The sequence below is a fragment of the Aotus nancymaae genome, unplaced genomic scaffold (assembly GCF_030222135.1).
Source record: "Aotus nancymaae isolate 86718 unplaced genomic scaffold, 86718_ANA_hifiasm-v0.15.2.pri h1tg000030l, whole genome shotgun sequence".
Taxonomy (NCBI): domain Eukaryota; kingdom Metazoa; phylum Chordata; class Mammalia; order Primates; family Aotidae; genus Aotus; species Aotus nancymaae.
In genome coordinates this window covers 13941834-14013922 of record NW_026988443.1, presented here as the reverse complement: position 1 = coordinate 14013922, position 72089 = coordinate 13941834, and the positions used below count along the sequence as shown (strand labels likewise).

Here is a 72089-nt window from a genome sequence, read left to right as displayed (position 1 = left end):
GAAAAATATCACAGTAGGCTGAACTTACAAAAGTGTGGGTTTTTTCGCTTTGTCAAAATGTCAAACAATAAAGCATTAAGGTATTTTTTATACCCTGTGACCTGCCTGAGTGTGGTATCATGTGCAGCTCTATGGGAAACTCATTGGAGGCTCCTAACTTTCACAGATGATGTTTGAGAAATGGGTTATAAAATGCTGCCCTTGATATGACACTGATCATCAAACCTGGCAAGGATCTATCATAAATTCCATTTATAAATAATGGGAAACATTTAAAATGGGATTTCATGTTTTTTTCTTACGCAGTAAAAAGCACTGAGATTTTCTATTTCTGTTATTCATTAACTGCAACAAAATGTCATCCATTAAATAATATTGACACAAGAGCATTTGATTGCAGTAAATGAAGACCTAATACTACATTTACTAAGTTACTAATCCTAAGTGTGTGCATTCAAGAGAGAGTGCGATGGAACCAGTGTGTTAGAGTCAGAGACTGTGTGTGCCAGAGCTGCTCAGTCACCCACCAAACAAGTGAGGGGCCATACGTCTCTCTGGGCCTGTTTCCTTGTGGGAGGATGGAAAAAGTACTGCTTTAAGACTCTCTCACATCCAAAAATCAGATGATGAAAACAACTTTGGGAATTTCACTTTCACTTCATGTTTACATAAGACTGCTATTACACTACTCAAATGAGAACTTCTGAGAATACTCTGCATTCATTTCAAAAGTTAATTGATTTCATTCTTTAAATTATTTGATGCACATTATGGCACATTCCTGCCTCACTCGTGCTGCTCTCTGTCTGGAATATTGATTCCTTTCCCCCTTGTCCCAGCAAGCTTGACCTCATCCACCTTCTGGGATCCTTTTGCCTTCAGCCACACCACAAAATATTTCTGGTTTTGTGTACTCATCAGTCTAATTCACCATGTGTTACATGATACAATTGCCTGCAGAGCATCCCCCTCATGAGAAAGTGAGCCTCTCCAGGGGAGGGAGGACCCCTTCTCTCCTACCTGCAGCTGCTGAGCACAGAATGTGGGAGAAATTAAGGAGTTCAATAAGAGTCTGGCAAATATTTAAATCAGTTACAATTTGGAAAGTAAATCTTCCTACAGATACAAATCAGGAAAATTCATCCACAGTGCTATCAGAGATATGACAGTGAACCTTTTGAGCCCTGTAGAAAATAAACTATCTCTAAAACACTTTCAAAGTATCTATTCATTTCTTGAGAGTGCAATAGTAAATATGGAAACTGCCTCAACTATGTTAAGTAAATGTTCCTCCTGGCCAGGTGAGGTGGTTTACTCCTGTAATCCCAGCACTTTGGGAGGCCGAGGTGAGTGGATCACATTGTCAGGAGTTCAAGACCAGCCTGGACAAGATGGTGAAACCCCATCTCTACTAAAAATACAAAACTTAGCCAGGCGTGGTGTTGGGTGGCTGTAATCCCAGCTATTCAGGAGGTTAAGGCAGAGAATTGCTTGAATCCCAGAGGTGGAGGTTGCAGTGAGCTGAGACTGTGCCACTGCACTCCAGCCTGGGTGACAGAGCAGGAATCCATCTCAAATCAAAAAAATAAAGAAAGTGAGAAAGAGCGAAAGAAAGAAAGTGCTCTTCCTTAAAAATAATCCCAGTAGCCAAATGCCAGTCACCAAATCGTTGAAAAGATCAACAGCATTATTTAAAACCACAAAATACTCATTATTTTAACTGGAAAAAAAACTAACTCAGATGAGCCTTCCTTCCTCCTCGTAATATGCTTGTTTGCATTGTGTTATCACACTCTTCCATCAGGGTCCCTCACAAACACATTAAAGACAGAACAGGTTTGGATCTACTACTAATGAGCTAGTATGAAAAAAAAGGCAGGGTAGGGAGAAGATCTAGTGGTTGTTTATAAAACTACACTGCATTTAAACATTGCCAGTAGCCAATAATCAGAAATATCCATAGCGTCCAACAGCATTTTGCTGCTTCAGATGCTTTTTACTGCAAATTCACTCATTTCTTAACCAAAATCCAAGATACCCTTTAAGATAGAAACGTTTTAACTCTAGCTAAACTCTTCTGTTTCTTAAGCTATTCTGTTACAGTGTACATTAACAGTGTATGTGTGTCAATGTACATACTTTTATTGTCTCAAAAACAAACATGGCATAAAAAATAAAAATGGACTCATTCAGATACTTTCATTCAAAGGGAAAGAAGGTATCCCTTAAGGTCACTACTATTAGGGGTAATGCAGTGTAATACTTTAACATAACAAAAGTCAATTCTGAGGAAAATTCCATATATGAGAATAAAAATAACAGGAAAAAGCACCAAAACGCAGACTACTTGGTACAGCTTTAGGTGATATCTGTCCCCATTTTTTTTTTTTATTTAAAATTTCCTATCACTCACTGTGGTCTCCACCTCCAAGTTCAAGCAATTCTCCTGGCTCAGCCTCCCATGTAGCTGGGACTACAGGCGTGTGCCACCATGCCTGGCTAGTTTTTGTATTTTTAGTAGAGATGAGGTTTCACCATGTTGGCCAAGCTGGTCTCGAACTCCTGGCCTCAAGAGATCCACCTGCCTCAGCCTCCCAAAGAGCTGGGATTACAGGCATGAGCCACCACACCCAGCCCTCAAGATCACTTTTTTCTCCCCACTTTTTTACAAGACATGTTTTAGATGTTTTTAAAATAAGTAATGACTTTTAGGTAACTTGAAAATTTCCAATACTTTGTGCACTAACAAATCAGCTCCATCTATGTTGCACAGCAATGGGACCACATGGCAGTTATGGAGTTTGAATAGAATTATTACACAAAGCCTGAGTGGAAAAGTGTAATATGCTTATTATAGGTATAACTAGAAAATTGTCTGAATTGTCATAATTATGTTCAATTTAAACTTAAGATTTACATTACATATAGGTTCTAAATTTGGGTTAAATATGACGGATTGACCATAAATTTATTTTCTCTTCCTTCTGAAATCTCATAGAATTAGTCATAAAATAAACATTATACACAGGACCAGGAGACAGGATTGACAGCAGATGATTCTGAGTCAATGATGCAAGGTGACAAGCAGATAGAGCAGTGGTAACTGACATGAAAGCACAACCCTGGTGCCCACAAGGAGTGACTTGAACAGAAACAAGCAATCCTGTGTATTTTGAAGAACCCAACACAGTCTGCAAAATCAGAGCACATGGTACCTGGGAAGGTAGGGTGAAACATACAACAGAGCCGGCAAGGTCAATAGTCAACCTGTGGTTAGAACCCCAGGTCCACCTGTCCTCCCATCTTATAAGGAATGTCGATGTGTATTCTCTGGATATATTATACCTGAAGGTTTCTGAGCTCAGACATACTAGGGCTGAAACCTGGGAAATGGGAGTAAATGGCACACACAAAGTGAAACTCCACCTTGCTTCCCAACCCTGCTTCTGGAAAGCCAGCAGCCATGCTTGCACTGCCCAGGCAGAAAACTGGGAGGCCCTTCTTGGAAGAAAACTGAACCATGGCAAAGAAAATACCCTCATTCCCTCATATAATACACTGATGTCCCTCAAAGGAAATGCTGCCTCAACATCCAAATCCCTACAGTGAGACCCCTCAGGGAAAAAAAGGTCCTGCTTTCAATGGGAGAAAGCCAAAGACCACCACACATTTGAGCAAAGCCTCCAATGGGAGATCAAAACAACAGGAAAAAGGAATTCCTGGGACCAGTAAAAATTCAGGAGCAAAACTTTTTTAAAAATCTTAAAACACCCTTAAGGAGATTTTTAAAAATTCAATAGAACAGTTAGCATGGACAGTCAAAGAATCTCTAAGAAACAGAACAAAAGACAAACTGGAGAATCGGAGGTGAGGAAATTACAGATCAATGCAGAAATACTGGTCTAAGAGGTCCAACATCTGAATCATTAGACTAAAATAATAATAATAAAACAGAGCACACAGAAAAATTCTCTAAATTTTATTGTAGACTTAATGGCCACAATAAAATAAAAGGTCCCTACCAAGCTCTGTGATACAATTTCAGAATCTCAGGGATAGAGAAGGTCCCAAAAACTTGACAGATGGAAACATTGATTACATATGACGTATCACACAATGGCAATACTTTCAAAAACAGTATAATAAAAATGCAATAGAAAAATGTCTTCAAGCCATGACATTTAGTTTTCACTCTAGAATTTTATACTCTATATCAAAGGAGGGGTTTTAAGAAAGTCCAGATCTCTAAACATGTGTATACGTGAGCCTTACATCAGAAACTGCGCTCCAGAACCACTGGGGAGTAACACAAGGCAGAGGGCAATGCATAGTCTAGGACTCAGGGACCCAACATTAGTGGTCCCAGAAGATTTCAGAGAGAGCTCCCAGGCCAATAGGTGCAGGGTAGCCTAGAAAAACAGTCTATCCTGAGGAGGATAACAAAAGGCCAAGGAAACTTGCTTCAAGAAAAAAACATGGAATGTATTTTTTAGTAGATAAAACATATTTTTGATAGGCATGTGACAAATGTTACAACTCTTGGGGAAGAATAGTTGTTAGAGAGCCAAAGGAATATAGTCAGAAAATCAATTCCACACGCACACACAAATGAAGGATGTGAAAACAAAGAGACCAGCTGGAGGCTAATGGTCACATTTGGCTTCATGAGCCATCACCGGCTAGGAAAAGGGAGGTTATCTGGGAGAAGTGCAGAAGTGTTCAGGTTTCAGAACTATTTAAGAGAAAGAATGAAGGATATACAAGGAGGAGGCACACTCAGTACATTTTATGACTCAGTGAATAATATGTGCATAGTCATAATCATGTAAATATCAATTCATGATTTAATTAAAAATGTGTTACAGGTGGAAGAAACAGGGAGGGAAATAAGGTCGCAGTGGAGTGAGGATGCTACGCTTTCACAGCTGCTATGACAGGGAGTCAGCAGAAAGTGTTGAAGAAAATGGACTTAGCTATTTTCAATTTTATTTGATGTTAAAAGATTAAATATTTAAGGCAGATCTTTATATCACAACCAAATTATTTAAATTTAACTTAAATGTCAGACAGCATTAAAAATGGGCACAGTAAGTTAAAGACTTTCCTGCAGAAATCTGACACTTAGGAAAATAGAAAAGAGTTAGAAAATTCACCAAGAAAGGATCATGCTAACAGCACTGGGTCCCTGTTACATTTCTAAGGAATCATGACAGATAGACTTTTAATTTAAACAATTAATTTCTTAACTTTTCAAAAGCTTACTTACAGAATATAGGTGAGTGTGTTTCCTCTTTCCTTGCACTAAAAATAAAAATATAACCAATCAATTCTGGTATAATAAAATACCATAGAATAAAAGTAGTTGCTAATCATCTCATCATCACTATATAAAACAAGATAAATCTGATTATCACTATATAAAAATAAATCAACTTAAAAAAAATTTTAAATTTAAACAAAATTTAACATTTAAATAATCTGGCATGATGAATCTCATAATGTAAAATTTAAAAACACAGTTTTACTTTTTGACCTAACACATATTCTATTATGTTCAAATTAAAGAATCCCCATGTACATAAGGAAAGGCAAAACAAATTAGGGAATGTGTGTGCCCTCCAAATCTCACGTTGAAATGTAATCCCCAGTGTTGGAGGTGGGGAAGTCTTTGGATTATGGGGGCATATCCCTCATGAATGCCTTAGCACCATCCCCTTGGTGATGAGTGAGTTCCTGTTCTGAGTTCATGCATGATCTTCTTGGGGTGTTGCTGTTGTTACTGTTGTTGTTGTAAGACAGGGTCTCACTGATTCTCAGGCTGGAGTACAGCGGCGTGATTATGGTTCTCCGCAGCCTTAACCTCCTGGGCTCAAGTGATCCTCCCACCTTCCCCTCTAGAGTAGCTGGGGCTGCAGGCATGCACTACCACATCTGGCTAATTTTTAAATTTTTCATAGAGACAGGGTCTCACTATGTCGGCCCAAGGTCTCAAACTCCAGGCTCAAGTGATCTGCCCATCTTAGCACCCCAAAGTGCTGGGATTGCAAGTGTAAACCACTGCACCTGGCCTGATCTGCTTATTTAAAAGCCTGCAGCACCTCTCACTCTCTCTTGCTCCTTCTCTCACCATGTGGAAGATGACTTCTTCACCTTCCACCACAATCATTAGCTTCTTGAGGCCCTTGCCAGAAGCACATGCTAGCACCACACCTCCTGTACAGCCTGTAGAACCGTGAGCCAATAAAGCCTCTTTTCTTTATAAATTATCCTGTCTCGAGTATTCCTTCATAAAAATGCCAAAATGTGGGACAGAAGAGAAATTTAGCTAATAAAAACGTTTACCTATTGTATTTCTGAACCCCTGTGCAGCAGTGTTTTGTTTTCTGATTCTACATTTGCACATAGCTTACTTTCATTACCAGGATCTAATAGCTGACAGGTCTAAGAACCAGTTTCTGGCCAGGAGTCAATCTGGAGATGCACTAGAATATCTGGAAGCATCCCAAATGACTTCTTGGTCATCTATTCATACATTACTGAAAAAATAAATGGGTCTTTACTCAACTGAAAGGCAGCCTATCTTAAACTTCAACGTCAAAATGAGTGTGCCAACCTAACTGAACAGGGTACCCTCAGCACACACAATCATTTTGTTTTAACAAAGTTCCAAAGAATAAAAGCTCCAAAGAGGGACTTGGGCCACACTTCATTCCCTACAATGCCTCCTCCTTTGGAGTCGAACTGGTCTCACTGACACACATTTCTCACCACTGAAATGACAGGGGCAGGGGATCAGTTTTCTTCTACTTCCATATACTCTATGTGTGAGAAGGCCATGGCTCTTGGAAGAAACTGAGAAATATAACAATCCTAACCAGAAATTACTAGCTCAAGTCAGACAAAGTCCACACAAACTATGAAAATGCAGGTGAACAACCCCTTTTTTATTGTGCTGCATTACTTCAGATGTTATTCTAGAACCCCTAGTTCTTGTATACTTGTTGTTAAAATTAACTGAAAAACATAGTGTATGGCTTTTTTGAAAATAAAGTAAGAAAACAGAACATTATGAAACATAAGCAACAGTACAGAAAAATCCAACAGTTCTAATTCTCATCCTAAAACAAGCAGGATATGGAAACTTTACACTAGTTTCACACACTAAGGCTAATACAGAAAACAGCACAGGGTATGTTACATTTCTATTACATTCCAATGAAAAATTTCTAGCATCGACTTGGATGTGACAGTGGTTAGAGCACTGTGAAAAAGGAGACCAAAATCACAGATCCAATCTAGAACAATGGATTCTTCTGATTTGCTCAAGTGAAATCCAAGCTGTGGCCTAAATTCTATCACTCATTATTAAAATGTACTCTTTAGAGCAAGGGACAAATGGCAAAGACATATGAAGAAAAAGGCATAAATCCGTGACTACTACACTAAATCATGTGGCCAATTAATTGTGTTGGTAAAAATGTCACCAAATGTGTAAACACAAAGTCTGTATGTTTCTATAAACAGTGACAACTAAAGGAAATTATATCACATATGAAAAGAAGACAAGTACATCTATGAAAAGTTGAACATTTTTAACTCACATCTGAGTTTCTCTAAATACTTTCTGTAAAACACAACACAGAAAATGTTTAGGTTTTCCCTGAAGGCAGAAACAATATTGACTCACCACTCAGTTGATACTTTCTCAGGAAGAGCGTGCTTGCCCTTGGATGGTCAGAAGCAGTCTCTGCAGAGGAAGAAGAGGAAACAATGTTACAAGTGAGGTGAGTAAAAAAGATTCTTTTTAAAGCTACATAACCATTTTAATCACTTTTAACAGTCTTGAGAAGAGCTTTTAGTAATAAATGTCAAGAAAATAAGGGTACCAATGTCCCAATTCTACTGGAGAATGCAAAAATCACAGAATCTCTCCATGCATGTGGAATAAAACCAGGCTGGGGCTGGGACTTCTTTTTCAAACTTGCACCTAAATAAACGGATGCAACTTTTAGATGAATCACATATAGGCCCTCCTCCCTCCACTCATCAAATATAACCACCTTCCTCTAGGCTGCTATTACCAGCACATTTCAGGGAAAATCTCAAGCAGTAAGAGATGCTGTGGTCAATTACTGTGGTCAGACACCGGCTCAATATTTCAAATGTCTTCAAACAAAGAGCTGTTTTGGGCAAAAACAGTTTTTTAAACAGACAAAGTCTCACTCTTGCCCAGGCTGGAGTGGTGCAATGGTGAGATGGAGCCAGCATAACTCACTGAAGGCTCAAACTCCTGGGCTCAAGAGATTCTCTTGCGGCTGGGACTGTGGGTGCAAGCCACCATACCTGGCTAATTTTTAACCATTTTTTTGTAGAGACAAGGTCAAATGAGACATACCTGTAAATGTCTTATAAATCCCCAAAAATGATATGAACAGTCTATTTTGGGACGTTGTCCAACACTACCCATCTGCTACCTGGTGTGTGAAAGCACTCAGAGGCTTACTTTACACCAACAAACCAAAGATTTCACAAGTACTTGCATGCTTTGTGTAGAAAGGCACAATTCATTCACATACTCTTTGTTCATTCTTTCACCATTTTTTAATATTCTGAGAGAACAATACCTTTCGGCTACAAAGTCACATTCATCATGAAGCTTAATTATTCTAACGTTTAAATAAATTAAGAGGCCAACCAAAGTAAACAGAAGAGCTGTAAGACACTTCCTCTACAGCAATGAAATCTGTAGCATACATTTTCTATTTGGAAAACTTAGCTATCGGCCAGCCTGGGGTTGAGAAAGGGACCAGAACTGGGCATTGGGGTAGGGAGGAGGAAAGAAACCACCAGATGCAGCAGGGAAAAAGAATGAAGGGTGGGGGCAGGCATGAGGTAAGGCCAGTCCTCCTGCCTGGTGCATGGGCCTGGGAAAGCTGGCTAGGGGCAGGAGGGAGGAGCCCGAGGCTGTGGATGCCTCTGGGGTGAGAGAAGGGGTGAGAACTGGTATCAGTGTCAGCCAGAGGCGTGCCTGAGGGCAAACAGTATCATTCATTGCCTTACCTTTGGGCATCTCCTGGTCGCTGATGTGCTGCAGGCCATGGTGGTCGCGGGCTCCCAAATCCCACAGGGCAGGCTTCACAGCAGTAGGGTCTGGTGCTTTGACCACCTCCCCCTCAATCAGTTCTGCCCAGTGCACCCTGCGCTGGCTCTGCTTGGGTCTGGCATTGGGGAGCACCATGATCCCTCTGCCCGGCCTCTGCTCCTCTCTGCCTTGGTCTGCACTTAGGCTTGACACTGCCTCATAAATGTCACTGCTGCCAGACACCTGCCCACACAACCACCTCGGGCCAAAAATGGGTCTGGAACTGGTGTTGGACATGTTCTTTCTGTCTTGGCCTGCAACTTTTCTTGCCACCGCCTCATTGATGTCAGAGCTGAAGGACAGACCCTCAGACCGCCTACGCCGATCTCGCCTGCGCCTGACTTTGGGGCGCAAGCAACAACTCAGCGTGTTCCCCATGGGGCACCTTGGCTCCTCTCCAGCAACTTGGACCTTCCCTTGCCTCCCAGTCTGCCGAGTTCAGCACTTCACTTCTTTCAAACACAGGCACGCTGGCAGGGCCAGCCCCTGGCTATGGGGCTGCATCCCACTAACAGCTCACTCCCCGCCTCAACTGCCTCCCCTGAGATGACTGGTCTGAGGGGAATCTGCTTGATTTAAAATGGGTCTAGACACAACAAGCCTGAGAGCTGAGACTGCAGAGAAGACAGCAGAGCAGGAGTTACTCCTTCCACTGTTTTCGACCAACTGAAGGAGGTTGCCCTACCAACCACCAGAGTTCCAACCTGGTGGCCAGGAACCAATCAGAGTCTCCTCCAACCTGGTGGCCAGGAACCAATCAGAGTCTCCTCCAACCTGGTGCCCAGGAACCAATCAGAGTCTCCTCCAACCTGGTGCCCAGGAACCAATCAGAGTCTCCTCTAACCTAGTGGCCAGGAACCAATCAGAGGTGTCCCCACCCCCATTGTGATGTGGAAGCCCAGGCAAGTGGCTCACCAGGCCCCAACCTGTTGGCAGCCCCGCCCCCACCTTTCATTCATTGCTGGCTGCTGGGAGCTTTCAGGTTTCTCCACCATGATGATGTTCCTAGAGATCATCACCTTACAATGAATTATACTAAAATTACTGTAATCACATCTGCTTCATGCCTTATCTGGTATCCAAAGAACTCCCTTTCCCCTGTGGCCTCTCAGTTCTTACAAACTAGAAAGAAGAGATAGTAGATTTCTGCAGTTGCTCTCAGAGAAAGCATTGCCATGAACTAAGTGTACTCTGTGATGTCAACTTACATTTTCAATACATATATAGATTCAATACATATTTATTCAGTTTACATTTTTTTAATTACACACATATTCAATCAAACTAACAAGAGTAGTAAGGGAAATTTCCTAACATTTATACGCTAAGCACTTCACATTTTTCTAATTATCACTTGGATAGAGCAACTTAGAATCTATGGTTTCAACAAATGAAAAGGCTTATGTAAAAGAAAACTGGGCCGGCCGGGGTGGCTCAATCATGTAACTCCAGCACTTTGAGAGGCTGAGGTGAGTGGATGATGAGGTCAGAAGATCAAGATCATCCTGGCTTACAAGATAAAACTCTGTCTCCACAAAAATACAAAAAATTCACTGGGCATGTGGCACACACCTGCTGTCCCAGCTACTCGGGAAGGCTGAGGCAAAAGAATTGCTTGAAACCGGGAGGCGGAGGTTGCAGTGAGCCGAGATCACACCACTGTACTTCAGCATGGGTGACAGAGACAGATTCCATCTCAAAAAAGAAAAAAGAAAACCACCACATAAAACAAGATTTTAAATGTGAAAATCATTGGCATATTTTGTTTTGTTTTGGAGATGGAGTCTCACTCTTATTGCCCATGCTGGAGTGCAATGGCATGATCTCGGCTCACCACAACCTCAGCCTCCTGGGTTCAAGTCATTCTCTTGCCTCAGCCTCCCGAGCAGCTGGGATTACAGGTATGCACCACCACACCTGGCTAATTTTGTACTTTTAGGAGAGCCGGGCTTTCTCCATGTAGGTCAGGCTGGTCTCTAACTCCTGGCCTCAAGTGGTCCACCACCTTGGCCTCCCAAAGTGCTGGGATTACAGGCATGAGCCACTGGTCCCAGTCATTGCTACTTTTATCTAGCAATTACCAAGTAAATGTACTGGGAACTTCTTTGTGACTATGGGGATTTATGGAATCTTTCTCATGCTTGGTTCATCTAAGAAATATGAATGATAACTCAAATTTTATAAACTTGCTCTAAAAATTAAATGAGGGAAAATACTTCTCCCTCCATATATTGAACACTTACAAAATTACAGGCATTGTGTCTACATTTTTACACATGTACCACATGTAAGCCTCATAAAAACCCCATGTTTCATAGATGAGAAAACTGAGATTCAGAGGACTTGAAAACAAATTCACTAGCATGTAGTAATGAGAGATGTAACTGGGATTCAATCCAGTTCTATCTGACCCCAAAGGTGATGCATCTTAATGAAAACCAAGTTATACCCTGCACTTGTAGGTACTCAAAAGGATTCCCTCTTTCTACCCCGTTATGTGTGAATTTCAGTGGCTTTCACAACCTCAGAACAACCCCACACACCCTCCCAAGTTGCCTTCCAGTGGTTCCCTTTTGCTTGGGATGGTTAGGAATCTGCATATTTAGACGACTTCTTCAAGCATTTCCTTATAAATATGTGTGGATAAATAAATAAAACTTTCTAGGCCATAGGTTACTAACTGCGAATTGTCTAGCTTATTAATTGCAAATTTATTTGTAATGTATCTTATTACATGTAAAATAAAATCACAGGATCCACTGAATTTGTGCAGAAAGATTCCAAACTACACTGCAGGAACATCTTACTGACTACAGAGGAAGACCACCCCAAACACACAAAGCAAGAGTCCCTCCAAAGACCAGGTGTGTGGTGGTTCTTGCCTATAATCTCAGCAATTTGGAAGGCCAAAGCAGATGGATCGCTTAAGGCCAGGAGTTTGAGTCCAGGCTGGCCAACACAGTGAGACCCAGTCTGCATAAAAAATTAATTTTTATTATAATAAAAAAGAGTAACTCTGGCATTGCTTTAGGATAGAGAGTTTTGGTCTACAATTCAAGATATGGAATTATGAGTCCCAATGTGGCTACTTAACTACCGTTGTGACTTTGGGCAAGTTATGTAATAACTATGATTCTCAGTCCTTTCTTTGTAAATTATCAGCATTGGAATAGATAACCTTAAAAAGTCCTGACCAGTTCTAGCATTCAATGATTCTGTATCAGTGGATGCTTGTCAAAACTACAATTTACTTGTCTGGTGATGCCCTGAGATGTTCCTATGGTCACAGGAAATATGGAAATAATATAGTCATAGAAAATATGACCATATGGTCAAAGGAAATACATTTAGCTTTGTTTTTAAAATGGGTGACTTAACCACATAAAATCTACAACTATTTTGAGAAATAAGATGAAACAGTAAGTGTGATGCAGCCTGATGTGGTCCCTAAGTATTTTTTTAGGATAAAAGACTCACAAAAGCATTCACTTCCCCATAAATATACCAGTGAATCCTCTAGCCACAAAAACTCACAGTCCATATATATGTTGTAATGTCAAAAAAATATGTATGTTGTAATATCAAACACTTGTGTGATTTACTGCATTTACAATGCATTCCTTGAAACGGTATAGCCTGCTTCCCAAAGTCCTTGGTACTGGAAGCCCAACTTCCATTCAGTGACTGCAAATCCCTCTCCCACCTTCTCCCACTTCCTTCCATGACTGCTGGATTATGAAGGAACTGAAAACCACAATAAGTGAGGACTGGTTAAAGGCACTAGCAATGTTTATCCTGAGAATGACAACATTTTAGTGAAAAAATAAGAGTAGTCTTTGAATAACTGAAGGTCTACTGTGGAAGAGGGTTTCAGCTTGATGTGTCCTGTAGACCCCAAGGATCAGGGACATCATAAGCCCCTAGTGAATGTTTACTGAGTGAATAAATTCTGTATTGTTTCCACAGCATGAACCAAGAATTGGGCTGCCACGGGGTCCTGGGGCTGAACCGAAAACTCTGGCAGGGGCAGTCCCCTCACTCTCCATTGATCAGAAGGCTGCATGTGCTCTACATGTTAGAAGTAACCCTGTGAACTGGGACGTCCAGACTCCAAATGATTAGTAATATTTGCTTTGAATTTTTTTAAAAGCTTTATTCATCTAACACTTGGGTTATTAAAAGGTATCTCAGTAAAATAAGGCACTTTGGCTTCACTTTCTATAAACAGTTTCATCAAACACTGACTGTTACACCAGAAATCAATGTGTTCTAACTTGTCTCTGTTATCTCCAGAATCAATTTTCCTTATCTTCAATTAGTCTTAGTGTGATATGTAACAGAATCAAATGTTTCTCACTAGTATCTCAAACGCGTGTTTCTTTTTTGATTTTTTTTTTTTCATAGAACCCAGGTCTTGCTCTGTTGCCTAAGCTGCTCTCAAACTCCTGGCCTCAAGCAATCCTCCTGCCTCAGCCTCCCAAAGTGTTGGGATTATGGGCGTGAGCCACCACACCAAGCCTGAAAATCTGCTTCTTAAGGAGTAATGTAGAATACATAACGTCCTTAAATATGCCACAGCCTTCTCCAACTAAGCCAAATTGTTTAAAAGTTCTATATTTAAGATTCAGGATACTATATTTCAACCTCCCCTAGAAACAATGTATTAAATCTTAGAATGCATGTGTCACAACCTCACTTTTACGACAAATAGTGAAATGTTTCATGAGCTTGGTAGAATAACTTGAAATAAAGTGGTAAATTAAAAAAAATTAAAATAATATCCTGCATTTTATTCAATTATGTATGTCAAAAATAGTAACCTAGACTAAGATATCCAATTCAATTAGTAGATGTTTCAAGCCACAAGATTTAACAATAAACAACATTGGGTCTAGGCAACAATCCCCAGCTGGTTCAGGAAGCTCTAGCCCTGTGTGGTACTATGGTATAAAGATAGTGTCTCTTTTCACTGTCAGAGAGGGATGGCCTATCCCTGAATGTAGGATGGAGTCAGTCTCACTGCACCTTCATGACCCATCATATTTACCACACGTTACATTTCTTTCCTAAGTTAAATACACATCTTTTTGGGAGAAGACAGAGCACTACATGATATTAAATACTAACCAAATAATCATACAAAGAAAAACACAGATAAATAATAAAAACATTCAACTGCCGAAACACAGCAACATTAAGCCAGTTCAGTTTTCTTTTCCCAATGCTTGCAACACCCGCAATCCATCATCTTATGAAAACATGGGAAACAACACGTAGTATGACATGGGGAAGTTACATCTCAACACCATGGAAAACAGTTTTAGAGCTCAATGTTAATGTCCAACAGGTATTAGCCTAGTAGCCAGTAGTTATTTTCCTTGATCCTCTCCCTCCTTCCAATCTCCACCCTCCAGTAGGGCCCAGGGTGTGTTTTTCCCCTATATGTGTTCACATCATTTAGCTCCCACTTATAATTGAGAACATGTGGTGTTTGGTTTTCTGTTTCTGCGTTAGTTTGCTAAGGATAAAGACCTTCAGCTCCATCTAGGTTTTTGCAAAGAACAAAATATGATTCTTTGTCCTAACTGCATACTATTCCATGATGTATATATACCAAATATTCTTTATTCAGTCTACATTGATAGGCATTTAGATTGATTCCATCTTTGCTACTGTGAATAGTGCTGTAATGAATATACACGTGCATGTGGCTTTATGACAGAATGATCTATATTCCTTTGGGTATATACCCAGTAATGTGATTCCTAAGTTGAATGGTAGTTCTGCTTTTAGGTCTTTGAGAAATTGTCACACAGTTTCCATCAATGGTTGAACTAATTTATCCTCCCACCAACAGGACATAGGTATTCCTTTTTCTCTAAAATATTGCAGCATCTGTTATTTTTTGACTTTTTAGTCATAGCCATTCTGACTGGTGTGAGATAGCATCTCATTGTGGTTTTGATTTGCATTTCTCTAATGATCAGTGATGTTGGGCTTTTTCTCATATGCTTCTTGGCCACATGTATGTCTTCTTTTGAAAAGTGTCTGTCCATGACCTCTTTTCACTTTATAATGTTTGTTTTTTCTTATAAATTTGTTTACATTTCTTACAGATGCTGAATATTAGACTTTTGTCAGCTGTGGTTTGCAAAAAAATTTCTCTCGTTCTGTAGGTTGTCTGTTTATTCTCTTGATAGTTTCTTTTGCTGTACAGAGCTTTTTAGTTTAATTAGGTCCCATTTGTCAATTTTTGCTTTTGGTATCTTCATCATAAAATCTTTGTCTATTTCTATGTTCAGAATGGTATTGCCTACATTGTATTCCAGGATTTTTATAGTTTTGAGTTTTACATTTAAGTCTTTATTCTATCTTGAGTTAATTTTTGTAAATGGTGTAAGGAAAAGGTCCACTTTCAATCTTCTGCATCTGGCTAGCCACTTATCCCAGCACTCCTTATTGAATGGAAAATCATTTCCCCATTGCTTGTTTTGTCAGTTTTGTCAAAGATCAGATGTTTGTAGGTATGCAGCCTTATTTCTGGGCTCTGAATTCTGTCCTATGGGCCTATGTGTCTGTTTTTGTACCAGTGCCATGCTGTTTTGGTTACTATAGCATAGTCTGAAGTCGGGTAATGTGATGCCCCCACTTTTGTTCTTTTTGATTATAGTTGCCTTAACTATTCAGCCTCCTTTTGAAATTGAGATGTTGAAAACCATTCAAAATATCAAGGAATCCAGGAGCTTCTTTTTGAAAAAATTAAGAAAATAGACTACTAGCTAGCCTAATAAAGAAGAAAAGAGAGAAGATCCAAATAAATACAATTAGAAACAACAAAGGGGATATCGCCACTAACCCCAAAGAAATACAAACAACATCAGAGTATATTATGAACACCTCTATGCACATAAAATCGAGAAAAATTTGATAAATTCCTAGGACATGTGCACCCTACCAAGACAGAATGAAAAAGAGATTGAATCCCCAAAAAGACCAATAATGAGCTCTGAAATCAAGGCAGTAATAGTCTATCAACCAAAAAAATCCCAGGGCTAAATGGATTCACATCTGAATTTTACCAGATGTACAAAAAAGAGTTGATACTATTTCTGCTGGAACTGTTCAAAAATTGAGAAGAAACTCTTCCCTAACTCATTCTACAAGGCCAGCATTATCCTGATACCAAAACCTGGCAAAGATACAATGAAGAAAGAAGATTTCAGGCCATTATCCTAATGAACATAGATGAAAAAATCTCAACAAAGGCCAGACGCAGTGGCTCACACCTGTAATCCCAGCACTTTGGGAGGCCGACGCAGGTGGATCACGACGTCAGCAGATCGAGACCATCCTGGCCAACATGGTGAAACCCCATCTCTACTAAAACACCAGAAGATTAGCTGGGCGTGGTGGCACACACCTGTAGTCCCAGCTACTCAGGAGGCTGAGGCAGGAGAATTGCTTGAACCTGGGAGGCGGAGGTTGCAGTGAGCCGAGATTGTGCCACTGCACTCCAGTCTAGGGACAAGACCGAGACTCTGTCTCAAAAAAAGAAAAGAAAAAAAAACTGCAACAAAATACTGACAAACCAAATCCAGCAACACATCAAAAAGTTAATCTACCATGATCAAGTAAGCTTTATTCCTGCAAGGCTGGTTCAGCATACGCAAATCAATAAATGTGATTCATCACATAAACAGAACTAAAACCAAAACCACATGGTCATCTCAAAAGTTGCAGAAAGGCTTTCCATAAAATGCAGCATCTATCATGTCAAAAATCCTCCAAACACTAGACATTGAAGAAACATATCACAAAATAGTAAGAGCCATCTATAACAAACCCACAGCCACCATCATACCGAATGGGCAAAAGCTGGAACCGTTCCCCAGAGAACCAGAACAAGACTAGGATATCAACTGTCATCCTATTCAACACAGTACCAGAAGTCCTAGCCAGAGCAACCAGGCAAGAGAAAGAAAGAAAAGCCATCCAAGGAGGAGAGAGGAAGTGAAATATCTCTTTTCACAAACAATGTAACAATATGATTCCATACCTAGAAATCCCTTCAGTCCCTGCCCAAAGGCTCCTAGAACAGATAAATAACTTCAGTTGTTTATCAAGTCTCAGGATACAAAAGCAATGTACAAAAAGTAGCATTTTTTTCTCTCCAAGGTTGTGGAGAAAAAGGAACATGTATATCCTGCAGGTGGGAGTGTAAATTAGTTCAACCATTGTCAAAACCTATGTGGCAATTCTTCAATGGCATTCCTCAGTGGCATCTCTATACACCAACAATGTCCAAGCTGAGAGCCAAATCAATTCTGCAACCCCATTCGTAACAGCCACAAGAAGAACGAAATACCTAGGAATGCAACTAACCATGGAGGTGAAAGATCTCTACAGTGAGAATTATAAAACACTGCTGTAAGAAATCGGAGATGATGACTTTGCCTGGAAAGGACCCTCCTTCTTTTTTCCCTTAGATGACTCTTGTTCATTCACTCAGGTTCTTAATGCAGGTGCCGAGACGAGAAGCTTTCTTCAAAACCCCAGATAACACTAACCTCCACTTTTCCCTTCTTTTTTTTTTTTTTTAACATAATATCCTGTATGTAATCATTACATTTTCTGATTGTGTGACTTTTGCATCCCAAACTATGATAAGTTCAAGGGCAGGAACTATGTTAATTTGTCTTTGTATACTCAGTATTGCACAAAACAAACACTCAAGTATTTGTTTAACTGAACAGATATGAACAACACCTCATATAATACTGTATGGACTCATTGAAATGGCCAAGACCCTCTCTCTAATTTTCTTCCTGAATCGAAAGCACCACCACCAACAAAAACTAAGCACCTCCATGTACCAGCTCTGAACCAGGTACTGTGGAACTGGCAATGACTTTGTAATATGAGAAACAGTGACAAGATTCTTAGAAAATATCTGTAGTGTAAGGTAACATTTGATAAGGTCCGAAGACAAGCTAGAAATTCATTCTTTGAGATTAGAAATGCATCCCTGACCTATCAGATTCTAGTTCTAAGTACTGCATTACCTTTTCAAACCCTTTTTCTATGCAATGCAAAGACCTAAAATTTAGCAACACTATATCCACTTTCTGGAATTATATACTTATATATTATATTATTGGGGTGATTAAATATACATAGATATTATCTATCAAAAAATATAAAGAGATAGATAATGAAAATGGAGGGTTAAAGGAATTAGCAAAGAATTAATTTCCTCTGGGCCAGGCGTGGTGGCTCATGCCTGTAATCCCAGCACTTTGGGAGGCCGAGGCGGGTGGATCACGAGGTCAAGAGATCAAGAGATCGAGACCAGCCTGGCCAACATGGTGAAACTCTGTCTCTAAAAAAAAAAAAGAAGAAGAAGAATTAATATCCTCTGTTAAATTCAGTACCCTAAGACCAGTAAGGTTGGACCTTTAAGTGTTTAGGGCTCCAGAGCGGGTTGCCCCAGAGAGAAGGGCAGCTGTGTGAACAGTCCTGCGCACAGCCTCCCTGTGTCTTGCCTTCTGCTTGGATTTTTCCTTTTACTCCACAACAGCATCCAGGAGTATCCTGCTTATTCCCTAGAATTTCATAATTCCTTGTCGACATGTCCTATTTGTCTCTAAGGAGAGCAGAAGCAGGCTGGGGTGTTCAAAAAACTGAGGTTAAAAAAAAAATACTTCAATTACCACAAAATAGAAAAAAAGTAAATAAAAATATAATAGCAAAAACTGATGCCCCTATTTCCAAAATAAAGGTCTGGAAGCCTCCAAGCATCAATAAAAGCATAAACACATACACAGAATGTACTTAAAACAGTTATCATAGCACCTGAGGAGCAGGAAGTCTTGGCATCTACTGATAGTAGCGATAGCATCCTCAGAACAAGCCTGTGAGGGAGGTGCATTTTATAGCCAAGGAAACTGAGCCCCAGAATGATCACGAGAATTGCTCAAAGTTGCAAGGCTAGTTGTGGAGACATAATTTAAACCAGTGTCTGTTGGATTGCAGAATCTGTGTTGCTTTCATGACACTAAGCTGCGTACTTAGCCAGCTGTATTTCCCTACACATGCAATAGGTTTCCCTTCTAATCAATATTATTACATATTTCCTTAAGCTAAGCCTGGTAAATATTGATCCACTTGTAGCTTCAAAATGTTCACCTCCCATTGGCAGAGGCCAGCCTCGCTACAGAGGGGAAGATGACCCAAAATAAATCCACATAAATCAAATACTGCGTGTTCTCGCTTACAAGCAAGAGCTAGGCTATGGGTACACAGGGCCATATAGAGTGTTATACTGGACCCTGGAGATTCAGAAGCAGAGATGGTGGCAGAGGAAGAGAAGGATGGAAAATTAACTATTGGGTATAATGTCCACTACTCAGGTAACAGGTACACTAAAAGCCCAGACTTCACCACTATATAATATATCCATGAAACCAAAACCACTTGTACCCCTAAAGCTATTGAAATTAAACAAACAAGCAATTTTAAAAATAAAATAAATCCACAAGCTCTGTGTTTGTGGCCAATTTTGTGTTTGGTCCAGCTTTTCCTAATGTTCAAGTCTAAATTATTCCCATGAGCGTCCTAACCCATGACTATCAAGATGATGCGGAAGGACGAAGAATTATAATGTTAGGAAAAATGCATATATATATATATATATATATATATAGTCCAAACTCACTGAAACAACCAAAAGATGGTATGGAAACAACTGAAAACTAGATTCAAAGGCCTATCCGAACATCCCTATTCCCCACCACGTAAGATAGAAAATAGCAATCTCCCCAGCATTTCAGGAGATCAAGGAAGGCTGATCACTTGAGCCCAGAAGCTTGAGACCAGCCTAGGCAACATGTCAAAACTACATCTCTACAAAAGACATTGTTTTAAATTAGCCAGGCACGATGGTGCTCACCTGTAGTCCCAGCTACTCGGGAGGCTGAGGTGGGAGGATTGCTTGAGCCCCAGGAGGTCGAGGCTGCAGTGAACCCTGATCACACTACTACACTCCAGCCTGAGTTACAGAGTGAGACCCTGTCTTAGAAAAGAAAGTCGCAATTTCAGTTCCCTTCACAGAAGACAAAGCACGAACTTTGATGTCTGAAACAGGATTTAAAGCTATGGAACTGAGAAATCTATTTTTTCATCTGCAAAAGGAGCTGTTAAGAGGATTCCAAATAATATATGACCCACCCAGCCCACTGTAAGATTTGTTGAAACTGTGAAATAAATGACAGTTATTATTGTCACTGTTACTATTATAAATATTAACAGTAGTATTGTTTTAGCACATGCACACAGGTAACAATAGCTTGACCTAGAAGGTTCTTAACAAATTGTAGCTCTTGGAAACCTGCTCCTATGTGGTCCCTTTCCCCTCAGCATGGGACCTGTTACAGGCAACTTATACAATCTCCCACTCCTCTTCTCCTCCTCAAGGGGCTACAAATCTTTTGATGAATGATGAGGGTGAGTGTCGGTAATGAGGCAGAGTGGTAGGAAATGCTCCATATTAAATATGCAAATCCCAGCTGCCATTCCCAACACCCCAGAATCCACATGCCCAGATTTGGAGGAAATGAAAAACAAGAGAGCAGGTAATAAGTTAACAAGCCACTTCAGAAATGACTGCATTCGTTCTGTTGAGCAGCTACTTAAGTTCCAATAGTTCCCACTCATTTGCTAGGGTGTAATTCTAATCAGAATGAAAGTCTTAATCACAGCACCATTACAGAATCTTCTAACCTGAACCTACTAAGGCTCTTATTGAGTAAATATCTTGCATTTTCCAGCCTCTGCAAAGGAAACTGAGTCATCAGTTCACAGCTCTATCTATCCCAGGAGTAGTCTTGATGCCGCCAGGTCACAAAGCCATACTCTTCCCTCCTCTATGTATTTGTTTCATCTGACCATGACTTGGCCTTCTGCCACCCCACACCCTGTGAATAAAGGTCATAAATGCCCTTGCTCCTGCTCTGAATCAGGTCATTCAAGCTCTATGACCTGATTCTATTTAACTTTTCTCTGTCTCATTTTCCTTATATGTAAGGCAGCTGATCAAGACATAGTGCTCCACTGAGCACCAATTGCCCTGATATAAGGCACTACCTCTTAGGATATTAATGTGAGGGTAGCAGGGAGAGGGATATGGGTGGGAGATAGTAAAAGCCAATGGATCAGGCCAGAAAGCTCACTGGGTTTGAGTTACTTTGAGGTTTGTTTGCCTGTTTGTTTTAAGAGATGGAGTCCCATCATGTTGCGTGTTGGAAATAGATGCTTGGTGCTGCAAAGAAAATTAGCACTGAGACAAAGGATCTTTTAGCAACGCAATTTTTACTTCCTAGGCTGCAGGAAGGGTACCCGTGCTAGCCATTGTGCCACGAGAGTACAATGAACAAAGGAAAACACACATCTGTATCCCTTACACATTTGGGGTTGTCCTTACTGCTGTGTCTGATCCCCATTGGCTGGAGCCAGACCTCACCATTTAAACTAAAACCCAATTGGTTAATAACTTAAAACTTTTCTAAACAGGTAAAAGCAATGGAGAGCTGGGACACACCTGTGAGCATGTCCAGCACAGATATCTTGATTAAAGTACAAGGACATGGAATGTACTACATGCCTGTAAGCATGGTATGTCTAACACTACATAGGATAGGGCTTAACAAAGTTATTAGCACACTTATTCTTTAACAAGAAAGGAAACTTTAAAAAGGAACTTTTCTGCTTCTCACATTGCCCAGGCTGGAGTGCAGGGGCTAGCCACAGGCAAGATCTCACTGCTGATCAGCAAGGGAGTTTTGACCTGCTCCATTACTGACCTGGGCCAGTTCACCCCTCCTTAGGTGACCTGGCAATCTCCATAACTTGGGAGTCAACATACTGACACTGAACTTAGTATAGACACCCATGGGCATAGCGCACTACAGCCCAGAACTTTTGGGCTCAAGCAATCCTCTCACCTCAATCTCCTGAGCAGCTGGACCACAGGTATGGGCCATTGCATCTGACTAATTTGGGGAATAATTGAGAGTAATGAAGAGAAAAGGAGAAAAACAGGTCACTGGTCTGCAATGTCTTGCAAATTAATTAAAAAGAAAAGTAAGTGTTATGTTTCTTCATTATAAATGGCTCTCACCTTTGGACCAACTCCCAGAAGTCCACCTTCGTCCCTCACAAGGTCAACACCACTGTTTGAAGTCGGTTTCATAGTCCCCAAATTTAAATAATTATATGTTCTTCAAGTCTGCCCCATCTCTATTGTTTTGGTTACTCAGGTTGGATATTCTAGATCTATTTTTGATTCCTTCCTCAACTACCAAACCCTTCAATACGTCTACTATTCCATAACTCTTTACCACTCCAATGGATGGTCAGTATAAAGTTCCCCTCTCAACTGACTCATTGAAAAAGTATTTGGTTTGTTCATCCTGCCTTCAGTATTTCCATTTCAGTGCATCAAGTCTACCCTGTAATTTTTTTTTTTTTTGAGATGGAGTCTTACTCTGTTGCAGATGCTGCAGTGCAGTGGCATGATCTCAGTTCGCTGCAACCTCCACCTCCCGAGTTTAAGCAATTCTCCTGCCTCAGCCTCCCGAGCAGCTGGGACTACAGGTGCATGCCACCATGACCGTCTAATTTTTGTATTTTTAGTAGAGATGGGGTTTCACTATGTTGGCCAGACTGGTCTCGAACTCCTGATCTCGTGATCCACCTGCCATCGGCCTGCCAAAGTGTTGGGATTACAGGCGTGAGCCACCATGCCCAGCCAGTGATTTTAACCTTTAAAAATAAAGCTCTTGGCCATACGCAGTGGCTCACACCTGTAATCCCAGCACTTTGGGAGGCCGAGGCTGGCGAATCACCTGAGGTCAGGAGTTCAAAACCAGCCTGGCCAACATGGTGAAACCCTGTCTCTACTAAAAATACAAAAAATTAGCTGGGCATGGTGGTGAGCAACTGTAATCCCAGCTACTCAGGAGGCTGAGGCAGGAAAATCACTTGAACCCAGGAGGCAGAGGTTGCAGTGAGCCGAGATCGTGCCATTATACTCCAGTGACAGAGCAAACTCCATCTCAAAAAAAAAAAAAATTAAAATTAAATAAAATTAAATAAAGCTCTTGTTCCAAAACACTAAATGTCTCCTTAGTTTCCACTAAATAAAGGCCCAAACATCTGTCTGGTATTCAAATATTTTCATAATCTGACCCCAAACTTCTCCGACAGCTCTTGCTGTCTCCTTCCTTGAATTCTAGAGGCCACCCAAGCTAAACTGATTGCTAGTCTCAGTGCATGCCCCTGCTTCCTCTCCTCAAATATATATTCATGATGTTTTCTGCCTACAAGAAATCCTTAATTCACAAATTTGTTCAGGTCTAAATCATCCCTAAGCATTGACATCCAACTCAAATGGCATCTTTCCTGAAGACTTTTCTGAACCCCCAAATAGAAGAGATCTTTCTTCTCTGAACCCTCTCTCATACCATTTACTACAGCGTGATGGCCTGCAGGACTGAATTCTTAACCAGTTCAGTCAGCTCCCTCACAGAGTACAACAAATCAAACTCCAAGGAGCTTGAATCCTGGCATCATCATTGATTAGGTATTTGACCTGGGGTTATTTATTTAATCTCTGCCAGCTTCCACTTGCTTGCTTATAAGATGAGGATAAGAATGATTCCTACTTCACTAGATATGGGGATTTTATGTGTGAGGGTTTCATGAGATAATACATGTCAGGTACTTGGCCTGCTGTCTGACACAGAAGTGCTCACTAAATTTTAGTTACGGCTTATTTATTTGTATCTGTGGGAGATACTCTCCAAAAAGACTTGCTGTCAATCCCCTCCTTGCCTATAAGTGTGTGCCACTTCACCCATTAAATTCATTACCTTTCCTCTTGACTCAGGACTGGCACTGTGACTTTCCTTGACCAATAAAATGCAGCAAAATTGATGCTATTTCTGATCTTCTCTTTCAAGAAGCCCAGAAGAAGCCAAGAGTGGTGGCACATGCCTGTAATCCCAGCACATTGGGAGGCTGAGGCATGCAGATTGCTTGCACACAGGAGTTGGAGACCAGGCTGGGCAATGTAGCAAAACCCCGTCTCTACAAAAAATACAAAAATTAGTCAGGTGTGCTGGCATGCACCTGTAGTCCCAGCTACTCAGGAGACTGAGGTGAGAGGATTGCTTGAGCCCAGGTGTTCAAGGCTGCAGTGAGCCGAGACTGCACCACTGCACCCTAGCCTGCATGACAGAGCAAGACCCTGTCTCTAAATAAATAAATAAAAAGCCCCCAAACCTTCACTTTCTCCCTGGTGAAGCCAGTCACCTTCCTGTAGAGAAGCTTGGACTAGACGACTGAATGATGAGACACTACAAAGAAAAAGACCACAGGGAAAAGTACTCAGGCACTAGATATGTGAATGAACCCAAGTAGGATCTTCCAGCCAAGCTGAATGCATCTGCCTGAAAGGCTATTAAGCAAGACAAGCAGAAGAACCTCCGAGCTGAGCCCCAGCAAGCCTACAGACAACCCACAGATGTATGGGAAATCATAAACTATTATACAGATAATTAAGCAATATTCATTCATTTTCTTTCCTATTAAATGATGCGCTCCTTAAGGGCAAGGACTATATCAATTTATACCTGTATTGCTAATTCCTTGACAGAGATTTCAATAAAATCATATATCAATATGCCAGTGGAGTGAGTCTGTGAGTAGCTAAGGCAGAGCATTTGAGCACAAAGCTACTGAATGAATTCTTTCTGTCTCTTTATGAAGATACTGTACATGCAAAATCAAAGCCCAGTGTAGGAATACATTAATACAGTCTGACAATATAAGCAAGGGGATCCACCTTTAAAAACTCTAAGCGCAACATCTTGGGCTAACAGGTCATTTCCAAAACAACCTAGCTGCCTGCAACCTTCTAAAACAGAAGCAACCTGGGTAGCCTGAAGAGGGAAAGTGCAGAATTTGGATTTGCACCAAGTTGAAATTGCAGAGGGAAACAGATAGAAGATAAAATGCTCTGTGAAGTTTACATTTTTCTATCCATTTATTCAGTGATTGCTGCTCACCATCTGTCTTGGCTCTGTAAGTTGGATCTTTAAGCATTGAAAGAGCCTCATTCTGTCACTATTGCAGGATGACATTGAATGTACCACTTCTAAAGATTATTCCTTGTCTAACAGAGCCCAGTTCTGTCCCATTAAGCCTGCTGCCCCATCCCCACATCACAAGACTAAAATGAAGCCATCTCTGACAGCTTTTTCTCATTCTCAAGCTTTGTCCCGGACCAACCCCCTCTTGTTTTTTTGTTTTGTTTTGTTTTGATTTGTTTTGGAACCTCTTTTCCATTTAGAATTTTCCATGTGTCCTCACACTCTTACCGTGCACCAATGGTTCTGTCCCCAAGCTCTCTTCACCAACCAAAATGCCTAATTTTCCCATTAATTTCCTACTTCTGGTACTATAAACAAAGTAAATCCCTCACTCACTACAGCCAGGCCACAACAAGGGCCACAACTCGGTGTAGGCCCTTGTAATCTCTGCGATCCCTGGATGTTCACATGATGCTCACTTCCTGCCTGTTGTTCAATATTTTACCTGGATCCTATGGAAGGAACGGAAAAAGGATCAGCAACATGACCCTCTTAATTTGAGTAGATGCTAATAAAACTCAATAACAGGCTGGGCATGGTGGCTCATGCTTGTAGTCCCAGCACTTTGGGAGGCTGAGGTGGGTGGATCAGCTGAGGTCAGGAGTTTGAATCAGCCTGGCCAACATGGCGAAACCTCATCTCTACTAAAAATACAAAAAAATTGTCCAGGCGTGGTGGCTCACACCTGTAATCCCAGCACTTTGGGAGGTGAGGCAGGTGGCTCACAACATCAGGAGTTCAAGACCAGCCTGACCAACGTGGTGAAACCCTTTCTCTACTAAAAATACAAAAATTATCTGGTCATGGTGGCGGATGCCTATAGTCCCAGCTACTCAGGGAGGCTGAGGCAGAAGAATCACTTGAACCCGGGAGGCAGAAATTGCAGTGAGCTGACATTACACCATTGCACTCTAGCCTGGGTAACAAAGCGAAATGCCATCTCAAAAAAAAAAAAAAAAAAATACAAGAAATTAGCTGGGCATGGTGGCAGGCGCCTGCAACTCCGGCTACTTGGGAGGCTGAGGGAGGAGAATCACTTGAGCCCAGGAGGCGGAGGTTGCAGTGAACCAAGATCATGCCACTTACTCCAGCCTGGGCAACAGAGCAACTCTATGTCTCAAAAAAGAGAGAAAAGAAAAGAAACAAAAACAGTAACAGAAGTTTTCTTCAGCTTTTGCTCTTTGTTTTGCATCATGTGAGAAGTCATGCCCTCCCCAATAATTTTTGCTCCATTCTAAGACCTTTATATTCTCATTACCACTCCTTGCAGTAATTCCCTAACTCCATCAGATTCTTATTTCTGATTTTAGTTTTGCCGCATGTTCATTTGCTGAGCCCTAAATATCTTTCTTATATCATCAAATATTTCTCAAGTTGGCCGAGTGTGATGGCTTACACCTGTAATGCCAGCACTTTGGGAGGCCAAGGTGGGCAGATCACTTAAGGACAGGAGTTCAAGACCAGCCTGACTAACATGATGAAACCCTGTCTCTACTAAAAATACAAAAATTAGCCTGGAGTGGTGGCACGTATCTGTAATCCAAACTACTCGGGAGGCTGAGGCAAGAGAATTGCTTGAACACGGGAGATGGAGGCTGTAGTGAGCTGAGATCACGCCACTGCACTCTAGCCTGGGTGACAGAGCGAGACTCCATCTCAATATTATATATAAATATATAATTTATATAAATTGGAAATATGAGAAATATATATATATATTTCTCAAGTCCTTCACATATGAATGTAACAAAACCCAATCACTGTTATCTAAGACATAATGATCTAGTGAGGGGGACAGAATAATGAACAGGTAAACACTGTTAAGTGCTCTTAGAATGTACTTCATTCTGGGATGAACTGAGAGGTCGGAAAAAGCTTTCCAGAAAAGCAAGAAGCAGGGAATACCTAGATACTTGCTACTCAAAGTGTGGTCCATAAAAATAGATAAATCTACAATTATGCTTGGAAATTTCAGTATATATCCCTGTCTCTCTCTGTCTCTCTCTCTCTCTCTCTCTCTCTCTCTCTCTCTCTCAAAAATGGATAGAACACTGAGCACAGTGGCTCACAATTTTAATCACAGCACATTGGAAGGCTAAGATGGGAAGATCAGTTGAACCCTGGAGTTCTTAACCAGCCTGGCAAAAAAATGAGACCCCATCTCTTCAAAAAATGTAAAAAGTAGCAGGACATGGTGACACACACTTGTGGTCCCAGCTACTCAGGAGGCTGAGGCAAGAGGATCACTTAAGCCCAGGAGGTTGAGGCTGCAGTGAGCCATGTTCCCACCACTTGACTCCAGTGCTTGGGTCACAAAGTTAGACCCTGTCTCAGGAAAAAAAAAAAAACTGATATAACAAGAGGACAGTAAATCAGCAAGGACATAGTAGACTTGAACAGCTATGAACCAACTTGACCTAGCTGACATTTACAAAACACTCAACTAAACTACAGCAGGATAAACATTCTTCTCAAATGCACAAAAAAAACAGTTACATACTAAAAAATCCTACTTTGGAACATAAATTGAGTCTCAATTATTTCAAAAGAATTCAAGTGATACAAAGTATATTCTCTGCCTACAAATAAATTAAATTAGAAATCAATAACTGAAAGAGCTCTGGAAAATCCCAAAATATTTGGAAACTAAATAGCACACATCTAAGTAACCCATAGGTCAGAAACAAAATCAAAAGGGAAATTAGAAAGTTTTCCAAGCAGCATGAAAATGACAACACAATGTATCAGAATTTATAATGTGCCATAAAGCAATACTAACAGAACTTAGTGCCTCTATTAGAAAAGCAGCAAGGTCTCAAATCAATAACTTCAGCTTCCACCTTAGAAACTAAGAAGAAAGACTAAACCCAAATTAAGTAGAAAAAAAGGAATAATAAAAATCAAAGTGGAAATCAATGAAATAGAAAACAAGAGTCAATAAAGAAAAACCATGACCTGCTCTGTCGCCTGCAACGGCTGCCCGGGCCCGAGTGGTTCACTGCTCCGTGAAGACAGATTCCAGACGCCAGGAACTCTCGACTCCAATCCCAGACGCCATATGCAGCAAAGGCTCTGTGGTTCTGGCCTACAGCGGCGGCCTGGACACCTGCTGCATCCTCGTGTGGCTGAAGGAACAAGGCTATGACGTCATTGCCTACCTGACCAACATTGGCCAGAAGGAAGACTTCGAGGAAGCCAGGAAGAAGGCACTGAAGCTTGGGGCCAAAAAGGTGTTCATTGAGGATGTCAGCAGGGAATTTGTGGAGGAGTTCATCTGGCCGGCCATCCAGTCCAGTGCACTGTAAGAGGACCACTACCTCCTGGGCACCTCTTTCGCCAGGCCCTGCATTGCCCGCAAACAAGTGGAAATCGCTCAGCGAGAGGGGGCCAAGTATGTGTCCCACGGTGCCACGGGAAAGGGGAACGATCAGGTCCGGTTTGAGCTCACCTGCTACTCACTGGCCCCCCAGATAAAGGTCACTGCTCTCTGGAGGATGTCTGAGTTCTACAACCGGTTCAAGGACCACAACGACCTGATGGAATACGCAAAGCAACATGGGATTCCCATCCCGATCACGCCCAAGAATCCGTGGAGCATGGACGAGAACCTCATGCACATCAGCTACGAGACCGGAATCCTGGAGAACCCCAAGAGCCAAGCGCCTCCAGGTCTCTACACAAAGACCCAGGACCCGGCCAAAGCCCCCAACACCCCTGACATTCTCAAGATCGAGTTCAAAAAAGGGGTCCCCATGAAGGTGACCAACGTCAAGGATGGCACCACCCACCAGACCTCCTTGGAGCTCTTCATGTACCTGAACGAAGTCACGGGCAAGCACGGAGTGGGCCGAATTGACATCATGGAGAACCGCTTCATCGGAATGAAGTCCCGAGGTATCTACGAGACCCCAGCAGGCACCATCCTTTACCACGCTCATTTAGACATCGAGGCTTTCACCATGGACCGGGAAGTGCGCAAAATCAAACAAGGCCTGGGCTTGAAATTTGCTGAGCTGGTCTATACCGGTTTCTGGCACAGCCCTGAGTGTGAATTTGTCCGCCACTGCATCGCCAAGTCCCAGGAGCGAGTGGAAGGGAAAGTGCAGGTGTCCGTCTTGAAGGGCCAGGTGTACATCCTCGGCCCGGAGTCCCCACTGTCTCTCTACAACGAGGAGCTGATGAGCATGAACGTTCAGGGTGACTATGAGCCAACTGATGCCACTGGCTTCATCAACATCAATTCCCTCAGGCTGAAGGAATATCATAGTCTCCAGAGCAAGGTCAAATAGACCCCTGTATAATGAGGAGCCGGTGCCTCCTCAATTTGCAGATCCCCCAAGTACAGGTGCTCACTGTTGTGATAATTTGTAATTGTGACTTGTTCTTCCCAGCTGGCAGCCTAGTGGGGCTGCCAGGCTCTGGCTTTGGTCCCTTGTCCCCCTGAAGCCTGCAAACCTTGTCGTTGAAGGGAAGGGTGGGGGCAGCTGCAGTGGGAAGCTATAAAATGACAATTAAAAGAAAAAAAAAAAGAAAAACAATGAAACCAAAAGCCAGTCTTTTGAGGAGATTAATAAAATTAACAAATTTCTAGCCAGAATGACTAACAGAGACAAACAAATCACTAATATCATGAATAAAAGAGTTGCATAATTTAAATTTCTTCAGATGTTAAAGATAAAAAGCAAATATAATAAACAACTTTATGGCAACAAATTCAAATACTTAGATAAAATGAAAAAAAAAATCCTTATAGGACACAAATTACCAAAGCTCATTAAAGAAAAAATAAACTGAAAACATGTATCTGTAAAAGCAATTAAAGTTTTAATTTAAAACATCCCCACAAAGAAAACTCCAAGTCCAGATGGCTTCACGGGTACATTCCGACAAATATTTAAAGAAGAAATAATGCTAATCCAATATAAACTCCTCCAAAAATTAAAGAGAGGGGGATACTTTCCAACTTATTCTATGAAGCTAACGGTACTCTAACACTAAAATCCAGAAAAAAAGCATTACAAGGAAATACGTAGATCAATATTCCTCTTGAACTTAGATACAAAAATTCTAAACAAAATTTTAGCCTGTCAAATGCTAAATTACATATTTAATAAATATATAAACAAATAAAACAAAAAATTAAATAAATAAATATATATTTATTAAATAAAGAAAATATATATTTAATAAATATGTATTTGGTAAATCATATATTTAGCATGTCAAATGCTGAATTATATATACATTAAAAGAATAGTATACCAGGACCAAGTCAGGTTTATTCACCACCACACCGTCTAATTTTTCGTGGGGTGTTTTTTATAGACACAGGGTTTTACTATGCTGTCCAGGCTGGTCTCAAACTCCTGATCTCAAGTGATCCGCCTGCCTTGGCCTCCTACAGTGATGGGATTATAGGCACTGTGAGGAGAGGACCATGTATTAGGTTGAAACAAGGTTAAGAAATAAAAAAAAAAAAAAAGTGCTACCGAGTGGTTTAAAACCTTTGAGCTACCTTGGGATTGTCAACAAAAAGACAGGAGGAAGACAAAATGAAGCTTTGTTAGAATGTGATGGAGAAAATTCAATTCTCTAAAATTTCCAGAAGCATATCTAGAAGGGGGAGGGGCTTTTAAAGTTGTCTTCAAAGACTTTGTCTCACACTTAGCTTTTTTTTTTTTTTTTTGAGACAGGATCTCGCTCTGTGGTTCCAGGCTGGACTGCAGTCACATGAACTGCAGGCTCAACCTCCTGGGCTCAAGCCATCCTCTCACCTCAGCCTTCCGAGTAGCTGGGACTATGGCCGGGCTCATTTTCTTTTTTTCTTTTTCTAGAGACAGGGCCTCACTAAGTTGTCCAGGCTGGTCTCAAACTCCTGATCTGAGCAATACTCCTGCCTCAGCCTCCCAAATCTCAGGATTACAGTCACAAGCCACTGTGCCCAGTCATGCTTACCATTTCTAAAAAAAAAACTAAACCTCTTCCTCAGAGGGAGTCAGAGGTGATTCCAGCAGGCAGATGGGAGCTGAGCATCACAGATAAATAAGCCCTGACTGTTCCTTTAAGGTTTTTTTAGAAGGGGGATGAGACAGACTTCCTTCCATACACTCTCTGTAACCAAGGCAAAAAGACCCAGTATCCTCATTTCTAGGGTTCTCTGCTTCTAGTCCCAAGTCTCACAGATCAAGGAGAAGCCAAACTGTGTGTCTGCTCTCTCCATCTGATTGTGACATAGCCCAACTGTCTTAATCCCTGGACATACACAAACACACACACACACACACACACACACACACACACACACAAACATAGCACATCTTCCAGTGCCCACCTGCTACTCCACTCTGGAGAAGCAATGACGGTCATTTTGGAATTTGGCTCAGAAGTTGACATAGACATACATTTAGGCCACCATCACTGCCGCAAAGATTTCCCAGAAGGAGAAATACAACAGGATAACATTTTGAAATCTCTCCATGGAATTTCTGTGGCATGCTTTTCCAGTTTCTCTTCCATGAAGACAAGTGAATGACTGATCTTATTGTTCATTGCCTTGGGAGAAAAAAAAGCAACACAAAGTAGAAATCAGACATGTTGCAAATGCTCCTGACATTTTAATCTAAATTTTAAGCTGCAAAAAGATGATTCAGAAGTATGGACACATTAGGGCATCTTGGCCTGTAATCGTAGCACTTTGGGAGGTCAAGGCAGGTGAATCACCTGAGGTTGGGAGTTTGAGACCAGCCTGACCAACATGGAAAAACCCTGTCTCTATTAAAAATACAAAAATTTAGCTGGGCGTGGAGGCACATGCCTGTAATCCCAGCTACTTGGGAGGCTGAGGCAGGAGAATTGCTTGAACCCAGGAGGCGGAGATTGCAGTGAGCCGAGATTTCGCCATTGCACTCCAGCCTGGGCAACAAGAGTGAAACTCCATCTCAAAAAAAAAAAAGAAAGAAAGAAAAAAGAAGTTCCTCTAGGCTGGGTGAAAGAGGAGAAAAGGAGGAAAAGAGATTGCTGAGGCTAGAGTTGGGGGAGGAGGAGAAAGAGGAGGGTTGTGTTCTGGCAGCAATACCCAAAAGGCTGCAGAACTTGGGAGAGGCCAGGTCGGAGACACATATATGCAAACAGATACAGGGGCAGGGTTGGCTGGGCCACATGTGCTGAGCATGCTGGACCACCTAATGGGCCAGAAAACATGCACATCTCAAAGATCCCCTGTAAAAAGGGATGACCAAGGACCAAACGTCCCTCATCAAATCCCAAAAGCATAACATGCAATATGACTCTCAGAAGTGGGGGTTACAATTATCAACCAACCTCTCAAGATGTGAGTTCAAAATTAAAGAAAGTAACAGTGTTCTAACAATAAAGGCATACCATCCTCAAATCTGCCCTCAGAACGAAGGGTTCCCCCTAGTGTGACAGGCAGAAAGCTGCCCGTGTTCTCTCCCAACTTTATGTGGCCCAAAGTTCTCATCTGTGGATAAGGGAATACAGAGAGTTCCAAGATAAAATCCAAAATTCTCCAACTCTCCCCATTCTCCCAGAATATCCCCTAAATTGCACATTGGAATGCCTCCCGTAACTTATAATCAAGAAATAGTACAGCTGATTGCCTGGGAATTTGCATTTAGAACAAAATACCAAAGAAATAAAATGCAGATCAACTCATAGACAGCTAGATCTTCACATCTGTAAAAAGTAGACAGAGTCATCATCTCCTGGGGCCAAAGAAAATATCATCTAGTGGATTCCTGAATGAAGATGAGGCTCGTACTTGGCTCTGAGTTTCTTAATCCAAACAAGACTTTGACTGACAGCATTCTGAAGTTTTCCTGATGGAGAAATCAGGCACGAGGGCATAGTACAGGCAAGTCACAGTGAGTGTGGAGCAGGTGCCAAGGGCCACTGAATTCTGACTTATTTGGGATCAGTGGGAGGAAGGGAGCAAATGAATAAAATCCAAACATCACTGGCTTAGCCGGAGCCTTCCTGGCTGGCTGCGCCTTTTTAAGGGTGCCTGCCTGAAAAAAGGATCTGTGTCTAGTGCCCAGCACCGTGCCTGGCACAAAACAGGATATCAGTAAATATTTGTGGAATCCAAGTCCTTTCATATTTGTGAATAGCAAGTCCTTTCGTCTGTACGTCCCCAGAGCTCCCTCACATAAGTTTGTACGTTTCATGCTGGGAGATGGGCACCATCAACCCCATTATATTGATGAGGAAACAGTGGCTCAAAGAATGGACTGACCAAGTCAAGTCAGGAGCCAGGGTCGCGGCCCTAACCACACCACAGCTTCAGGACACTTAGCTCCCAGCCACGCCCACCTCCTCCGCTGCTTACACGAAGCCCCACCTCGCGCCCCAGTCCCGCCAAGCTGGGGACAAGGCACAACAGCGTCCTCTCGGCCTCTCCCAGGCCCCAATTCGACACAATCATTCCCCGTCCCCAACCCCTGGACGAGGAGGGGGCGCAGCCCCTGCACCCCGTCACGCCGCCGCCCCCAGCCTGACCTTTTTGTCCCAGATTTGCAGGGGCTTGCTGCCAATGCTGTAGAGGATGGAGAGGAAGCCGCTCTGGAACGTGTTTTTGAACATCTCGGCGGCGGCCTTCTCAGCCGCCCGGGAGCCGACCTAGGCCCCGGAGTAGTTACAGGCACCGAGCGGCGAAGGCACAGCGGCGGGCCTGCCCTGGGTGGTTGAGATCCTGGCCTCCGGATCCGCAGCCACTGACGGCCGGACTCGGACGCGGGAACGCTGTCCACGATCTTCAGCTCCAACGCTGCGAGCTCAGAACAGAACCCACAGCAACGACCTGCCGCGCCGATCTCCCCGCCTTCAATGAAGGCGGAGGGCCGCCCGCGGCTTCGGCTTACGTGAATCCCTCCGCCCTTCTGAGCCTGCCCTCCGGGAGCGCGGGGCCCAATCTTGTTGCAAGAACCACGGACTTCCGTTTCGTTCCGCTCGTAAGCCCCGCCTGGTTCCGCCTCCTTCTGAAAAAGATCTCAGTAGTCAAGGAACGATTTTTCTTGCCATCGTCGCAGAGATGCCTTTGAAAAAGCGGAAGGGCACGGAGGTTTGAGTCTTGTTGTTGGCCCCTGCGTGGTATCATGGGAACGTGGCGGGGCGGTGAGTGACGTGAAGGGGCGTGACGGCCAGGCCGGGAGGGGTTGCCCGCGCGGGAGAAAAGGGACTCGGCAGGTAAAGTGGCTTTGAGGAAGAGCTTTTTGCAGTTCCGCGGATGCCTAGCAAACGCTTGTCGGCCCAGTACAGGATACGGTTAAAGGGAGCTAACTGTGGTGAGCGCCTGTAATTCTGTAAAGGATGTAATGTAATACATCCCTGCCTGTAATTATTCACATTGTGGCATGCAGTCAAAGCGACACTCTGAGGAAAATGTATCGCCTTGAACACATTGATTAGAAAATAAGAAAGCCCGAACATTAGGTCGGGTGCGGTGGCTCACGCCCGAAATCCCAGCACTTTGGGGCAGGCGGATAGCTTGAGTCCAGGAGTTCAGGACCAGCCTGGGCAACAAAGTGAGACCCTCCCTCTAAAAAAAAAATACAAAAACTAGCCGGACGTGGTGGCGCGCGCCTGTAATCCCGACTACTTGAGGGGCTGAGGTGGGAGGATCCCTTGAGCCCGGGAGGCGGAGGCTGGAGTGAGCTGAGACCGCGCCACTGCACTCCAGTCTGGGCGACAGAGCAAGACCCGGTCTCAAATAAATAAATAAATCCCGAACATTAAGATAAAGGCAGAAATTCATAAACAAAATTAAGAGAGTTGAGTTCAACCAACAGCTTATTTTTATTTTATTCTTTATTTATTTTTGTGACAGGATCTCCCTCTGTCACCTCGGCTCGAGTGCAGTGGTGCGATCATGGTGACTCACTTTAGCCTCGACCTCCCCCGCTCAGCTGATTTTCCCATCCCAGCCTCCAGAGTAGCTGACTACAGTGTGGGCCACCATACCTGACTAATTTTTTGTTTTCGTAGAGATAGGGTTGGACTATGTTGCCTAGGCTAGTCTCAAACTCCTGGGCTGAAACAAGCCTCCCGCCCTGGCCTCCCAAAGTGCCTTGTCTGGCCAATAGTTGATTTTTTTTTTAATTACAGGCGTAGTGCCTCGTGCCTGTAATTCCAGCACTTTGGGAAGCCGAGGCAGGCAGATTGCTTGAGCTCAGGAGTTCAAGACCAGCCAGGGCAACATGGTGAAACCCTGTCTGTACAAAAACACACACAAAAATTAGCGGGCATGGTAGTGTGTGCCTATAGTCCTAGCTACTCAGAAGACTGAGATGGGAGGATCTCTTGAACCCAGGAGGTGGAGCTGAGACCACCACATTGTACTCCCGCCTGGGCAACACAGTCTCTAGAGAATAAAATTAAAAATCAATTGATACCTAGAACATTTTAGAAAACACATAAAGTGAGCTATGGTATTTCAAGTGTAAAGGGAAATCCCAAATGTTGACATCCATCAGTTGCTGAGCATCTATCTAAATATTATATTTTGTGCCTAGGCCTGTGCCGGGTGGCATGGCTGATAGATAAGGAGTCTGTGGCTAATGTCATCATTATTAGCAGTTTTTATTCACTATAGCAGTAAGTTGAACATTAACTATGTGTCAAGCACCATATATAACACCTTAGCATGTATTAACTTATTCAGTTCTCACGTCAGCCCCCTAAATAATCCAGCCAGAATTTTCAGACAGAGTGGCAAAATATATAAATCTTATTATGGTAGAAAGTCAAAAACTTTTTTTGTTTTGAGACGGAGTCTCACTCTGTCACCAGCTGGAGTACAGTGGTGTGATCTTGACTCACTGCAACCTCCACCTCCTGTGTTCAATCACTTCTCCTGCCTCAGCCTCTTGAGTAGCTGGGACTACAGGCACACACCACCATGCCCATCTAATTTTTGTATTTTTAGTAGAGATGGGGTTTCACCATGTTGGCCAGGATGGTCTCCATCTCTTGACTCATGATCTGCCCACTTCGGCCTCCCAAAGCGCTGGGATTACAGGGGTGAGCCACTGTGCCCACCCAAGTCAAAACCTTTTTATATGAAGCTCATTTTTGGATGATTTCTGGAGATGCTATAGACTGGTGAACAGTATATTCCTTGATTGTTATTAAATTGTCCAAAATAGCTTAGGAAATGACTTCAGTTAAGAAGAGCAGACACATTAAAGAAAGAATTGACTATAGAAGACTTATTATCATGATTATTCAGCTTGTAGGGCTGGTGGGCCCCACAGGGTGATGGGGTGTCCCTTATGCTGTGCTGAGGTACAGGATCCCAGAAGTAAAGAGATAGGACACTGAAGAACTGGTGAAGAGCATCTGGACTCGGGGGGCCACGCCACCTGTGAGCGGAGATCAGCGAGAGCCCCCAATGCTCAGAAGCATCTGTATTTATTATGTACAAGCAGGGGGCAGGGTCCTGAGTGAAGTCATCATCTATAGGCTGATGGACATACATAATCACGTAAGTCACAAGTGAGGGGGCCACCCCATTATGTCACTTGGGCAGAGAGGTGGGCCGTGCGTAGTAGGGGGCCGTGCTATGTGCAGTAGTAGAGGGTCGTATACAGAAAAGGGGCCCACCCCCATTAGGCCACTGGCAAGGAGGTGGGCTGTGTGCAACAGGTGTCTTGGGCAACCCTTCTTATCTGGGGGCTGGAGACTTCAAAGGATTTCTAATAGAAGGATACTATAAGCCAATGCAGTGGGAGCTGACAGACTTGTGCTCTTCTCTTAAGATATTTATGGGAGGATGATTTGAGCTAGCACAGAAGCAAGAAAAGACTGACAGGGTGTACAGCCTCCGTGACTGGTCACACAGGAGGAGTTCTTCTCCCTCGGTTATTTCCAGGATCTGAGGCCTGAGGCCTACTTTCCACAGGAACTGGATGCAAGGTACTACAACTCCTTTATCAGGAGAAGAGGCTCTTGCTCCAAGCCTGCCATACAGCGTATGCCTTTTCAGGCAGGGACACCCCCGCTTGGGTCTTTGGTTCTTGTCCTGGTCTGGCTGTTTTCCCATGTACTGCTTCTGTTCTGTGACTACTCTAGGCATTCCTCCTACTACAAACTACTATATGGTTATATAGAAGGATTCTATAAATCAGCACTAAATGTGTCAGTACAGCTCCGACTACAATACCTATATGATTATATAGAAAGAGTATACAGAACTAAGTATGCTAGATATAAGTATTAAGTATGATTATATAAGCTAGATGTATGTAAGCAGTAAGTTATACTTCAGATATTAATTCTATAAACTAATATATCATTATATATAAAGGATTATATAAAGGAAATAGCTGAATAATAACACTATAAATTAAGATATTCTTCAGGCACTAATTGTGCCTGGGGTCTGGACAGTTCACCTTCTTCGGTGCCCATAGGGGATGGTACCCACACAGCTACTACACACAACTTTACCCACTTGGAAATCTATATGAGATAAATTATTTTCTAGGAAAAATGTGACCAAGATTGGGTCTAGGAGTAGAAAACCAAATAAACCATAATCAGAGGAAAATAAAGGTAGTCACCGATCCCCTTCAGAAAAGTTCTGAGTCTGATTACTTTATGTGAGTTTACTTTTTTTCTGATTAATGTAACATAATATTAAGTTAATTGAGGAAACTGTACAAAATCACATTACAATCACTCATAATGCCATCATTCAGAAACAATTGAATACTTTTGTGTATTGTCTGTTCATGTCTTCCTGTCTTGCCATCCTCACCCATCCATTAGACTTAATTTATTCCCCTTCCTCATCCATTGTTTAAAAATATATACAGACATCCATAGAAGTTTTGTTTTAAGACAGACACAGCCAGGTGCCATGGCAGCACCTGTAAGTCTCAGCTACTTGGGAGGCTGAGGCAGGAGGATCACCTGAGCATGGGAGATCGAGACCAGCCTGGGTAACATAGTAGGACTTGTCTCAGAAAAGTAAGATAAAATAAAAATAAGCCGCACATATTTTACAAAGGGAAAAAAAAGCCGGCTGGGCGCCGTGGTTTACACCTGCAATCCCAGCACTTTGGAAGGTCAAGGTGGCTGGATCATTTGAATTTAGGAGTTCACAACCAGCCTGGGCAACATGGTGAAACCCCACCTCTACTAAAAATACAAAAAAAAAAAATTAGCCAGGTGTGGTAGTGGACATCTGTAGTCCCAGCTACTTGGGAGCCTGAGGCAGGAGAATCACTTGAACCCAGGAAATGGAGATTGCAGTGAGCCGAGATCTTTCCACTGCACTTCAGCCTGGTCAAGAGAGTGAGACTCCATTTCAAAAAACAACAACAACAAAAAAGCCAGGCACAGTGCTCACCTTTAGTCCTAGCTACTGGGGAGGCTGAACCGGGAGGATCCCGTGAACCTAAGAGGTGGAGGCTGCAGTGCTCCTATGATGGAGATGGTGAATAGCCACTGCACTCCAGCCTGGCTAATATTAATATATTTAAAGATACAATAGGCCTGGCAAGGTGGCTCACACCTGTAATCCCAGCACTTTGGGAGGCCAAGACAGGCGGATCACAAGGTCAGGAGTTCAAGACCAGCCTGGCCAATATGGTGAAACCCTGTCTCTAATACAAATACAAAAATTAGCTGGGCATGGTAGCAGGCACCTGTAGTTCCAGCTACTCGGGAGGCTGAGGCAGGAGAATCTCTTGAACCTGAGAAGCAGAGGTTGCAGTGAGTGGAGATTGTGCCACTGCACTCCAGCCTGGGGGACAGAGCGAGACTCTGTCTCAAAAAAGTAAAATAAAATAAAAATAAAGATACAATAGACACTGAGCACATTCTTTAGCACTGTGACTTTTAAGATCCATCCATTGTACCAGTGTGCATCTAGTCCATTCCTAGTAACTTCTGCTCAGTTTCCAGGTATGTCCCAATCACATTTCATTTGTCCATGCCTACAGTAATGGACATCATTATACCTGTCCCTTTAAGGACCTATGTAAGAATTTCTTTCTTTTCTTTTCTTTTTTTTTTTTTTGAGATGGAGTTTTGGTCTTGTTGCCCAGGCTGGAGTGCAATGGCACCATCTTGGCTCACTGCAACCTCTGCCATCCAGATTCAAGTGATTCTCCTGCCTCTCAGCCTCCCGAGTAGCTGGGATTACAGGCATGTGCCACCACACGCAGCTAATTTTGTATTTTTAGCAGAGACGGGGTTTCACCACATTAGTCAGGCTGTTCTCGAACTCCTGACCTCAGGTAATCTGCCCATCTCGGCCTCCCAAAGTGCTGGGATTACAGGTGTGCGCCACCGCGCCCCACTGAGAATTTCTTTTGCATACACATGCAGTAACAGAATTTCTAGCTGTTCAATCCATGCATACACAATATGTAATGTGACTAAATGGCTCTCCAAAAGAGTGTACCCGTTGGCACTCATATCAGCAGTGCATAAGGATCTCTGTAGTCACATCCAACCACCAACAATGGATGTTATTTTACTTTCTGAACTTTGTCAGTCTGATAGGTATACAATGATAATTCATTCTATTTATCATGTGTCTGATTACTAATATACTGGCTTATCTCCTCATAGGCATTTAGGCTTCTTTATTTTATTTTATTTTATTTTTTGGAAATGGAGTCTTGCTCTTTCATCCAGGCTGGAGTGCAGTGGCACAATCTCAGCTCACTGCAACCTCCGCCTCCCAGGTTCAAGTGATTCTCCTGCCTCAGGCTCCCAAGTAGCTGAGATTACAGGCACCCACCACCATGCCCAGCTAATTTTTGTACTTTTTAGTAGAGATGGGGTTTCAGCATATTTGCCAGACTGGTCTCGAACTCCTGACATCAAGTGATCTGCCCACCTCAGCCTCCCAAAGTGCTGGGATGACAGGTGTGAGCCACAGCACCCAACCATTCTTTATTCTAAAATTGCCTTTTGGTATCCTTTGCCCAAGTCTCTATTAAGGTACCTTTCTTTTTCTTATTGATTTGCAATAGTAAATAGTATGTCTAGGTATTAATAATCCTTCGTTGGTTTTAGACACTGCAAACATCTTTTCCCAGTCTGTCAGTTGTTAATTTTATTTATCAATGTCTTCATTGAACAGAAGTCTTAATTTTTTTTTTAACTTTATTTATTTTTTTTGAGACAGATCTCACTCTGTCACCAGGCTGGAGTGCAGTGACGCGATCTCAGCTCACTGCAACTTCTGTCTCCCAGGTTCAATCGATTCTCCTGCCTCAGTCTCTTGAGTAGCTGGGACTACAGGCACGCACCACCATGCCCACATAATTTTTGTGTTTTTAGTAGAGACGGGGTTTCATCATGTTGGCCAGGATGGTCTCCATCTCTTGACCTTGTGATCCACCCGCCTCAGCCTCCCAAAGTGCTGGGATTAGAGGCTTGAGCCACCATGCCCAGACTTCATTTTTATTTAATTATTTCCTTTCTTTTTTGTGTTATGGTTTGTGCTTAGAGGTTTAAAGAAGTTATTACCCACCCTTTGTATATTCATTAACTGCATATATTTATATTACACATTTATGTTTCAGTCCTTCCAAAGATAGTCTTTGCATGTGGCATGGGTAGGAAATCAGTTATATTTTTCTCCTTAGAGTAAGCCAGTTTCATTAATGTCAAATGTAAACTATTATTTCCTGAATGGTTTATGAAACTACCTTTATTTTATATTAAGTTTCCATGTATACAATGTATCTATTCCTGAACTCTCTTCTAGAACTCCCTTCTGGCCCACTGGTCTATTTGAAAGTTCTTATGCCAATAAAATCCAGATTTGGCCAGGCACGGTGGCTTATGCCTGTAATCCCAGTACTTTGGGAGGCTACGGTGGGTGAATCATGAGGTCAGGAGTTCAAGACCAGCCTGGCCATCGTGGTGAAAACCCATCTCTACTAAAAATGCCGATAAAATTAGCCAGGCATGGTGGCACCCACCTGTAATCTCAGCTACTCAAGAGGCTGAGGCAAGAGAATAGCTTGATTGCTTGAACCTGGGAGGCAGAGGTTGCAGTGAGCCAAGATTGCGCCACTGCTCTTCAGCCTAGGTGACAGAGTGAGACTCGGTCTCAAGAAAAAAAAACAAAATACAGATTTTTATTAGTGTTGTTTTGTAGTGTACTTTCTTTTTGTAATCCCTCCCGAAGTGCTGGGATTACAGGCATGAGCCACCACATCTAGCCTGTAGCATGTCTTACTATCTGACAGGGGAATCTCTTTTTTCTCAAGTCTAATTTGGCTACTATTCACAGACTTATTCTTCTATTTAGAATTTACAGTAAGTTTGCTGAGTTTCTCAAAAATATTTAATTAGTTTTAATTGTGATTGCATTGTAATATAAATTAGTTTAGGAAGAATTAACATCTTCATAATATTGTCATCCCTACGAAAAATACATACTATCTCTCCATTTCGTATTAAGGTCATTATCTGTCTTTATACTTTTTTTTTTTTTGAGTTGGAGTCTTGCTCTGTCACCCAGGCTAGAGTGCAGTGGCGAGATCTTGGCTCACTGCAGCCTCTGCCTCCCAGGTTCAAGCAATTCTCCTGTCTTAGCCTCCTGAGTAGCTGGGACTACATGCATGAACCACCATGCCCGGCCTGTCTTCTCGGAGAGACCTTTGTCCCTAGACCTCTTGGAGCTAGACATAGTCCTGTACTTAGTCCCTGGAGTGGTGGAGGGAGAAGAGAAAGAGTAGAGGGAAAGGGTCTTCACTAGATATCTAGAAGATGGTTTTAAATTAAAATCCTAGGTCTACATGTGCATTTTTAGTAAAGTACCTGTGTTTCCTGAGGACAAAGTTCATTGTTTTGTAACATCTATGCTTTATAGATGTCCTGAGGTGACAATGTAAGACAGGGATATCCAATCTTTTGGCTTCCCTGGGCCACAATGGAAGAACTGTTTTGGGCCACACATAAAATATACTAACACTGATGAAGCTGAAGAGCTAAAGAAAAAAAAATGGCAAAAAAATCTCATAACGTTTTAAGAAAGTTTATTATTTTTTTTGAGATGGAGTCTCACTCAAAAATCAAAAAAACCGATGATTTTTCTTTTTTTGAGAGAGTCTTGCTCTGTTGCCCAGGCCTCCCAGGTTCAAGTGATTCTCCTGCCTCAGCCTCCCAAGTAGCTGACTATAGGCATGTGCCACCACGCCCAGCTAACTTTTTTTTTTTGTATTTTTAGTAGAGACAGGGTTTCACCTTGTTAGCCAGGATGGTCTCGATTTCCCGACCTCATGATCTGTCCGCCTCAGCCTCCCGAAGTGCTGGGATTACAGGCGTGAGCCACGGCATCTGGCCTGATGATTTTTTTAATGAGCGCTTACTCCATATTGTAAAATACAGAGAAGTAGAGACATGGTGGTTGACCCTGAGGGGGAAGGAGTGCTGTCATTTGCTCCTCAGACTGCAAGAGCAGGTGGACGGCTTAAAGAACCCATGGCTCAGGACCAAAACCTCAAATGCAGGATTCATGAGTCCAAGTAATTAATAGTAGGGTTGGAAGTCTGAGGTGCACAGGTGAAAAAGCCCAGGGCAACGGCCAGAAGGAGCAGGTGCACAGAAGAGGGAGGTGGGGGAGATTGGGAGGTAGATAGCCAGGACAAGGAAGATAATCAGGAGGGGCACAGGACATGTCGTTTCCTTCCTTCCTTCCTCCTCCACATACCACATTACCACTGTCCTGTAAAGTTCAAATCAAATGTCACCTGCCCCATGAAGGCCTCCCTGATTTCCACAGCTGGCATTGAGTCCTCCCTCTTCTGTGCTCCCCTGGCTCACTCTCTCCTCCATCTGATCTTTGCCACACTCTACTTCCTCCTATTTTAACTTTTTCCCCCCAGACAGGGCCTCACTCTGTTGGCCAACGTTGAATATACTTGCACAGTCTCGGCTCACTGCAACCTCTGCCTCCCAGCTCAAGCAGTCCTCCCACCTCAGCCTCCCAAGTAGCTGCAACTACAGGTGCACACCACCATGCCAGGCTAATTTTTATATTTTTTGTAGAGACAGGGTCTCACTATGTTGCCTAGGCTGGTCTCAACATGGACTCAAGCAATTCTCCTGCCTCAGCCTCCCGAAGTGCTAGGATTACAGGTGTGAGCCATTGCACCTGGCCCATATTTTAACTCTTTTAAAAATTAACTTGTGTTTGTCCTTTGCACCTTGCACTCCAGCAGCCTTGAATGGAGACGTGATGGCTGGAGCTATGGCTACTATCTTGGACCACTAGGAGTCAGCCACACTTTAGGGAGGGCAGAGCGAGGAGCTGGAAGGACCTGACTTCCTAAGGACTCAGTGGCTCAGAAATGCCACACCAGCCCTGGACTGCTTATCTCCAGATTTTTATGTGAGAAAGATATATTTTATGTTAAGTCAATTATTTGGGGTCTCTGTTAATTGAGGACAACCCCAATTTTAACTATGCATTGGGAATTATTTCTGACTCCTTTTCCACCTCTCTCTGCATCTAATCACCAAATCCGTCTGATTCTACCTTCTTGATATGCCCCAGATCTGTTGTAACCTTTTCTCCATCGCTGTTACCTCTACCTGAACTCAGGCAATCAGAATTTCTTGCCTGGATTCTTGTCTCAGCCGTCCTTCTACCTAGTCTCCCCACCTGTAGGGTTGTTCCTTCCAATCCACCTTTCATATCAGGAACTCAAATTAGCATATATATGTATGCATATATACACACACACAAAAAGTATATGCACACACACACATACACACACGGAAAAGTACAGAATTCAATATAACAAATATTCAACCCCAAAATGGTGACAATTGTTCATCTTATCTGCATTTTTTTTTTTAAACAGAGTCTCACTCTGTTACCCAGGCTGGAGTGCAGCAGCACAATCTTGGCTCACTGCACCCTTGAATTAATGGGTTCAAGTGATCCTCCCTCCTCAACCTTCTAAGTAGCTTGAACCACACGCACGCAACAGCACACTCAGCTATTTTTTTTACTTTTTGTAGAAATGGGGGTCTCATCTTGTTGCCCAGGCTGGTCTCAAACTCTTGGTTTCATGCCATCCTCCTGCCTTAGTTTACCAAAGTGCTGGGTTTACAGGCATGAGCCAACACACTGGGCCCCTATCTGGATTTAAGAGGCGAGTATCAGAGAAATGGCCTACACATGAGGAAGACTCATTTGACTTGTGGACTTGTCTGAAATTCACTTGCTTTTTGCTTTAAAACTGATTCGTTCCCTTCCACAATTATCAGGATTTGACATACACAAGTTTGTCATTAATGACCATGGGTTATTTTGTGCTTACTAAATCAGGCCCTGCTTTAGACATAATCTGCTAATCTTATTAATCCTCACAATTGCCCCACAAAATACACATGCGACCCTCTCCATAAAAGGGATAAAGAGGCCAGAAGAGGTGGCTCATGCCTGTAATCCCAGCACTCTGAGAAGCTGAGGCAGGTAGATCACTTGAGGTCAGGAGTTCGAGACCAGACTGGCCAATATGGTCAAACCCTATCTGTACTAAAAATAGAAAAATTAGCCGGGCATGGTGGTGGGCCCCTGTAATCCCAGCAACTCGGGGAGCTAAGGCAGGAGAATCGCTTGAACCCGGGAAGCAAAGGTTGTAGTGAGCCGAAATCATGCTACTGCACTCCAGCCTGGGCAACAGAGCAAGACTCCATATCAAAAAAGGGGGGAGCGGGGGCGGTAGGGTGGGGGATAAGGAAACATTCAGGAAGAAGGCGAAATGAATTGCACTTAGAGAAACCACTAGGGTTGAAAGTAAGGCCACCTTGGGTCCTAATGGCTGTAAGGCATCAGACAAAATACGTCAACTATGTCAGCCTACATTTTCTCATCTGTCAAACTGCCATAACAGCAGCCACCTCTTCGGCCCGGCCAGGCCCGGCCCGGCCCGGCTGGATTAAATGAATGAAGCGCAGCAACCGCTCGGTGCAGGTATAAACTGTGTTGTCATCCTCGGCCACAACCTCCCCCGAGGCCATGCCGCTCCGCCCCGCCGGCCTCCAGGGGTCGCTGTGACGCGGCTCGGGCCAGGCGCGCGGCCGCTCTGGCCCGGGAAGATCGCTGTCCTTAGCTTCAGCGGGAGCCCGCGCCCAGTGTCTGTGTCAGCTCGTCCTCTGCTTTGTCCTGCGGCGGCTCACTGCCCTCCTACCATCCACCATGGCCCTGCTGCACTCCCGCCGCGTCCTGTCCGGCATCGCCGCCGCTTTCCACCCGGGCCTCGCCGCCGCGGCCTCTGCCAGAGCCAGGTAAGCCAAGGGAGACGGAGACGGAGCCAGGCGACGGCCCTGCCCAGCTGAGCTGCGAGCGCCCCAGAACATTCACCCCTCCCGGCTCCCGAACTGTCACTCACACACACACTTTTTTTGCCACCCCTTCGGCTTTCCCTTATCGGGGGCTGAGGATTGAGCCTCCGTGCCCCACAGTGATCTTCAGGAACCCACACGCCTCGCCCCCGCACCCGGCCCTGCAGGAAGGCGTGCAATGCTATCCTTGGGGAAAAGAAGTGTGGCCCTCGGCGGCTCCCAGACTTCCATTCAAGGGGGAGGGGTGCGGAGACCAAGGGGGCCGCAGCGCCGGGGGGGTGCCTGTGCCCTTGACCAGGTGCCCTGGGGGCAGCGGGCGCACCTGTCCTGGCCTCCCGCCCGCCCGAGCCGGGTCGGCATGTGGCTGCTGGCTCCGCTTGTGTGCCCTGGGCGGGAAGCGCACGCGAGGAAGGTTTCCGGGGCGCCGGCATTCTGGCCTCGCTTTCCTCCCGGCATCCGCGACCTTGGCGTGGGGCATCCTCCAGATCCTGCGACTACCCCGGGGTCCCTGTGATCCCGGGGCCCGTTCGGCCTTTGCTTGGGAGAGGATTGAGATGTAGTGTGCCTCCTTTTATTTTTCCCTCCCTTGTTGCCCCTAAGGAGATCGGTTGCAGAGAGGCCATCGATCTTCCTCTCCATCTCCCTGTGCTCTTTCATTCAGTAAATATTTCGTAACTGCAGTTTCTCAGAGCCAGGCTCTGGACCGGATGCTGGCGATACAACTGTGAACAAGGCGAGGGAAGGACGATGACAAATTGTCATTGCCCGTAAAATGACAACATGATTTCGTACTGTGGTGTGTATAGTAGTATGGAGGGAAATTTCAGAGCATGAAATGAGCTCTGGCAATTCACTCCCAGTGGAGACCGGAACCAGACGATTAATTCAACTCAAGAAGGCGATTTGGAGCACTCTGCTTAAGTACTACCTTAATAAGGCACTGAGTATTTTTGTGGTTTTTTTTTTTGTTGTTGTTGTTGTTGTTTATTTGGTTTTGTTTTTGAGACAAAGTCTCGCTCTGTAGGCCAGGCTAGAGTGCAGTGGCACTATCTTGGCTCACTGCAACCTCCGTCTCCCAGTAGCTGGGATTACAGGCATGTGCCACCATGCCCGGCTAATTTTTGTATTTTTAGTAGAGACAAGGTTTCATCATGTTAGCCAGACTGGTCTCAAACTCCTGACCTCAGGTAATCCACCCGCCTCAGCCTTCCAAAGTGCTAGGATTACAGGCGTGAGCCCCTGCGCCTGGCCAAGAACTGAGTTTTAAAACCACCCCCAAGCAGGTATTAACTGTGAGGAGCAAAGCGTTGCTTGGCCTTTCGTTTGAATGTGTGCTCCGTGTCTTTCAACCAGCCGAACGGTCTGTTCTTTCCAAGGCCCCACAGCCTTGGCAGTATAGGTTTGCCCAGGCTTCCCACTTGCTTCTCTTCCTGACTTGGCTCCTTCTTGGCCCACTGTCAACGTGTGCTCTTTAAGCCTGCCTACCTAGTGGGCCAGAGCCAGGAGGAGTTATTTATGCAGCAAATTTAGAAAAACGAAAGGAGTGCTTAAAATTTCGGGCAAGAGAAAGTATGTTTACCTGTTGTAGTAATCCTAAAATAATGCCTTGTATTATGGATTTGGCTAGGTCGCCTGAAGCTCTAGTGCTTAGTGAAAATCCCTTGGGGTCCAGGTTAGTCATTCTTTCAGTTTGAGAGCCTGACTCATTTTATTTTCTGTATTTTCCCATTAGAATGTAAGTTTCATGAGAGCAGAAACTTTACCTACTTTATATTCACTGTTATGTCTCAGCACTATTAAGGTTCCTGGCTTGTCTCTCATATTGGATATTTTTAAGCCCTGATTTTTCACTTAATGCAACAGGAACAAATGCAGTATGACATTTTAATGTTATATCTTAGATCAAAATCTGAACATGGGCTGGTCCAAGTGTAGTGGTGTTTACAACTAATTGATCATAACCAGTTAGATTTTATTGTTCCTTTACTCAACTAACCTTAAACACACACATACAGGGGAACCACAGTGCTGCAAAATACTTACAAAAAATAAATTCTTGGCCGGGCACAGTGGCACACACCTATAATCCCTGCACTTGCGGAGGACAGAGTGGATGGATCACAAGGTCAGGAGTTCGAGACTGGCCTGGCCAACATGGTGAAACCCCGTCTCTACTGAAACTACAAAAATTAGCTGGGTGTGGTGGCACACGCCTGTAATCCCAGCTACTCGGGAGGCTGAGGCAGGAGAATTGCTTGAACCCAGGAGGCAGAGGTTGCAGTGAGCTGAGATTGTGCCACTGCAAACCAGCCTGGATGACAGAGCAAGACTCCATCTCAAAAAAAAAAAGAGAGTGGTTTTTTTTTTGTTATTTTTTAAATACAGGGTCTCACTCTGTTGCCCAGGCTGGAGTGCAGTGGCACAATGGTGGCTCACTGCAGCCTGACCTCCCAGGCTCAAGTGATCCTCCTGCTTCAGCCTCCCATGTAGCTGGGACTACAGGCAATTTTTTATTTTTTTGTAGAGATAGGGTCTCCCTGTGTTGATCTCAGACTCCTCCCATTTCAGCCTCCCAAGTGCTGGGATTATAGGCTGAGCCACCCTACCTGACCAGAAAATAAATTCTTAAAATAGTTGAGCACCTGATGTTGAGGAATTACTCTTCAAATTTAAACAGTGATACCTAATTAGACAATAAAACCAGGTGCCGTATCTGGCATAAAGGTTAACTGTTCAGGCAAGGAGGTCAGACTTCACTCCTTCCACTGTGGAAGTGATCTTTACCTAGATCCAAATGGTCAAAGTGGAAAATATTTAAAATAAACTGAACTCATCAACATTTCTATTACAATAAAACCTTGTCACTTGTTATTCCGAAGAATTGAGGATTTATCCAATGGCCATACTTGGAACTCTTGGTAAATACGTGGAACTCTTTGTAAATTCAAGTGTATCATTTAACTAAACAATGTGAGTAAAACTTTCTGTTCTTGACCTGTACTGTAAAAGTATAGTGACATGAGATCAGACATAGTTGGAGTTCAATGAAGAAAAAAAGAATGCTAATGTATTTTGATTTATAATGATTTGTTTTTAATTCTGATTATTTAATTTTTAATGAAATAACTGAGCAGGTCTCACGAGACTCTTTAGATATGCAGTGTCCAGCTGTGGTACCATAACCATTAGCTAGAAGATCACAGACCAGGCGCAGTAGCCCACACCTGTAATTCCAGCACTTCGGGAGGCTGAGGCAGGTGGATCACTTGAGCTCAGAAGTTCTAGACCAGCTGGGCAACATGGCAAGACACCATCTCTACATAAAATACAAAAATTAGCTGGGCATGGTGGTGTGCACATGGAGTCCCAGCTACTAGGAAGGCTGAGGTGGGAGGATAGCTTGAGCCTTAGAGGTGAAGAGTTGCAGTGAGCCAGCCGATCACGCCACTGCACTCCAGCCTGGGCAGCAAAGCAAGACTGTGTCTCAAAAAAAAAAAAGATCACAGCTGTGCTATTGTCTCTGCTATTTTTAGCTCTGTGATTGTGGACAAGCTAATTAACTCCCCTTCTGATTTTAAAATAAGAATGTGAGGAAAAGCAGTTTAAAAACGGTAAAACTTTAAGTAGCCTTAAGCTCCAGGGAAATGGCAATGCGTTTCAGTTGGAAAGGCTTACCTGAATACTTTGTACCTAACCTCTCTTGGATGACTAGTCAACATTGCTCAATGTTTGAGGCTTTGTGCTTGTATCCAAAGTGTTCTGATAGGAATCACTTTATAGGTCACAGGTTATCAGCATAAGTTTTGCCCCTAGGACACTCTTATTTTCATCTACTCAATTCCTTTAAAAACGTCAGAGTTCTTACAATGTGTGTGGAGTCTTTACCATTTTAAGAAATGGAATAATAAAAGGCATGGAGGAGCTGAAAGATGATTACTAGTGTGGAGCTAATTAAATTTGAGTATTCCCTCTAGGTCAGGTGCCGTGGCTCACACCTGTAATCCCAGCACTTTGGGAGGCTGAGGTGGGAGGATCACTTGAGCCCGGCAATATGGCAAAACCCCATCTCTACAAAAAACAAAGCAGGCATGGTGGCATGCACCTGTAGTCCCAGCTACTCAGGGAGGATCACTTGAGCTCAGGAGGTAGAGGCTGCAGTGAGCTGTGGTCACACTACTGCATTCTAGCCTGGATGACAGAGTGAGACCCTAAAAAAAAAAAATGATTATCTCTGTAGGAGGGGAACAGCAGACACTGGGGCCTACCCAAGGGTAGAGAATGGGAAGAGGGAGAAAATCAGAAAAAAATCACTGTCAGGTACTATGCTTATTACCCAGATGATGAAATTATCTGTACACCAAGCTCTCTGACACGCACATGTACTCCTGAGCCTGAAATAAAAGTTAAAAGAAAAACCTTGCAGGCCTCTGTCCTCTAGATGCCAGTGGTACCTGCTTTCCCCCAAAGTTTGAACAAACAAAAATGTCTCCAGAAATTGTCAGATGTTCCCTGACTAGGCAACCCCTTCACCTCTCCCTGGCGAAGAACCACTTTCCTCATGATCTGGATTATAAAGCATTTTTCTGCTTGTCTCAAGCAATAGATATGTGGTTTTTGTACCTGTATTCTTTAATCTGTATTTCATTTTCTTTTTTTTTATTGAGCAGCCTTAGGTATGTATTTCATTTTCAGTCTAAAAACTAGCATTGTAATTGTAAAATGAACATAATTTATTTCATATTTTTTTTTAAAACTGAGTATCTCCTTCTGTATCTAGATTGTTTAAAAATTCAGTATTTTGAAATTGCTTTTAGAATTCTTAAGATATATACCAGAAGACCCAAGGCTATGGTTTCTGAATTTCTATGCTTAACATTTTAAAGAACTTGAAAAATAAGTGCTTTTTATACCATTTAACAAAAATGATGCCTTCTGTCCTTGTAGTTGAGAGCAGTGGGCAGCGGCTTTGTTATTGATTGAGGGCTTGGAGGATACAGACTATCTCCCCCTCCCGCCCCCACCAAGACAGGGGAACGTAGCCCCAAGCTGGTCTGAAACCCTATGGTCAAGTGACCCTCCCACCTCAGCCTCCTGCGTAGCTGGGACTATAGGCAAGTGCCACTATGCCCAGCCAGACCATCTTTTTAAAAATAAAAACTGTTTTCTAGAAGTGTTATCTTTTATAATCTAGTATGTCCTTGACATTCATAGTATTCCTAGTATTCCTTTCACTCAGCAGTTAATGACAGTGATGTAGATAGACAGGTGGCTACATATTTTCAGGGTCTGAATTGTGGATAAGTAAAAATGAAAGCTTTCTTCAGGCCCATTTCAGAAGTTGGTTCAAGGTATCTGTGCTTCTTGCTATCGCCTAGGTACTAGGAACAGGAAAGTTGAGGCTTAGTTAATTTACTTGCCAGTGGTCACACAGCTGGCAGGTGACTAAGCTGTTATTTGAATCCATGCAGTTTGCCCAGAACTGAAATTACCCAAGGCAAGCTATTAAAAGAACCATTAAAAGAAGTAAGAGCCTGGGAAATCAAAAAAAACTGGAATAATCTGCCCTTAAACAACAGAGAATTGACTGTACACACTAATTAATTACAATGATTGAGACTGCGGCAGTCTTTAACTTGTCAAGAGAGCATGAATTAAACTCTGTACTGCCATCCAGTATGCCATGGAGGAGTGAAGTGTATGAGTGCTGACTGGCCATAAGTACATTAAGAGAAACTTTGTTGGGAAAGAAATGTTCGTGAAATAATTCATGGGTTTATCAGCACGGTGAACACAAAGAACTTCCACGGTGTCATACTGAAACACGTGGCTGATTCACAATGGATAAGTGATTACTCGGAGAATTTGGGCAATTTCACATGGGTAATTTGAAGCCTTGCTTTTTTAGCTACCCATTTCTCCTGCAACAACCCCCAGCTCTTTCTCACCGTGAGCCTTTTTTCTTAAGCCTCTGTTTGGAAAGCTCTTTTTTGTTTCTCTCTCTTCCTTTCATCCTTAGCACTCAGCTGCTAAGTCACATACTCCAGGAAGCCCTCCTAACCTGTACAGTACTTTCCTTCCCTTCTCCAAGCTATTAGGTCCTCTGCTCAGAGCTCCCATAAATAATATCCTGTGCCCTGGGTCGGTCTGTATTACTGTCCATCATCTCCCCGCAGTGCCCAACCTGCACTTCTTGCAGCTCCCTGCTGATCACCCCAGTGGACTAGTCGGGTGGTAAGGGATTATATTCTCCTTTACATTCCCAGCCCTTAGCACAGAGTGTTCTTAGTGATTGGTTTAGAAGATCGTAAAGCCTAGAATAGTGTTCTGGCAAAGCAGGGAATCTCTACTATCTAGGCTGATTGCACAGCCTGGATATATACATATATATTTTTAAACTTATTTTGTAGGTGAAGTCATTAATCACTAAACCAAGGAAACTAGGCCATCAAGATTGGGCAAACTTTATTAAAATGTTAACCCTGTGCGCCTGTAGTCCCAGCTACTTGGAAGACTGAGGTGGGAGGATGGCTTGAGTCTAGGAGGTCAAGGCTGCACTCCAGCCTCGGGGACAGAGTGAGAGCTATCTCTTTGTTTGTCTCTTTATTAAAACTGAGTCTTGCTCTATCGCCCAGGCCAGAGTGCAGTGGCACACTCTTGGCTCACTGCAACCTCCACCTCCTGGGTTCAAGCGATTCTTGTGCCTCAGCCTCCCAAGTAGCTGGGATTACAGGCGCCCGTCACCATGCCCAGCTAGTTTTTGTATTTTTAGTAGAGACGGGATTTCATCATGTTGCTAAGGGTGGTCTCAAACTCCTAACCTCAGGTGATCCACCTGCCTTGGTCTCCCAAAGTACTGGGATTACACCTGGCCAAGACCCATCTCTTTAAAAAAGACAAAACAGTTAAGTCAGCTTCTTTTCAGATTCATTTATTATAAATCATAACAAAATTCACAGCCAGGTGCAGTGGCTCACACCTGTAATCCCAGCACTTTGGGAGCCTGAGGTGGATGGATCACTTAAGGTCAGGAGTTTGAGACCTACCTGGCCAACATTGTGAAACACTGTCTCTACTAAAGATATGGAAATTAGCCAGGCATGGTGGCTCATATCTGTAATCCCAGCTATTTGAGAGGCTGAGGCAGAAGAATCACTTGAACCTAGAGGTGGACGTTGCGGTGAGCCAAGATCATACCACTGCACTCCAGCCTGGGTGACAGAGCAAGACTCTGTCTCAAAGGTTAAAAAAAATAATTAATTAATTTTTTAAAAATTCACTTTCCAAGTTTTGTCCTCATATGCTCTTTCATATTTAAAACAAACTGGCACTTCAGGATAATAGTTCTCCCTGGGAAAATGTTAGGTCCATGTTATGTTAGCGTACAGTGTGTTTCCATCATTGCTGTTTTCAGATGAATCAGTAAGTAAAACAAGCTGCTCAGTTTTTCTAATACAGTAAGTATTAATAGTTAGACCCCACATAAATAAAAGCTCTTTGGGGTTTTCAGTAAGTTTTAAGAGTATAACAAGATCTAAAGATGAAAGTTTGAGAACTGCCGTAGAGCAATTCTACTCTTTTTCCTTAAAAACACACAATTGTATTATTTGTCACTATTGATCCTTGTGTGGTCTCAACACTCATTGCTTATCTTTTAACCAAAGTAGCTTCTATTTCCCAGAGAAAATTGAAGGGAGGGTGGTGATGTCAGTCCTACACAAGCATCCTAAACAGAGAGGCAAAACTCGTGAACACACGCAGCACAACTTCTACAGCCATGTATATCCCTTTTATGCCTCCTCAAAGTGGCAACAAAGAAAGACCTTTTTATTTTAATGACTCAAAGCAATAGCCTCTTCAGCATGTAAAAATAAGCAAAGGTATGTAAATTTTAAATTATGCTTGGAAATCAATGTGTCTGTAGTCTATCTTAGAAATTGATTAGGTATCTAACTCCTTAAGTACTGAGGAAGATGTAAAAAAAAAAAAAGAAATTGATTAGGTATGCAGTGAATAATAATCTGTTAATCAACTTGTAATATTAGACCAAAATTGTCAGTTACCCTAAAGATCTTGGAAATTGTCTTCAAGGCTGGGCGCAGTGACTCATACCTGTAATCCCAACACTTTGGGAGGCTGAGGCGGGCAGATCACCTGAGGTCAGGAGTTCAAGACCAACCTGGCCAACATGGTAAAACCCCATCTCTACTAAAAACACAAAAATTTTGGTATGGTGGTGGGTGCCTGTAATCCCAGCTACTTAGGAGCCTGAGGCAGGAGATTCTTTTGAACCCAGGAGGCAGAGTTTGCAGGGAGCCAAGATCGCACCACTGCATTCCAGCCTGGAAGACAGAGTGAGATTCCATCTCAAAAAAAACAGAAAGAAAGAGGTTGTCTTCAAGCTGACATATTACAAAATACAATTACTGTTCTCCCAAAAGCCTATATCCCCATCCCCAGTCTAATAAGAAAAACTTCAGACAAATTCTAGTGGAGGGGCATCCTACAAGATACCTGACCAGTATTCCCAAAACTGTCACAGCTAAGAGGAGCTTTTGGAGACATGGCAACTAACTGTAATGTGGTGTCCTAGATGGAATCATGGAACAAAATTAGGTGAAAACTAAGGAAATCTGAATAATGTGTGGATTTAATAATGTATCAGTATGGGTCGGGTGCAGTGGCTCACGCCTATAATCCCAGCACTTTGGGAGGCCAAGGTGGGTGGATCACCTGAGGTTGAGAGTTTGAGACCAACCTGACCAACATGGAGAAACCCTGTCTCCATTAAAAATACAAAAATTGGCCGGCTGTGGCAGTACCTGCCTGTAATCCCACCAATTTGGGAGGCTGAGGCAGGAGAATCGCTTGAACCTGGGAGGTGGAGGTTACTCGATGAACCAAGATCTGGCCATTGCACTCCAGCCTGGGCAACAAGAGTGAGACTCCGTCTAAAAAAGAAAAAAAAATACAAAAATTTAGTCAGGTGTGGTGATGGGCTTCCGTAATCCTAGCTACTTGGGAGGCTGAGGTAGGAAAATCCCTTGAACCCAGGAGGTGGAGGTTGCAGTGAGCCGAGAGTTCGTCATTGCACTCCAGCCTGGGAGACAAAGAGTGAAACTTCATCTCAAAAAAAAAGTAATAATAATGTGTCAGTATGGATTCATTAATTGTAACAAATGGGCCATACCAATGTAAAATGATAATGGGGAAACCTGGGGGTAGGGGTGTATGGGACTGTACTATCTGCTCAATTTTCTGTACTCAGTACTGTTTTGGCTCAGAGGCTGAGGCAGAATTGCTTGAACCCAAGAGGCAGAGACTGAAATGAGCTGAGATCACAACACTACACTCCAGCCTGAGTGACAGAGTGAGACTTTGCCTCAAAAAAAAAAAAAAAACAAAGTTTGTCAGAATAACAATTCAATTTTGTTTGACACAAATTTGTATTTTTCACAGTTTTAAACATGATATAAGAGTAATGTGGCTGGGTGCCCTGGATCACCTGAGGTTAGGAGTTCTAGACCAACCTGGCCAAAATGGTGAAACCCCGTCTCCACTAAAAATACAAAAATTAACTGGATGTGGTGGCACATGCCTGTAATCCCAGCTATTCAGGAGGCTGGAGCAGAACAATCACTTGAGCCCAGGAGGTGAAGGCTGCATTGAGCCAAGATAGCACCACTGCATTCCAGCCTGGGCAGCAGAGCAAGAATCTGTCTCATAAATAAATAAGTAAAATGGATCTTGGATCTAGCTAATGGGATTGAGCTAATGTATTTCTCATTTCAGCTCCTGGTGGACCCATGTGGAAATGGGACCTCCAGATCCCATCCTGGGAGTCACTGAAGCCTTTAAGAGGGACACCAACAGCAAAAAGATGAATCTGGGAGTTGGTGCCTACCGGGATGATAACGGAAAGCCTTACGTGCTGCCTAGTGTCCGCAAGGTGAGCTTGCCGTTCATCTCTTTCCAAGCAGCGTGAATAAACTGAAGGGAGCCCTGGAGAGTGGCAGGAACAGTGCTGGACTGGGAGTCAGGAGCCCTGGGCTTTAATTCTGGCACTAGTGGCATGAATAACCCAGGTTTTCTGGGCTGTAGTCTCCTTGGCTGTAGAGGTGAGAGGTTGGAACCACCTGGTTTTTTCCAAGATTGAACTTTCTGTGATTCTGTGATCATCTATAAAACAGACATTAAATATGCTGTAGAAATGCTTAGCTGTCGGGTGCGGTGGCTCACACCTACAATCCCAGCCCTTTGGGAGGCCTAGGCAGGTGGATCACGAGGTCAGGAGATCAAGACCATCCTGGTCAACATGGTGAAACCCTGTCTCTACTAAAATACAAAAAAATTAGCCAGGCTTGGTGGCGTGTGCCTGTAGTCCCAGCTACTTGGGAGGCTGAGGCAGGGGGATCACTTGAACCCAGGAGGCAGAGGTAGCAGTGAGCCAAGATTGTGCCACTGCAATCCAGCCTGGGCAACAGAGCAAGACTCTGTCTCAAAAAAAAAAAAAAAGAAACCAAACTGCTTAGCTATGCCCAGTTTAATCCTGAGGGTGCACAAGAGGACCATGACTTTAAACACTGTCTCTTGGTGAGAGGAATAGCTCTTCATGGATTGCTGTTATTTTCCATTTCTCTAGTTGTGATTACCTTAATAAAACTTTTGTACACAGGCATGCTCTAGCCTTTCTTCCTGCTGAGCTATGGAATTTTTTTCCACCTCTTTTGTTATATTTTTATTAGTAGCATCTTTATTCATTAACTAAATAATCTAACAAATCCTTTTATAATTTTTTTTTTTTTTTTTTTTTTTTAAATATGGAACGCTTCATGAATTTGCGTGTCATCCTTGCGCAGGGGCCATGCTAATCTTCTCTGTATCGTTCCAATTTTAGTATATGTGCTGCCGAAGCGAGCACCCTTTTATAATTTTTTAAATTATTCAGCAAGTATTTTTGCTACTACAACCTGCATCACAGCCAAGCACTATTGTACATTCCCTCATTCACACCTCACCTCAACACTGAGAGGTAGAAATAGTTCCTCTATTTAACAGAGGAGGAAACTGAGGCTCAGAAAGGCTAACTAACTTGCCTAGGGTAACGCAATTAGTAAGGGACAGCCAGGCCTCTGGTGCCAAAGCACAAAGATGTGTGGCTATTACTGTTAACCCTTCAAAGTTCTTAGGCTGGCATATAGCTTGAAATGCTTCTCCTGTATGCATTTAGTTTGATTTAATCATCTTATATCTATTTTAGGTGTTGCTTTTAAGCACATTCCAAGAATCCCATTTTATGTTAAATTGTAACCAAGAAAGACTATACCCATCCACATAAAACCTAACTTAAACAATAAAATTCAATTTAAAAAAGAAAGTATTTCTGTTCTGCAATATAAATTATCAAGCATTCTACCTACCCTTCTTGTCTGAGAGGAACTTCAAATTTTGAAAAAGGCTTGGCTGGGCGCAGTGGCTCACGCCTGTAATCCCAGCACTTTGGGAGGCTGAGGCGGGTGGATCACCTGAGGTCAGGAGTTCGAGAGGTTGTGGATCACCTGAGGTCATAGATCACCTGAGGTCATGGATCACGAACTCTACTAAAAATACAAAATTAGTCGGGCATGGTGGCACATGCCTGTAATCCCAGCTACTTGGGAGGCTGAGGGAGGAAAATTCACCTGAGGTCATAGATCACCTGAGGTCATGGATCACGAACTCTACTAAAAATACAAAATTAGTCGGGCATGGTGGCACATGCCTGTAATCCCAGCTACTTGGGAGGCTGAGGGAGGAAAATCACTTGAACCCGGCGGGCGGAGGTTGCAGTGAGTCAAGATTGAGCCACTACTGCACTCCAGCCTGGGTGACAGAGCAAAACTCCATCTCAAAAAAAAAAAAAAGACTTTACCTCCAAAACTTAACTTATAAAACTTTAAATAGTAATCATAGTAATTCCAAGTAAGGAGAAAAAAAACTCAATGGATGCATTTCTCTTGTCTAGGCAGAGGCCCAAATTGCCGCAAAAAGTTTGGACAAGGAGTACCTGCCCATCGGGGGACTGGCGGAATTTTGCAAGGCATCTGCACAACTAGCCCTGGGTGAGAACAGCGAAGTCTTGAAAAGTGGCCGGGTAAGCTGAGCAGACTCTGACATCATCCCAGGTCTGTTTTAACAAATCTGTAATCATTTAAATAATTTTAAAGAACTAGGAAAAGACAACTCATTTTGTGTCTAATGATTGTTTTGAGGAGGCCACACTATTTCTAATAATTCTTCTTTGATAATAAATTGTCATAATTAAATAATTTACATGACACCAATTCCAGAAAGTACTACTAGGAATCCTGAAAATGTGGAAGTAATTTGATTGATAGATTTGACATTACTTTTCTGTTAAGTCTCTACCTGCTTATGTTCATTTTACATTGAATATGCTTTAGAAATGCTTAGCTCTGCCTAGTTTTAGGCCTGCAGTTAACCCACACCCTCATGTCCTAAGCTTTCAACTTGCACAGAAGAAGCAAGCAGAAAGCAAGCCATGGGTGAACTGTGAGGGCTAGACCAGCCTGGCGGCCCTCTGCTGTCCCTTCACAGCCTGTCTGGACTCTGAAAGAAGACCACGCTCCCAACATGTGAACTCGTGCACATCATGGTTCACTTTCTTTTGAAAAAAAAAATGTTTTTAATAAGTTCATTTGTATATTTTTCTGGGTAAGCCTGGGGAGTAAAGAAACATAAAAACTAGCAACATTAAGCCAACATTTTCTCTCCCCTTCCCCCTCTGAAAAGCCAGAATAAATACACTTTATTTACAAGATTGGTCTAAGTTCACACATGAATTTAACTCAGAGTAAAGCACACAGCCTCGACCCCAGGGTTATGTAGTAATTATCCAACATAAAATGGAATTTGGTTTAGTCCTGTCCAATCACCCGCCTGTTAGCCCCTCCTGGAAATTTCTGTACTTTTAATTCATGTGTTTTTTTTTTTCCTAGTATCTGGTCTATCTAGATAATAACCTAAGTATGAGACTGGCCTACCTTAAAATAACATTAGTTTGTCTTTTATAAGTTGTTGTGTCTTGGCCAGACACAGTGGCTTGCACCTGTAATCCCAACACTCTGGGGGAGTGTCAAGGCAGGTGGATCGCCTGAGGTCAAGAGCTCAAGACCAGCCTGACCAACATGGTGAGACTCCCGTCTCCACTAAAAATACAAAACTTACCCAGGTTTGGTGGTGCACATCTGTAGTTCCAGCTACTGGGAGGCTGACATGGGAGGATCACTTGAACCCAGGAGGTGGAGATTGCAGTGAGCCAAGCTTGCACCACTGCACTCTAGCCTGGGTGATACAAGACCCTGTCTCAAAAAAAAAAGTTCTTGTCCTTTGTAAATCATAGTATTATCAGACCTACAGTGAGGTTTTTGTTTCCATCATACCAAAGTTTGCAGAGACAAACTATTTTAAAAGAATTTTTTAGTTGGGTTTTTCCCTCTTTAATCCACTGCCACCCCAGTCCAGAAAAATAGGTTTATGCTTTATAGAGCCTTGTACTTCTACAATGCCTTTAAAAACAACAAACACTGGGCTCAAGCAATCCTCCCACTTTGGCCTCCCAAAGCACTGGGATTACAGCACTAATCTCAAAAAAACAAACAAACAAAGGCCAGGCGCAATGGCTCACGCCTGTAATCCCAGCACTTTGGGAGGCTAAGGCAGGTGGATCATGAGGTCAGGAGTTTAAGACCAGCCTGGCCAAGATGGTGAAACCCCGTCTCTACTAAAAAACACAAAAATTAGCCGGGCATGGTGGCACACGCCTGTAATCCCAGCTACTTGGGAGGCTGAGGTAGAGAATTGCTTGAACCCGGGAGGCAGAGGTTGCAGTGAGCCAAGATCATGCCACTGCACTCCATTCTGGGCAGCAGAGTGAGACTCCATCTCAAAAGAAAACAACAACAAACAAAAACCTCTTAAACCTACCATGGTTTCTTATTTGTCCCTTAAAGTTGACCAATTTGAATAAGCAAATTCACCTCAAGCATCTTCCTATTACCCAAAACACGAATATTTTCAGATTATGAAAACTCATAGAAGGGGACCTCTTAGAAAACCTTTAAAATGTTGTAATGTTATCCTTGTGTATTTGTTGACTTGCTTTTCAAGAAACTTGGATGTTTAGAGAGTCATTCTACTTCATATGATTCTAGAGTAATGTTTTAATGTAGTGACTGTTCTCAGTGTCTTTTTATTTATTTTATTTATTTATTTATTTATTTTGAGACAGAGTCTCACTTTGTTGCCCACACGAGAATGCTGTGGCACGATCTTGGCTCACTGCAGCCTCCACTTCCCAGGTTCAAGCAGTTCTCGTGCCTCAGCCTTTTGAGTAGCTGAGATTACAGGCGTGTGCCACCCGCCTGGCTAATTTTTGTGTTTTCAGTAGTGACGGGGTCTCACCATGTTGGCCAGGCTGGTCTCGAACTCCTGACCTCAGATGATCTGCCCGCCCTGGCCTCCCAAAGTTCTGGGATTACAGGCATGAGCCACCGCACCTAGCCTCTCAGTGTCTTTTTATATCTTTTATGTAATTCACCCCTTTTTTATATTTGGGAGGACTTTTTGTGTCCTGAAAGTTTCCTGTGTAAAATAGAATGATACTAACTGGCCATAAAGAAATAGCTTCTGAATTATGAAGGGTCCTGGACAGAGCAGTGCCCCTGGGGCTGGGCCTGTATAGAGAGTGTTGCACATCACTGACCATGGGTGTCTCTCCTTCAGTTTGTCACTGTGCAGACCATTTCTGGAACTGGGGCTTTAAGGATTGGAGCCAGTTTTCTGGTGAGTTTGGAAGCTTCTTCAGCAAAGAACTATATATGAATTGCAGATGACAAGGCTTCCTATTGTCATCTGCATCCTATTCCCTTTCTTGTGTATTTGACTGTTGATACAGAAGTAGATTTCTTCTTTCCATGAAGTTTGCAGATGTTCTATTCTCTGATTAGAAAATGAAAGGATTTTAAAGAAATTACAAGAAACATAGAATATAGATGATGATAAATTCAGTTCACTGGGAACTTATTATTTACTAGGGAGCTTTTGCATTTTAAAATGCTTGTTTAATCCCTGTGAAGGAGGTATAGTTATGCTGTTTACAGGTGAAGAAAATAAGACCCAGATAGGTCCTTGGCTACACGGCCAATATAACTGTCAGAGACTGCTCCAACCCACGCAGTCTCACTGCTGAGTCAATACTGCTTCTCAACCATAGAGAGAAACTGGGTTTCAGCAGAGAAAAATGTTCTCTCATTAAAATATGTCAACTTTTTTTGCCTCTCCTTTGTTCATTTTTCTATTTCCTTTCGTCTTTTAGCAAAGATTTTTTAAGTTCAGCCGAGATGTCTTTCTGCCCAAACCAAGCTGGGGAAATCACACACCCATCTTCAGGGACGCTGGCATGCAGCTACAAGGTTATCGGTATTACGACCCCAAGACTTGCGGTTTTGACTTCACAGGCGCTGTGGAGGACATTTCAGTAAGTGGGGCTTTCAGGAGAAGAGAGATGAATAAAACTCTTGCTTGCGGACATATGGTGTCTCCCAACATCTCCCAGTACTGGGGATGAGTTGAGTTAAAATACTGGGGATGAGCTGATTCCCAGACTTCTGGTTACCTTTGTTACTTATCAAATGATGGGATCCTGTGGCATTTCAGATAAACTGTTTCCTTTAAAGCTGCAAAGTCATCTGTTGGTTGTTTTTCTCTCTAGAAAATACCAGAGCAAAGTGTTCTTCTTCTGCATGCCTGTGCCCACAATCCCACGGGAGTGGACCCGCGTCCAGAACAGTGGAAGGAAATAGCAACAGTGGTGAAGGTGAGGCGGATGAACTCAATGGTGACAGTTCTGTGTTTAGTAACCAGCTTTAGAGGCTTCATTTGGCAATGTCTTAACAGAGTCTTAACCTTGAACCTGCATGAAATGTCCACACAGGTGGATAAGCGGCCAGAAAAGGGCTCCTCATTTGTGTGATTAGCAGTTCTGGGATTGATGACACATGAGCATTTGAAAGTAATTTTTTTTGGCCAGGCGCAGTGGCTCACCCCTGTAATCCCAGCACTTTGGGAGGCCAAGGCGGGCAGATCACCTGAGGTCAGTAGTTCGAGACCAGCCTGGCCAACATGGTTAAACCCCGTCTCTATTAAAAATACAAAATTAGCCAGTCTTGGTGGCCCATGCCTGTAATACCAGCTATTCAGGAGGCTGAGACAGGAGAATCACTTGAATCCAGGAGGCAGAGGTTGCAGTGAACCGAGATCGCGCCACTGTACTCCAGCCTGGGCAACAAGAGCAAAACTGTCTCACAAAAAGAAAATAATTTTTTTCCTCAGCCTGGATGTAGGGAACTCTGATAAAACCTGTCTACTGATCCCAGGATGTCTGCTGTTAATGCACATTCACCCTCCCAATGTGTCCCAGTGGTTGCTTATTCATCTTTTTAAATGCTTTTTCAGGTCTTCCCCTTGCAACATTGCCGTGATCACTCTCAAAGTGTAGCCAGCTGTCAGAGACGACATTAGTCAAAATTCTAGGAGGGAAAATATTATTCCTGTTGTCTTGTGTGTCCCTGTTTTCCCTTTTTACTTTTTTTCATTTCCCTTTCTTGTGTTTTTTTTTTTTTTTTTTTTTTTTTTGAAACAGAGTCTTACTCTCTCACCCCAAGGTGGAGTGCAGTGGAACATTCATGGCTCACAGCAGCCTCTATCTTCAGGGTTCAAACAGTCCTCCTACCTCAGCCCCTGAATAGCTGGGACTACAGACATGTGTGCCACACCTGCCTGGCTAATTCTTTCTATTTTTTATAGAAACAGCTTCTAACTTTGTTGCCCAGGCTGATCTCAAACTCCTGGGCTCAAGCGATCCTCCCACCTTGGCCTCCCAAAGTTCTGGGATTATAGACAGGGGGGCCACCACACATGGCCAGTTTCCCTTTCTTTTTCTTCTGTCAAATCTAAGCTGCAAACAAAATGAGACAGAAACAGCGTTTGGAGAACACTTTCAAGATGAGATGGTTCTAATGAAGTTGTCTCACTAGCCCTGGGTGTGGGATGAGTCTTCCGGGGTTACCTTAGCCCCACAAAAGCCTAATAAAGCCTTTGTGTTTATTGGGACCATGCCCACCTCACATAAACATCTTTCAGACTTTTGTAAACATCTAGGGCATCTTCAGACAGACTGCTAAAGCTTCGATCTTTCCTTTCCTTCTCAGAAAAGGAATCTCTTTGCGTTCTTTGACATGGCCTACCAAGGCTTTGCCAGTGGTGACGGTGATAAGGATGCCTGGGCTGTGCGCCACTTCATTGAACAGGGCATTAATGTTTGTCTCTGTCAATCATATGCCAAGAACATGGGCTTATACGGTAAGCTACAGCACCCAGCATGAAACATGTTCTCAGGCTGGGAGAGAATGCCACAAAGGCATAGAGCTTGATGAGTAGGTTGGTGGGGGTGGGTATGTGTATGTGGGTGTGTGGGTGTGTGTGTGGGTGTGTGTGTGTTCATGTCCACGTCCCTCTCTACCCTGAGATGAAAGACTGGTATTGTAGATTTTACTGATTTTCTTAGCCATATATTCTTCAGTGTCCTTAAATTCTTCCAGCAAAGGAAACTGATTACTACTTCTCTAAACAAAAAATGACTAATCCATGGGCCAAGAAGATAGATACAATAAAAAGATGCCTTTGAATACTCATGAGTACTCAAAGTTTTATTGTGCCTCAGTTTACCATTTTGGTTGTTGAAAACTTTTTATAATAAAGAGTTAATTTGGGGGTCCTTTGAATGGAAAGATAATACGTAGCAAATAAATTCATGATTTACTTTAGCACATTAGATAGTAGAACCAGAAGACGAGATCCATTTTTGTCTTTCAGGTGAGCGTGTAGGAGCCTTCACTATGATCTGCAAAGATGCGGATGAAGCCAAAAGGGTAGAGTCACAGTTGAAGATCTTGATCCGTCCCATGTATTCCAACCCTCCCCTCAATGGGGCCCGGATTGCTGCTACCATTCTGAACACCCCAGATTTGCGAAAACAATGGTAAAGGCTTATGCCACTCCCCAGCCACTCACCTGTTCCCACCACTGTTCCTTCAAAGCTAGTATTTAATTGACCTCTAGTGATATACCCATAGATTCTATATGCAGAAGACGGAAGGGAGGAAAGAATATGCATTCCTTTTTTAAAAAATTGATTGGTTGAGATAGGGTCTTGCTCTGTCACCCAGTCTGGAGTGCAGTGTTGCAATCCTAACTCACTGTTACTTTGTACTCCTGGCCTCAAGCAGGCCTCCAGCCTCAGCTTCCCAAGTATTTGTAGCACTTTGAACCAAATTAGTTGGTATTTCTCTGTAAGAGACAGACATAATTTTTATTTTATTTTTATTTATTTATTTATTTATTTATTTATTTATTTATTTTACTCACAGCACTCATACAGGATTTTCTTTCCTTTTTTTTTTTTTCCAGACATAATTTTTAAATGGTAGTTCCTTTTTTTTCCATCATTTCCATGTTTAATAGAACCTGCCTTTCCCTAAAATCGGTTTTGAATTATGTACCTCACATAGGAAAACTTCCTTAAGAACATCATATTTTGTGTCCCAATAATTGCTAGCATTGAATCAGTATTTCTGCATATTTTTGTGTTTTATTGTAGAGACAGGGTCTTGCTGTCTTGCCCAGGCTGGTCTCCTCAAACTCCTAGGCTCAAGTGATCCTCCCACTGCAGACTCCCTAAGTGCTGGGATTACAGGTGTGAGCCACTGCCCTCAGCCTGTTTTTTTATTAATCTGTACTATCTGACTCTCAACATCTGTTCTCTGAATTAGTGTTACTCAACTGGTTTGACCACAGTCCACATGAGAAATATATTTAAAGCTGGGCACAGTGGCTCATACCTGTAATCCCAACACTTTGGGAGGCTGAGGTGGAAAGATCATTTGAGACCAGCCTGGGCAACATACTAAAACTCCATCTATAAAGTTTTAAAACTATATATTTTACATCATGACCTTGAACACATTATGTATTTATAAGTATATATAACTGAAACTGTTTTTCAAACTCAATACTTCATGTGCTCTACTCCAATTTTTATTTTATTTTATTTTTTATTTTTTGAGACAATCTTGCAGTCTTGCTCTGTCACCCAAGCTAGAGTGCAGTGTCGTAATCTTGGGTCACTGCAACCTCCGCCCCCCCAGGCTCAAGCGATTCTTGAGCCTCAGCCTCCTGAGTAGCTGGGATCACAGACATGTGCCACTACGCCTGGCTAATTTATTTTGTATTTTTAGTAGAGACAGGTTTTGCCATGTTGGCCAAGCAGGTCTCAAACTCCTGGTATCAAGTGAACCACCTAACTTGGCCTCCTAAAGTGCTGGGATTATAGGCATGAGCCACCACACTCAGCCTCTACTCCAATATTTTCTAAATGCCAATTGCATCTTAATAAATTGAATTTAACATACTAAGCCAGGCAAGGTAGCTCACGCCTATAATCCCAGCACTTTGGGAGGCCGAGGTGGGTGGATCACTTGAACCCAGGAGTTCGAGACCAGCCTAGGCAACATAGCGAGACTGTGTCTCTATTACAATTAAAAATAAAAAATAAATAAAAAATTAACCTACTAAGGGATCATGAGATGTAATTTAGAAAACACTGCTGTAGAAAGGGGTTGGCAAACTGTTCTGTAAGTCAATCCGGTTTGCCCCTTCTTCTTGTAAATAAAGTTTTATTGGAACACAGCTGTACCCATTTGTTTATGAATTTTGTATGCCTGCTTTTATGCTGCCATGGCAGAGTGAACAGTTGTAGCAGGCAGAGACCATATGGCCTGTAGAGCCTAAAATAATTATTGTTTGACCATTTACAGAAAGTATGCCAACCCCTACTCTGTGTAATTCAGAGTTCATAAAAGCCATGATGCCTGTGGAAGGTGTGGTTTGTTACATAAGTTTATCCTGTGTAGCTGCTTGGTTGAGAGGGTGCATCTCTGAGCAGCTCTTAGGTAGAAAAGGTAAACCTGCTGTCTCTAAGAAACTTGATAGGTAGCTCCCCAAGTCGTCATGTGACAACTATTTTTTTCTATCTTCACTTTCTGTCTCATGAACATTAAAGTAAATACTAAGAATCCGGTTCAGGATCGTTTTTTTAATGTTTTTTCCAGACAGAGTCTTGCTCTGTCACCCAGGCTGGAGTGCAGTAGTGAGATCTTGACTTGCTGCAACCTCTGCCCAGATTCAAGCGATTCTGCTATCACAGCCTTCTGAGTAGCTGGGATTACAGGTGCCTGCCACCATACCCGGCTGATTTTTGTATTTTTAGTAGAAACGGGGTTTTACCATATTGGTCAGGCTGGTCTCAAACTCCTGACCTCAGGTAATCCACCTGCCTCAGCCTCCCAAAGTGCTGGGATTACAGGTGTGAGCCACTGTGCCCAGCCTTCCTTTTGTTGTTTCATAGAGACGAGGTCTCACTGTGTTATCCAGGCTAGTCTCAAACTCCTGGGCTCAAGACATCCTCCTACCTCTGCCTTCCAAAGTGCTAGGATTACAGCTGTGAGCCACTGCACCCAGCTCAGGATAGTTCTTTATGACAGAATAGATTCGCACTAGACCTACCAAAAAATTGACTACTTTTTACATTATATTTTTTCCGGTATAATATTAACATGTAAGTATATTTCTGAAAGTTTGTGAAAGGGAAAAAATTAACCATAAATCTAGCTACTCTAACCCAGCTTTTTTTTCTCTTGCCGATTGTTATCTGTAGTTGTGACATACTGTTATGTATGTATGTGTAGGACTGGTTTTGGTTTTGCTACTTAGAATTATACTAACCTTTTTTTACTTAATATCTTTAATGTTTTTAAAAATATTTTCGTATTCTCTGGTTATGAAAATTTTTTTAATGCATTTCAACACACAATTTGAGAGTCTATAGTAGACAAAGATGCCAAACTATGTTATTGACTACCCTCAGGGTGGTTATAATCTGATGAGAAAGATACACATGTGACTTTTTTGTTGTTGGTTTTTTGAGAGAATCTTGCTCTGTGGCCCAGGCTGGAGTGCAGTGGTGCAATCTCACTGCAGCCTCCGCCTCCTGGGTTCAAGCAGTTCTCCTGCCTCAGCCTCCCCTGAGCTGGGACCACAGGCGCCCACCACCAGGCCTGGCTAATGTTTGTATTTTTAATAGAGACTAGGTTTCACCATGTTGGCCAGGCTAGTCTCGAACTCCTGACCTCAACAAATCCACCCGCCTTGGCCTCCCAGAGTGCTAGGATTAGTGATGTGAGCCACTGCAGCCAGCCACACATGGTATTTAATATAAGACAGAATGGAATAAATGATGACTAAAGGGAGAGCTGTTGATTCTAGTGGGGAGTTGGAGAAGATGTAATAAGGACTGTGGCATGTGAGCTGTGCCTTAAAGAGAGGAAAGGGCTTTTTTTTTTTTTTTTTTGGCAAAGGAAATGAAGCAGACAAGGAAACTGGGCAGAGATCTGTGTAAGGGCATAGGCATTGTTATGCAGAACTTGCGTAGAAAATCCCAAGTTGTTTTCATGATGAAAACACAGAGTGTGAAGAGAAGTGTGGGAGGCAGCCAAGCTAAGAAGGTGAAGCAGATCATGTAGCACCCTGTTTAATACTGTAAGTAAAGTCAGAGCTTGATTCTCCAGGCAACAAAGAGGATGGAGCGGTTTGGCTAAGATGGCTCCACATCTAGCCCTGTTCAGACACTCAGTATCTTTGGGATCCAGGCCTCAAAGTGAAGGGACTGTAGGAAATTTAAAAGCAGATGCCATACCTGGAGGGGCCAGGGGCTCCTCAATTCTAGCTAGTAATTATGCTGCTAATACAGTGCTGTCAGCGTCTCATTTTTCGAGAGAAACTACAGATTTAAGCTTTTATGCACAAGTGCCCAGTTTAAAAATGTTTCACTGGGTCAAGTAAAACATTACTAGGTCCCATATTTGGCCTTGAATTGGCATGACAATACTTCTAACTCTGCATGGCATCATTATAGAGAAATGGTTTGGGAAAGTGAACACCCAAGAACAGGGAGATAAACTAAATGGAAATGTCATTGGTGATAGCCAAGAATGTTCCAGAGCCATGGGAATGGAGTGGAAAGGATAGATTCTGAGGAAGGGGAAGGTTGTATTCAGTATCAGGTGATCCCTGTGCACAGTCGGGACTACCCTCTCCAGTCATTCAGACAGAATTTGCTCTTCCTTGGGGCTTTTAGTGCAGCAATGTCCTATCTGTTTTACATTACGTGGCCTTATTCCATACTTGGTTTGCACGTTTGGTTACCAGCATCCCTTGTAAGCTTTTGAAGGCAAGGAGTATGTCTCAGTCCTCACCACCTATGATAGCTTGACTCATTGTAGATTCATAGTCTACATTGTCTCACTTGTGAAGACGGGAATGTATATTTCATCCATGTCAAAAATAGGGTCATATTTTGTTTAACCCACAGTTTTACCTTAATCTATGTAAGTTTTAGAGTGATTCATTCACTTAATACAGATGCAGTTACGATGGGGTTACATCCCAATAAGCCTGTCATAAGTCAAAAATACATTTAAGGCCAGGCTCATGCCTGTGATCCTAGCACTGTGGGAGGTCAAGGTGGGAGAATCACTTGAGCCCAGGAGTTCCAGACCAGCCTGAGCAAAAGAGGGAGACCCTGTCTCTAGAAAAGAAAAAAAAAAAAATCAGCAAGGCATGGTGGCATGCACTTGTGGTCCCAGCTACTTGGGAGACTGACGCAGGAGGATCACTTGAGCCTAGAAGGTTGAGGCTGCAGCGAGCCATGATCACACCACTGTACTCCAGCCTGGGTGATAGACCAAGACCCTGTGTCTTAAAAAAAAAAAAAAAAAAGAAAATAGGCCAGTCATGGTGGCTCACACTTGTAATCCCAGCACTTATGGAGGCCAAGGCAGGAGGATTGCTTGAACCTAAGAATGTAAAACCAAATCAGGCAACATGGCAAAACGCCATTTCTGTATTTTTTTTTTTTAGAAACAGGAATGCAAAGAAAATGCATTTAATACGCTTAACCTACCAAACATCATAGCTTAGCCTCGCGTACTTTAAACGCACTTAGAACACATATGACTACAGTTGAGCAAAATCATCTAACACAAAGCGATTTTATAACGAAGTGCTGAATATCTCATATAATTTATTCAGTACTCTACTGAAAGAAACAAAATGGCCATATGGCTACTTAAAAGTATGGTTTCTATTGAACGTATATTGTTTTTGCACCATCATAAAGTTGAAAAATTGTGAGTCAAGGACTGTCTCTACTCAAGTGTGTTAACTGTTTTAGTTGCCTGATGGAAATAGTGTTCCGATATAAAACAGAATGCTATACAATAGCTTTCGTCCCTAACCAGTGACAGCATGTGACTCAGCTGTGGCCTGAGAATTGAGGCACACTAGGGAAGGGCTCAAGGGAGCTAAAAATGCTGTGAACTCCGGCATATCTGTCAGTGCTTAGGCAGAATGAGCTGCATCTCAGGGTTCTTTTACAGGTTGCAAGAAGTGAAAGGCATGGCGGACCGCATCATTAGCATGCGGACTCAGCTGGTCTCCAACCTCAAGAAAGAGGGTTCCACCCACAACTGGCAACACATCACCGACCAAATTGGCATGTTTTGTTTCACAGGGCTAAAGCCTGAACAGGTGAGTGATTCTCATTTCTCCACAGCAGGCCGATCAGTCTTTGCAAACCAGGATTATTTTTTTTCCTCTTCTTTTTTATTTTTATTTTTATTTTTTATTTTTTATTTATTTTTTTTTTTGAGACAGTCTTGCTCAGACACCCAAGCTGGTGTGCAGTGGTGCAATCTCAGCTCACTGCAATCTCCACCTCCCACGGCTCAAGTGATCCTCCTGCCTCAGCCTTCCGAGCAGCTGGGACTGTAAGCACACCTGGCTAATTTTTGTGTTTTTTGTAGAGACATAGTTTCGCCATGTTGCCCAGGCTTGTCTTGAACTCCTGGACTCAAGCGATCCACCCACCTTGGTCTCCCAAACTACAGGGATTACAGGTGTGAGTCACTGAGACCAGCCCCAGAAGGATTCTTCATCGATCACCCACCTATTCAAAGTTACCCTAAAAAACAGTTAAAACAGTTATTTTGGAGCTGTTTTAGGTAAAGGTATTGTAATTCTTTTTAGTGTTTATTTTGCTTTATTTTTTTAGTTGTTTACGTCTCTGTATCCCCCAGGAACTCACAAACTTCTAAAGAGCAGAGCGTGTTTTGATCATGTTCATGATCATTGCTGCTTCTCCCAAGAAAGCAATAGGAGAAATAGCTGTTTCATAACTGAATCCTGACTCTGCTGAATCTAAAGTTTTTTTTTTCCCCACGTGTTTATGCCTCAAAATTCATCATCCTACTTTAAAGTAGCTTTTTTTTTTTTTTTTTTTTTTTGAGATGGAATCTCATTCTGTTGCCCGGGTTCACTGCAGCCTCTGCCTCCCAGGTTCCAGCGATTCTTCTGCCTCAGCCTCCTGGATAGCTGGGATTACAGGTGCATGCCACCACATCCAGCTAATTTTTGTATTTTTAGTAGAGATAGGGTTTCACCATGTTGGCCAGGCTGGTCTTGAACTCCTGACCTCAAGTGATCCTCCCGCCTTGGCCTCCCAAAGTGCTGAGATTATAGGCGTGAGCCACTGTGCCCAGCCTTAAAGTAGCTTTTTATTATTATTTTATTCCAAGCTAACAGCAAATTCTGGGAACAGGGTTTAAGGGAGGAAATAGAGCTTTAATGAGTTGGCTACTGCCTCAGGCCGGGGAGAATCCCCCTTACCAGGAAGAGGTACCTAAATTCTTTCCTTTCTGCAGGTGGAGCGGCTGACCAAGGAGTTCTCCATCTACATGACAAAGGACGGCCGCATCTCTGTGGCAGGGGTCACCTCCAGCAACGTGGGCTACCTTGCCCATGCCATTCACCAGGTCACCAAGTAATGTCCCTGGTGTGAGGAAACAAAGACAACCTTTCTGTCTTCAGCCTCTGCTATTGGGAGCTTCACACAGAGAATGAGAAAGGGTGGATGGTGGTGAGTGGATGATTTCCTTCAACCACAGCGTATAACACACAGCGATTGAGTGTTTCTCAGAAAAGAGCATGTAGTGACACGGGGCAGAGGCACTGGCATCTGGAACATTGTGGCTCAAAACCAAACTCTCTCCCGTCCTTTTATCTCCAACTTTTCTCAAAGAGTTTACATGTGCAAGAAAGTCATCGCACCAAAAAACCTGTCAATTATGCTATTGCAATATTTCAGAAGCTTTAACTGAAGTGTCAGGTTCCTCATGAGAAATAGTGCACATTAGAGGCTTTGAGAGAAGACCTAGTTCTGTCATGAACAGTCGGCCTCATGTCTGTCCTCCCATCATGGAGCAACCTCATCAACAGACCGCATTGCAGAAATTATGTTTTATATAAACCAGTGAGTCTGCTGCCACTACAGCAAGGAAAACAATGCGGTTTCCTATCTTATTTAAGAAAAAGAAGGCTCTCTTCTCCCTTGTCATTGCTGTTCTTTAACTTACACACAAAGATTTTTAAGTAATGCAGATTTTAATCCCATTCTACTGCTTGACTGACCATCGACCCCATCCTATTGGGATTTATTTAAGAATAAAGAACATAATTTTCTGCTGACATCATACCCTCACCTTTCTCAGCAAAGAATAGTGGAGAGTAGGTAACTGTCCTTGATCTCGGCATCCTCTTGAATGATTGTGTAATTTTCTCCAGTTGGGATGTTGTCTCTGCCCAGTTGGACCTCCTCCCTTTGTTGAATGTGGTTGTGCAGGTCACTCCTCTCACGTCGTGAGTCCAGCAGCGCAGGGTGGTACCAGGAAAGAGGACATTCTAGGCTTTGTGTGCTGACAGCTGGGTTCAGGCTTCACCCACTGGAAAGAACTACCATCTGCTCTAATCGTGTAGACTTATTGCGGCCTGGTTTCTCTGTTACAATAAAATTACTGTAGACCCAATTGCTATCTACTAAGGTATCTTTTTTCTTTAATGGGAGGAAGGTGTAGGAGTGGGTAAATATTCTAGAAGTTTAGAATCGTGTAGCTGATCATAAGCCAGTAGATGTGTCCACTATTCCAAATATTGACTGAATATTTTTCTTCTTCATGTTGTAATTCAGTTTGTCCAGTCCAAAGTGCTGAGAATGCGGGTGTAATCCTTTGGACCTTGGGGGAACAAGTAGAGTCCCTTGAAGGATCCTGTGGATATAGGCAAGGGGTAGAAGGGATGGAGGAGAAGTGACAGCTTCAGGGGTCTGTAGG

At 42.9% G+C, this 72089-nt stretch overlaps 2 protein-coding genes and 1 non-coding gene across 3 annotated transcripts; 2 read left to right on the top strand and 1 right to left on the bottom strand.

Moving 5' to 3' along the window:
• The first annotated feature begins 28305 nt into the window (after positions 1-28305).
• LOC135277252 (argininosuccinate synthase-like) lies at positions 28306-29873 on the top strand. Its single transcript, XM_064383150.1, has one exon. The coding sequence runs from the start codon at positions 28845-28847 to the stop codon at positions 29637-29639; it is 795 nt and encodes a 264-aa protein (XP_064239220.1). The 5' UTR covers positions 28306-28844; the 3' UTR covers positions 29640-29873.
• Positions 29874-45455: 15582 nt separating this feature from the next.
• Positions 45456-71448, top strand: GOT2 (glutamic-oxaloacetic transaminase 2). Its single transcript, XM_064383151.1, has 10 exons — positions 45456-45636; positions 55483-55639; positions 57695-57823; positions 60475-60534; positions 61067-61228; positions 61463-61567; positions 62961-63111; positions 63625-63790; positions 69303-69453; positions 70626-71448. Exons 1-10 carry the CDS (start codon positions 45548-45550, stop codon positions 70746-70748), a joined length of 1293 nt encoding a protein of 430 aa, XP_064239221.1. The 5' UTR covers positions 45456-45547; the 3' UTR covers positions 70749-71448.
• Positions 56505-56611, bottom strand: LOC135277344 (U6 spliceosomal RNA). The gene has a single exon (XR_010344959.1). It is a non-coding gene; the product is annotated as a U6 spliceosomal RNA (small nuclear RNA).
• Positions 71449-72089: the final 641 nt, after the last annotated feature.

Bases quoted from the DNA above. Each gene is read 5' to 3' on its own strand.
- GOT2 (XM_064383151.1), top strand. From the start codon at position 45,548: ATGGCCCTGCTGCACTCCCGCCGCGTCCTGTCCGGCATCGCCGCCGCT. The intron at 61,229-61,462 runs GTAAGTGGGGCT...TTTTCTCTCTAG, and splicing joins GCGCTGTGGAGGACATTTCA to AAAATACCAGAGCAAAGTGT. The intron at 61,568-62,960 runs GTGAGGCGGATG...TTTCCTTCTCAG, and splicing joins AAATAGCAACAGTGGTGAAG to AAAAGGAATCTCTTTGCGTT.
- LOC135277252 (XM_064383150.1), top strand. From the start codon at position 28,845: ATGTCTGAGTTCTACAACCGGTTCAAGGACCACAACGACCTGATGGAA.